Source organism: Mercenaria mercenaria, unplaced genomic scaffold, assembly GCF_021730395.1.
Source record: "Mercenaria mercenaria strain notata unplaced genomic scaffold, MADL_Memer_1 contig_2166, whole genome shotgun sequence".
Lineage (NCBI taxonomy): Eukaryota > Metazoa > Mollusca > Bivalvia > Venerida > Veneridae > Mercenaria > Mercenaria mercenaria.
Genome location: NW_026460207.1, coordinates 2300 through 74388, shown reverse-complemented (window position 1 = coordinate 74388; position 72089 = coordinate 2300). Strand labels below are relative to the sequence as shown.

The 72089-nt window shown below is 33.3% G+C and overlaps 1 protein-coding gene across 1 annotated transcript; it reads right to left on the bottom strand.

Moving 5' to 3' along the window:
* Positions 1 to 21997: 21997 nt before the first annotated feature.
* Positions 21998 to 60423, bottom strand: LOC128552215 (uncharacterized; the record flags this gene model as incomplete). The annotated part of the gene is made up of 14 exons (XM_053533246.1): positions 60317 to 60423; positions 50415 to 50485; positions 45799 to 46423; positions 42340 to 42618; positions 40846 to 41124; positions 39567 to 39830; positions 38465 to 38743; positions 37474 to 38027; positions 34306 to 34479; positions 32991 to 33107; positions 32719 to 32758; positions 32421 to 32486; positions 27444 to 27848; positions 21998 to 22115 (listed from the first exon to the last, which is right to left on the bottom strand). Coding segments are annotated over exons 2-14 (3209 nt in total), but the record flags the coding sequence as incomplete, so codon positions are not given.
* Positions 60424 to 72089: the final 11666 nt, after the last annotated feature.

The following is a 72089-nucleotide window of genomic DNA, read 5'->3' as shown; positions in this document are numbered from 1 at the left end:
GAAGTTTCATTACACTAGTATAGTACCAAAATTATGTAATGGGTTTTATTTCCCTCCCATAAAGTCAAAAATGTGATAAAATAAGTACAAAGCTTATGACGTCATAAGATTGACAGGACAGTGTGACGTCACCTAAGTGCATGTTATTTTAGACAAGGCTTTTTCCTAGCGCGCGTGCTCGGAGAAAAAAATATATATTACCCCCCCCCCCACCCCCCACTCCCACCCCCACCCCTCCGCCTAAGACTAGACATTGACTTCAATCAACAAAATGAGTTCAATGGTGTAGTACTATAATAATAAGAATTAAAGAACTATTAACACTTACAGAATATCAAAATACATATTAAAGTTTTAATGACCGGGAGATCATACGTTGAAACTATGGTGAATCGCGTCCGCTTTATACCAATAACAATAAGCGCCTTCAGGAACAACTATGGTGAATCGCGTCCGCTTTATACCAATAACAATAAGCGCCTTCAGGAACAACTTTGGTGAATCGCGTCCGCTTTATACCAATAACAATAAGCGCCTTCAGGAACAACTTTGGTGAATCGCGTCCGCTTTATACCAATAACAATAAGCGCCTTCAGGAACAACTTTGGTGAATCGCGTCCGCTTTATACCAATAACAATAAGCGCCTTCAGGAACAACTTTGGTGAATCGCGTCCGCTTTATACCAATAACAATAAGCGCCTTCAGAACAACTTTGGTCGTTGCAGTCTCTCACCCAATGCGAAATTATCTTATTATACCTCACTTTTGTATACAATGGTAAAATCCCATTACCCGAAAAAAAGAGATATTTTGACTATCAGAAACAACCTTTTGAAACGTGACCAAGCGAAAGTGACTGTCAGGTCATGTGAACGCGCTGATATTTTGAATGTCATATAAGGGCAAATAACTGCTTCAATTTTTAGCCAAATGATTGCCTCTCTTGTACACTATGTCATATAATAATGACATCACTTTTCAGTATATACACAGGCGATTACAGCGCTAAAGATAAAACTGTTTAAATAAAAGAATCAAAACATTTCAAAAAGTTTCTTTTATGTGCTTAATTTTGTCCGGTATAATAAAATGAATATAATAAGACAGCTTTCGCCTCGAGTGACATTCTGCCCTCGCGTTCACAATATCAATGTCACACACACTGCCTTATGATATTTATATATTAACAAATTTATAATACTACAATTTTCGTATTTGGTCTCAATAGCAACGATTTTCCTTAGTTTGATAAATATTACTTTTTTTTTTCATTTCCCAACTTGGTGCCTCAGTCCGCACCTTTTTTTCGTGCGTTTCCGTAATCGACGCGGAAACATACGAAGATAAGGGTGGTGTTTTTTTTTTTTTTTTTTTTTTTTTTTTTTTTTTTTTATTGAGAAGAAATGGTTTTATAAATAAATGTTTTAAGGAAATTTACAGTTAGTTTCGAGTTTCTCGAGTAAGAACTTGGACTGTAATAAAGGATAGCTGAAGTAAAACTTGCATATTCGTTGAATCTTATATCAGCTGTTCAGCCTCGGGTCACGTGTACCTTTACAGTGTTTTAGCCTGAACACGGAAGTAGAGTGAATATGTCATGATGTGCATATAACGTGGAAAGCTAGGAAAAATCAAATGTTAGATGTCAGGTTATCTAAGTGCAAGCTGGTCAATGATGTTATTCAACTTGCTGTGGCTGCATTGAACTTGAAGTCATTTCAGAAACAGAATCCAGGAATCATAAGAGAAATGTAGGTATTCCAGAATATGGCATTATGTTTTGAAATATTCCTATAATAGATTGGTTCAATAGCTATTCACAGCTTATATTTAAATGAGTACACTCGAATATAAACTTAGCTATTCAGCTATTCAGAGCTAACACCCGTATATAAACTTAGCTAAACCTAGCTAACCATAGCTAATATTTAAATGATAACGCCCAAGTATAAATAAAGAACAATGTGTCTAGCTGTTCGTTACTCCAAGTTAAGCCTGTGTTCTAGCGGTTCAGTAACCGGACACAAACCTGACCTATATGGGTCTTCTAGCCGTCCGATAACAAATTTACTGATGACTTTTGTATTATTCTGTTAAAATATTTTACTATAATTGAAATTATTTTAGATATTGATGTGATACCGTCATCTAACCAATATTTGTGTAAAACAAAAATGGTGCTGCTCATAAATTTCTGTCATTGATTAAAAGCTTTCCGTTTGTGCTGTTGTTGTGATAATGTTATGTGGAAAACATTTGACAAATACAAGGTTCAACATAATGTAAAGGTTGGTGCCAATCCCTCTAAAATTAAATTAACTTTATAGAATATCTATGAAATTCGGTTATACTTTGTGTGGTCTTTGAAATAAATTATTCTTTTTATATTTAATTGCAGGTATGTATAGTCAATGATGATGATACCTTCTGGCCAATCACAGCCAAAGAATAACCTATTCACAGAAATATGGCACCTTTAACACATATGGAACGGAACATTTTTGCCAAGACGCTACATAAACTCTGACACCGAGAATATGGCACCTTAAGATTTCACAAATTATGGAATGGAATATTTTTGCCAAGACGCAACATAAACTCTACGACATCGAACGTACATTACGACTAGTAGGACAATAATGGTATCATAAATTACACCATGTTAAAAACTTTTGTCTTCGGTATTGCTGCAGCCGGTCAGATTTTGGATTTAATAAATGTATTTCATGAAGTCTCTAACAGGACAGTAACTTGTCAAATTAACTGTGTCGTTTGACATAAGTCCTGCTAAGTCATTACTAACACTTGTCGACAAATATATTTATTGCTTTGACTTTATGATTAGATTTTTGTCGAAAAATATGCATAACTTCTGCAGCAGAGCCTAGACTTGTGCAATATTATTTTGACATAGAACAAATTCATATTTCTGGATTCAAAGCTAATTTTCAATATTTACATTCGCCCTATGCTTTTCCATTGAAAATTATGACGTTCATTTCGTATTAACAGCAAAAGTAAAGGCCCAAAGGTTATACGCTATCGCTGCATAGTGATAACCAACCGCTGTTTTGATGACGTCCGCATATAGTCAGGGAGCACGTTCCTTATATGACTTCACAGTTGTTCCGTCTGGTGAACAGAATGGCTGAGAAGCTGATTTTAACGTTAAATACAACAAAATGAGTGTTTATAATATTATCTTGTTTAAAAATGGAAAGGAAATATAAAGTAAATATAAGAAATGAATTAATTTTTTCGGTGTTCATGGCATGCGAAATGAACGACAGAATAGGATGAGCAAATTAAACCTGAATAGCGCTATTCATACACATAGTTCTGCTCTTAGAATTATTCTGGTAGATGAAATGAATAAGTTCTTTAACCAAAGAAAAATTGAAAATTTTAATGTTAAAAGATAGAAACAGTGATGTACAAATGACGTCAAGCAGTAAAACCTGCTTAAGTGGTCACCTCTAATTAGCAGCCAACCTGTCTTAAGCAGCCTGTGTCTCATTTCCCAAAATGATCATTAATCCTACAAATTATCTGCATTAAGCAGCCACCTGCTGTAAACAGCCCCATTTCCCCACTCTCTTGGCTGGCTGTTTAAGAGAGGTTTTACTGTATGGAAAATGTCGATGTATGTTATTCACTCGTGCCACTTGGAAGAGTATATTATGAGTATGTAATTCAGGTATTGATGTTTTCAAGCTTAAGTTTCATTTGTCGGTTTGTAATTTCTTTACTTTTCAAATAAAACACACCATTCTTAACTTGAGTTGAGGCATTAAGTTAATGATGTATCTTAACCGTTATCATGCTGGGCACGATTTATTCTGCCTTTTCGCCGAGTGTAGATCATGATCAGCCGGCAAATCCGTGCAGTCTGATCATGATTTGCACTGTTCGCTATTCAATCAGTATATTTTTGGTATGTACTCCTTTCAACAGTGAATGAATGGTATTGTCTAAATTGGAAGATGGACAAGTTCATTATAGAAATTTAGCATGGTAAGGCTCAAAACAACGACACCGTTGTAAATGATAATGATGACTGTTGTTGATTGAACTTACTGTAAATTAATCATTACTTTTTATTGTTGATTTATTGAAAAATTGCAACATTTACGCCGAGCACTGGAACTACGCCTCGCGGCAAGTGCTGGTTTGACCACTTTTCTGTTGAATTAATTTTGTATTTTAAATTCATTTTCAAAGAAAACTCAGGTTTAAATTTTTTTGCTGTTATTTTAATTTTTTTGTCAATGTTTATTATCCCAATGAAATTTGCTTACTGTACAAATTTATGAAGTGATACCAATTAATTACTTTTTTTAATGAGAGTAATTCACTTTGTTTATTCAATTAGTTTATGCAGACTAAGCAGACTTATCTGCAGTGACCAGTCGTTCAGTTCCCGTTGTACACAAGCTTAAGTGTTTGTTAAATCAATTGGTAAATATTGCCATTATTGGCAATAAAACATGGCTCGTACTGCTTTGTCTCCTATGAATAACTACAAAATGACGACATTTTCAGAAAATAAACTTTATTTAAGGTGTAGAATAACTCCATGATTGATATAAAACTATGTCAAAGAAGGGTAATCATTGAATTAATTTTCGAATCGAGCGACGTCCGCCATTTTGTTTCTAATGTAAACTGAAAAATGGCCTTGCGTAACGGCCAGTCAAAATCGATACTCACTTTCCTACCGTCTGTGTTGAGGGGTCCGTTGAAGGGAAAATTCCCTCACGGGATATACGGTTTTATATATATCGTGCATGTTAACCAATGAAAATCCGAGAAATTCATATGCAGTATTATAAGAAGTTTTATCACAAAAAGGGGACGTTGTAAAAAATATGTGGTGAAATTAAGAAGCAGAGCATAAAACTTTAACCTTAATGCAACCTGAGCGAAAACAATAGCTCTCTTTTGGCCAGTTTTTCCACCCTTAAGTAATGACTTAAGCCCCGATTTAAGCCGTGTCGGATATATTTACAACGCTTAAGTCAGCAAATGAATAACGGGGCACGACAAACCTTCGATTGGGTTTTTTTGCTTTAAGCGGTGTCAGCAATGGCTTATCTTTCCATTGTTATTTTAAACCTAGGGCATAGGTGGTTTAAGAAAAGACGGCGGCGGACTATTTAAACATGGGTTTGAAATTCCAGAATGAAGTTATACAAAAAATGCTAAGGAGGGAGAACATGATACGGGACTGAGCAGACCCTTTCCTTATTCACGACGATTTGGACTTTTGGATAGATTTCGTCTCAGTAAAGCTAGTATTAGAGATGTTTTACTTTATCAAAAACTTTAACCAACGGTGACGCCGACGCCGACGCTGCTGGGGCGATTCAACTCTTCGCTTTTAACTTTACTAAATTCGCTACGTTTATACACGTTTCAAAATATACGTGCAAGCATATATATATAATTGTATGATGATCATATATAATATATAAATACGTTTCCTTAATTTCATTGACGTGTGGATTTTGAAATCCATGCATTTGCAAGTGCATTTTCTTTGATAATTGTATTGTACCTATACTATCAATTTAAATTTACAGATGCATTCCTTATTACAAGTACATATTGCACGTGTTTTGTACATGAAAGACGAAACATTTAGGAATAATGAAAACAATAAGACAATGAACAAACATAGGAATGCTTGTACACTTACCTTGAATAAAATTTATTTGTCACCTTTTCCAAGCAAACATTTTTTTTTCTATTCATTAGACGGGCGCAAGTACTTTTGTTTTTAATGTGTCTTGTATTTTTCTATGATTTCTATGAAAACTTCTTTTTCGAAAGAAGTGTAATTTCGCGTGCGCTTTGACATGGCCATGCTAAAACACCAAAACACCAAAGTAACATGTTTTATATATGTAAAAACACAGCATTAGTAAAAACGTTAGAAAACAAGGTTGAGCATGGCTTAACTAATACTAGTTTAAGGGCTATATTCATAGACAATACTCCAACACCACTCATTGAGTATACTAAAATAAATTGTCTAACGGTCACGTCTTTACTCAGGAAAGATTATATTTGTATTCATAAAGGTGAGTGACAGTAGAGTCAACTCCCAAGAGTAAGTGACAGTTAAGGGAGGTCGTGAGGATCCTTGAGTGTTTCTCAAGGTCTTATAATGTAAATTTAGATGATAAATTTACAATTAATTAGTTTGAATGTAAGATTACAGGTGTCATGTTAAAGCGGAAGTTCATATTTGTGCAAGGTATTTTGGAAAAATATATATATTTTTTTATTATTTTTCGTTGTTGAGGACGACGAAAACGTTAAGAGATCCAACAAATTAAGACTGTTTAATTAATAGAAACGGTTAAAAATAGATATAGGAAATCAAATTTACATCTAAGAAACCTAGCCTAATGGGGCTTATCAGTCACTCCCAGATACACACGTCGTAGTAACAAATATTTACATTTCACAAGCCTAGATATCGGTTATTTCATACTGAAAAATATAAACATTCCCCCAAATTAAATGTCATGAAGAATCTATCATTATTAAATCATGACAGTAAAGTTGGTAGGTAGATGGTAGTTGAACATTCGAATAACCAACTATTTACTAGTTGCCAGTTGATTATTCAAAATGTATTAGCAAGTCTGATCATTCTAATCCTTGTTCTGTTCTATAATATTAATCTTCATTTCTTTCAATGCATTCAGCAGTCTCAAAAAGTACCTGGAAAGCCAGTTGCCAATTCGCGATATGTTTCAGCAAAGCCTTTTTTCATACACAAATGGATAACATCATTCAATTTAACATTTAATATGTTATTTCATATCAATATCTGACACTTTGAACGTAAATATCAGTCTTGGAAACACTCAGGAGAGCCAGTTGCCAATTCGCGTGCGAATAACCAACTGCCTACTGGAAGGCAGTTGGTTATTCGACATTTAAAATACAGTTACTGTTTCGGTCGAAAATGATAAAAAATTCATTCTAATCCTTGTCTATCTAATTTTAATATTTATTACTTTATATGCATTCAGCAGTCTCAAAATGCACCAGAAGAGCCAATTGCCAATTCGTGATATGTTTCAGAAAAGCCTTTTTTCAGAGACATATGCATAAAATAATTCAATTTTACATATATTTTGTTCTTTCATATCAATGTATGACACTGTCAACGTATAGGTCGTTCTTTGAAACACTAAGGACAGCCAGTTGCCAATTCGCGTGCGAATAACCAACTGCCTACTGGTAGACAGTTGGTTATTCGACATTTTACAGACAGTCATTGTTTCGGTCGAAAATGATAAAAAATTCATTCTAATCCTCGTTTTGTTCTTCAATATTAATATTTATTCCTTTATAGGCATTCAGTAGTCTCAAAAAACACCAGGAGAGCCAGTTGCCAATTCGCGATATGTTTCAGAAAAGCCCTTTTTTCAGACACATTTGCATAAAATAATTCAATTGCACATATATTTTGTTCTTTCGTATCAATATCCGACACTTTCAACGTAAAGATCAGTCCTTGAAACACTAAGGAGAGCCAGTTGCCAATTCGCGCGCGAATAAATAACTGCCTACTGGTAGGCAGTTGGTTATTCGATTTTTCCAGACAGTCATTGTTTTGGTGGAAAATGATAAAATAAAAATCATTCTAATCCTTGTTTTGTTCTTCAATATTAATATTCATTCCTTTATACGCATTCAGCAGTCTCAAAAAGCACCAGGACAGCCAGTTGCCAATTCGCGATATGTTTCAGAAAAGCCTTTCTTGAGACACATATGCATGAATTAATTCAATTTTACATATATTTTGTTCTTTCGTATCAATATCCGACACTTTCAACGTATAGGTCAGCCTTGGAAACACTCAGGAGAGCCAGTTGCCAATTCGCTCGCGAATAACAAACTGTCTACTGGTAGAAAATGATAAAAACTTTATTCTGATCCTTGTTTCGTTCTTTAATATTAATATTTATTCCTATATATGCATTCAGCAATCTCAAAAAGCACCAGGAGAGCCTGTTGCCAATTCGCGATATTTTTCAGAAAACCTTTTTTTCAGATACAAATGGATAAAATCATTCAATTTAACATTTATTTTGTTATTTCATATCAATATCCGACATTTTTAACGTATAGATCAGTCTTGGAAACACTCAGGAGAGCCAGTAGCGAATTCGCGTGCGAATAACCAACTGCCTACTGGTAGGTAGTTGGTTATTCGTCATTTTCTAGACAGTCATTTTTTTGGTCGAAAATGATAAAAACATACGTTTAAATTTTTGTTTTGTCCTTAAATATTAATATTTATTCATTTAAATGCATTCAACAGTCTCTAAACGTACCAGGAGAGCCAGTTGCCAATTCGCGATATATTTAGAAAAGTCTTTTTGATGGACACAAATGAAAAAAATCATTCAGTTTAACATTTTATTATGTTCTTTCATATCAATATCCGACACTTTCAACGTGTAGATCAGTCTTGGAAACACTCAGGAAAGCGTGTTGCCAATTCGCGTGCTAATATCTAACTGTCTGCTGGTAGGCAGTTGTTATTCGACATTTTGCAGACAGTCGAAAATGATAAAACATTCATTTTAATCCTTTGTTTTCTTAAATATTAGTATTTATTTCTTTAAATGCATTCAGCAGTCTCCAAAAGTACCAGGAGAGCCAGTTGTCAATTCGCGGTATTTTTCAGAAAAGCTTTTTTAAGACACAAATGGATAAAATCATTCAATTTAACATTTATTTTGTTCGTTCATATCAATCTATTTAGATGAGTCTTCGAAACATTCTACAGAGCCGGTTATCATTTCGTGTGCTAATAACAAACTGCCTAATTTCAGGAAAACTATTTTTCATCAAAAACTATAAAATCATTCAGTTTAACTAATACCATTGGCATTTTCTGTAAGGAATAATAAATCTAATCCTATATTTTATCAGTTAATAGAATATAAGCAGGAGTTAGGATGCGTATTAATTAAATCACAAGTGCTTAGCAGGAGTGATTTAATTATTCGCATCAAAATGACTGCCCAAATTTTATCATCTGATAAAATCACAAATGATGCTCCTGAGAATCCATGTCATGGTGCTACCAATCAGACCTTATCAAGAGTAACATAAGGGTTTAATGTCTTTTTCATTAGGCAGATAACAGTACTTACATTGAAAATTATAGGTTTTTTATTATTGTTATCATCAGTATCGTTAATTTACTTGATCACGTCAGTTGTACACTTATCAAAACAGTAATAAATTTAAAGTAATGAATATAGAAAATACAAACACGTAGAATATCATTTTTGAATATGTAATTATAAGTGATACCTTTATGAATTAACAGTATACTTATATAGTGAAAAAAATATATATTTGAAAATCAACATAATAAACAATTCGGTATAATGGAGAATTATGAAGATATATGTCACAGGGAGAAAAATGACGAATTCAGCAGCTGACTTCTAACCCAGGTCAGAGAATGAACCTACACCGATTTTCCTTAACATTAATGTGCTAGGAAATAAACAATAATCTTGACGGAAATTATAAAATAGAAATAACTCAATTATAAAGAATGAAAATAAAAAGAAATATAAAAATGTATATTATTTAAACATATTTCAATAAACAAAAAAAGGATTCCCAAACATATGTAAATTTTCAATTAAATTTTATTGATTACAGATAGAATATTATATAAAATTTGTTATTTACAGTAACACCATGCGCACAATAAATGATCATTTTTTTTCTAAATAATTTCTTTTCTTTTTTTGATAAAAGAAAACAGTCCATAAAATTTTCATTACATTTATTGGAACCGTAAAAGTACTTTTAACTGAAAAAAAATCTATTTTCATATGCCATTGAACCTGTCCTGAAATGAACTAGTTTTAGTTTAACCACAGATGTTTGGCACTGGTTAAGCCCGCATATTGTTTAACATTCCAATGCGTATTATCCCCATTAACGCCACCGATTTATGACCTCAGATTCCTTGGCCAGGTTAATTTATGACTCTGAAACTAAAACGGATAATTTGGTTAAGCGCCTATCTCTATACAATGGCATATTCAATAGAGTTGTATATAATAATAATAATAATAAAAAAAATAAAAGTAATAATTATTACAATAATAATTACAATAATGATAATAAATTAACTTTATGTAAACAAACAGTCATGACAACAACCGGCCACCTGAGACTAATTTACATTTATCTAATGTACTGTGTTATTGAATTTTACCTGCAGGATTGTTTTTCAATATATTTGCAATAGTGATTTACTGCCATATTGATACATTTACTGGTAGGCAAATTGACTTCCTCAAAAAATGTCGAAAACTAGTAACCGCCTACCAGTAGGCAGTTGGCTATTCGAACGCAAATCGGCAACTGGCTCTCCAGTGTGTTCCAAAAACTGATCTATATACTGAAAGTGTTGGATATTGATACATAAAAATGGGTACATTTGGAAACAGCTGAATGCATTCAAATGAATAAATATTGATATTTAAGAACAAAACAAGGATTAAAATGCATGTTGTTTTTATTTTACAAAAAAAAAATGACTGTCTCGAATGTCGAATAATCAACTACCTACCAGGAGTTTTTCAAAGACTGATCTATACGTTGAAAGTGTCGGATATTGATATGAAAGAACAAAATAAATGTTTTATTGAATGATTTTATCTATATATGTCCGAAAAAAGCTTTGTTGAAACATATCTCGAATTGGCAACTGGCTCTCCTGGTAATTTTTGGGGACTGCTGAATGCATTTAAAGGAATAAATATTAATATTTAAGAATAAAACAAGGATTAAAATGAATGTTTATATCATTTTCGATCCAAAACAAATGACTGTCTGGAATGTCGAATAGCCAACTGCCTACCAGGAGACAGTTGGATATTCGCACGCGAATTGGCAACTGGCTCTCCTGAGTTTTTCCAAGACTGATCTATACGTTGAAAGTGTCGGATATTGACATGAAAGAACAAAATAAATGTTAAATTGAATGATATTATCCATTCGTGTCTGAAAAAAGGTTTTCTGAAAAATACCGCGAATTCACAACTGGCTCTCCCGGTACTTTTGGAGACTCCTGAATGCATTTAAAGAAATAAATACTAATATTTAAGAACAAAAAAGAATTAAAATGAAAAAAGTAACTGTCTGGAAAATGTCATATAACCAACTGCCTACCAGAGGGCAGTTCGATATTTGCACGCGAATTGGCAACTAGCACTCCTGAGTGTTTCCAAGAATGATCTATACGCTGAAAGTGTCGGATATTGATATGAAAGAACAAAATAAATGTTAAAGTGAATAATATTATCCATTTGTGTCTATCAAAAAACTTTTCTTAAATATATCGCGAATTGGCAACTGGCTCTCCAGGTACTTTTAGACACTGCTGAATGCATTTAAGGGAAAAGTATAAATATTTAAGAACAAAACAAGAATTTAAACGTATTTTATATCATTTCCGACCAAAAACATTACTGTATAGAAAATATCGAATAACCAACTGCCTACCAGTAGTTAGGTTAGTTATTGTTAGTTATTCGCACGCGAATTGGCAACTAGCTCTCCTGAGTGTTTCCAAGACTGATCTATTCTTTGAAAGTGTCGGATATTGATATGAAAGAACAAAATAAATGATAAATTGTACGATTTTATCCATTTGTGTCTGAAAAAAAGCTTTTCTGAAAAATACAGCGAATTCACAACTGGCTCTCCTGGTATTTTTGGAGACTGCTGAATGCATTTAAATAAATAAATTCTAATATTTAAGAACAAACAAAAAAAGAATTAAAATGAATGTTTTTATCATATTCGACCAAAAAAATCACTGTCTGGAAAATGTCATATAACCAACTAGTTGGATATTCGCACGCGAGTTGGCAATGAGCTGTCCTGAGTGTTTCCAAGACTGATCTACATGTTCAAAGTGTCGGATATTGATATGAGAAAACAAAAGAAATGTTAAACTGAATGATTTTTGTCCATTTGTGTCAGAAAAAAAAGGCTTTTCTGAAAAATATCGGGAATTGGCAACTGGCTCTCCCGGTGCATTTTGAGACTGTTGAAGGCATTTAAAGGAATAAATATTAATTTTTAAAGAACAAAACAAGGATAAGAATGATTTTTGTATCATTTTCTACCAAAACAATAACTGTCTGCAGAATGTAGAATAACCAACTGCCTACCAGTAGGCAGTTGGTTATTTGCATGCCAATTGGCAACTGGCTCTCCTGAGTGTTTCCAAGACTGATCTATACGTTGAAAGTGTTGGATATTGACATGAAAGAACAAAATAAATTTTAAATTGAATGATTTCATCCATTTGAGTCTGAATAAAGTATTTTCTGAAACATATCGCGATTTGGCAACTGGCTCTGGTGGTCTTTTGGAGACTGCTGTATGCATTTAAAGGAATAAATATTCATATTTAAGAATAAAACAAGGATTAAAATGAATGTTTTTATCATTTTCGATGATAAAAATCACAGTTTGGAAAATGTTGAATAACCATCTACCTACTAGTAGGCAGTTGGTTATTCGCACGGATATTGGTATGAAAGAACAAAATAAATGTTAAATTGAACGATTTTATCCATTTATATCTGAAAAAAAGCTTCTCTGAAACATATATCGAATTGGCAACTGGCTCTCCTGGTACTTTTAGAGACTGTTGAATGCATTTAAAGGTATAAATATTAATATTTAACATCAGAAGAAGGATTAAAATGAATGTTTATTGAATTTAAACGTATTTTATATCATTTTCAACCAGAACAATGACTGTGTAGAAAATGTCAAATAACCAATGCCTACCAGTAGGCAGTTAGTTATTGTTAGTTATTCGCACGCGAATTGGCAAGTGGCTCTCCTGAGTGTTTCCAAGACTGATCTATTCTTTGAAAGTGTCGGATATTGATATGAAAGAACAAAATAAATGAGAAATTGTATAATTTTATCCATCTGTGTCTGAAAAAAGCTTTACTGAAAAATACCGCGAATTCACAACTGGCTCTCCTAGTACTTTTGGAGACAGCTGAATGCATTTAAAGAAATAAATTCTAATATTTAAGAACAAAAAAAAAGAATTAAAATGAATGTTTTTATCATATTCGACCAAACAAATGACTGTCTAGAAAATGTCATATAACCAACTGCCTACCAGTAGGCAGTTGGATATTCGCACGCGAATTGGCAACTGGCTCTCCTGAGTGTTTCCAAGACAAATCTATACGTTGAAAGTGTCGGATATTGGTATGAGAGAACAAAATAAATATTAAATTGAACGATTTTATCCATTTATGTCTGAAAAAAAGCTTCTCTGAAACATATATCGAATTGGCAACTGGCTCTCCTGGTACTTTTCGAGACTGCTGAATGCATTTAAAGGTATAAATATTAATATTTAACATCAGAAGAAGGATTAAAATGAATGATTATTGAATTTAAACGTATTTTATATCATTTTCGACCACAACAATGACTGTATAGAAAATGTCGAATAACCAATGCATACCAGTAGGCAGTTAGTTATTGTTAGTTATTCGCACGCGAATTGGCAACTGGCTCTCCTGAGTGTTTCCAAGACTGATCTATTCTTTGAAAGTGTCGGATATTGATATGAAAGAACAAAATAAATGATAAATTGTATGGTTTTATCCATTTGTGTCTAAAAAAAAGCTTTACTGAAAAATACCGCGAATTCACAACTGGCTCTCCTAGTACTTTTGAAGACTGCTGAATGCATTTAAAGAAATAAATTCTAATATTTAAGAACAAACAAAAAAGAATTAAAAAGAATGTTTTTATCATATTCGACCAAAAAAATGACTGTCTGGAAAATGTCATATAACCAACTGCCTACCAGTAGGCAGTTGGATATTCGCACGCGAATTGGCAAGTAGCTCTCCTGAGTGTTTCCAAGACTGATCTACACGTTCAAAGTGTCGGATATTGATATGAGAAAACAAAAGAAATGTTAAACTGAATGATTTTGTCCATTTGTGTCAGAAAAAAAGGCTTTTCTGAAACATATCGCGAATTGGCAACTGGCTCTCCCGGTGCATTTTGAGACTGTTGAAGGCATTTAAAGGAATAAATATTAATATTAAAGAAAAAAACAAGGATAAGAATGATTTTTTATCATTTTCTACCAAAACAATAACTGTCTGCAGAAGGTCGAATAACCAACTGCCTACCAGTAGGCAGTTGGTTATTTGCATGCCAATTGGCAACTGGCTCTCCTGAGTGTTTCCAAGACTAATCTATACGTTGAAAGTGTCGGATATTGATATGAGAAAATAAAAGAAATATTAAATTGAATGATTTTATCCATTTATGTCTGAAAAAGCTTTTCTGAAACTTATATCGAATTGGCAACTGGCTCTGGTGGTCTTTTGGAGACTGCTGTATGCATTTAAAGGAATAAATATTCATATTTAAGAATAAAACAAGGATTAAAATGAATGTTTTTATCATTTTCGATGATAAAAATGACAGTTTGGAAAATGTTGAATAACCATCTACCTACTAGTAGGCAATTGGTTATTCGCACGCGAATTGGCAACTGGCTCTCCTGAGTGTTTCCAAGACAGATCTATATGTTGAAAGTGTCGGATATTGGTATGAAAGAACAAAAGAAATGTTAACTTGAACGATTTTATCCATTTATGTCTGAAAAAATGCTTTTCTGAAACATATATCGAATTGGCAACTTGCTCTCCTGGTACTTTTGGAGACTGTTGAGTGCATTTAAAGGAATAAATATTAATATTTAACATCAGAACAAGGATTAAAATGAATGTTTTTTATATCATTTTTTACCATAAAAATAACTGTCTGGAAAATGTCGAATAACCAACTGCCTACACGTACGTTGAAAATGTTGGATATTGATACGAAAGAGCAAAATATATGTACAATTGAATTATATTATGCATATGTGTCTGAAAAATCGGCTTTCCTGAAACATATCATTGGCAACTGGCTCTCCTGGTGCATTTTAAAACTGTTGAAGGCATTTAAAAGAATAAATATTAACATTAAAGAACAAAACAAGGATAAGAATCAATTTTCCACCAAAACAATGACTGTTTGTAAAATGTCGAATACCCAACTCCCCACCAGTAGGCAATTGGTTATTCGCACGCGAATTGGCATCTGGCTCTCCTGAGTGTTTCCAAGACTGGCCTATACGTTGAAAGTGTCGGATATTGGTATGAAAGAACAAAATATATATCTAAATTGAATTATTTTATGCATATGTGTCTGAAAAAAGGCTTTTCTGAAACATATCGCGAATTGGCAACTCACCGGGCTCTCCTGGTGCTTTTTGAGACTGCTTAATGCATTTAAAGGAACACATATTAACATATAAGAACAAAACAAGGATAAGAATGAATTTTTTTATCATTTTTGACCAAAACAATGACTGTCTGTAAAATGTCGAATAACCAACTGCCTACCAGTAGGCAGTTGGTTATTCGCGAGCGAATTTGCAACTGGCACTCCAGAGTGTGTCCAAGACTGACCTATACGTTGAAAGTTTCGGCTATAGATATGAAAGAACAACATATATGTAAAATTGAATTATGTTATGCATATGTGTCTGAAAAATTGGCGTTTCTGAAATATATCGCGAATTGGCAACTATCTATCTTGGTGCATTTTGAGACTGCTGAGGGCATTTAAAGGAATGACTATTAACATTAAAGAACAAAACAAGGATTAGAATGATTTTTTATAATTTTCTATCCAAAACAATGACTGTCTGTAAAATGCCGAATAACTAACTGCCTACCAGTAGGCAGTTGGTTATTCGCACGCGAATTGGCAACTGGCTCTCCTGACTGTTTCAAAGACTGACCTATACGTTGAAAGTGTCGGATATTGATACGAAAGGACAAAATATATGTAAAATTGAATTAATTTATGCATATGTGTCTGAAGAAAGGCTTTTCTGAACCATATCGCGAATTGGCAACTGGCTCTCCTGGTGCTTTTTGAGACTGCTAAATACATTTAAATGAATGAATATTAACATTAAAGAACAAATCAAGGCAAGGATTAGAATGAATGTTTTTATCATTTTCGACCAAACATTGACTGTCTGTAAAATGTCGAATGACCAACTGCCTAGCATGAGCAGTTGGTTATTCGCACGCGAATTGGCAAATGGCTCTCCTGAGTGTTTCAAAGACTGACTTATACGTTGAAAGTTTCGTCTATTGATACGATAGAACAACATATATGTAAAATTGAATTATCTTATGCATATGTGTCTGAAAAATCAGCTTTTCTGAAACATACCTTGAATTGGCATCTGGCTCTCCTGGTGCCTTTTGAGACTGCTGAATGCCTTTGAAGGAATAAATATTAACATTAACGAACAAAACAAGTATTAGAATGAATTTTTTGTTACTTTCAACCAAAACAATGACTGTTTGTAAAATGTCAAATAACCAGCTGCCTACCAGTAGGCAGTTGGTTATTCGCACGCGAATTGGCAACTGGTTCTCCTAAGTGCTCCCTAGATTGATCTTTATATATAGTGTTGGATGTTGATATATAAAAACAAATTAAAACAGAAGTTGAAAGCTTCTTTTGTTTAATGTCTGAAAATAAAGATTTTCTGAAACATATGAAACATATACCGCGAATTTGCAACTGGCTCCCTTAATACTTTTGAAGGCTACTGAATGCTAATAGAATGATAAATGATTATATTTAAGCACAAAAAAAAGATTAGAATGAATGTTTTTTTTATCATTTTCGACCAAAACAACGACTGTCTGTAAAATGTAGAATAACTAACTGCCAACCAGTGGGCAGTTGGTTATTCGAACCCGAATTGGCAACTGGCTCTCCTTAGTGTTCCAAAGATTGATCTTTATATTGAAAGTGTTGGAAGTTGATATATATTACAAACAAATTAAAACAGAAGTTGAAAGCTTCTGTTGTTTTATGTCTGAAAATACAGATTTTCCGAAACTTATACCACGATTTTGAAACTGGCTCTTTTAGTTATTTTGAAGACTACTGAATGCTACTAAAATGATAAATATTAATATTTAAGAACAAAAAAAGGGATTAGAAAAAAAATGTTTTTATCATTTTCGACTAAAACAATGACTGCTTGTAAAATGTTGAATAACCAACTGCCTACCAGTGGGCAGTTAGTTATTCGCACGCGAATTGGCAACTGGCTCTTCCGAGTGTTTCCAAGACTGATCTTTACGTTGAAAGTATCGGATATTGATATGAAAGAACATACTAAATGTTAAATTGAATTATTTTATGCATATGTGTCTGAAAAAAAGACTTTTCTCAAAAATACCGCAAATTGGCAACTGCTACCAGTAGGCAGTTGGTTATTCGCACGTGAATCGGCAACTGGCTCTCCTGAGATTTTTCAAGACTGACATTTACGTTGAAAATGTCAGATATTGATATGAAATAACATATTAAATGTTAAATTGAATGATTTTATCCATTTGTGTATGAAAAAAAGGCTTTGCTGAAACATATCGCGAATTGGCAACTGGCTCTCCAGGTACTTTTTGAGACTGCTAAATGCATTTAAAGAAATGAAGATTAATATTAAAGAACAAAACAAGGATTAGAATGATTTTTTATCATTATGTTTGTAAAGGTAATCAGACTTCTAATACATTTTGAATAACCAACTGGCAACTAGTAAGTAGTTTGTTATTCGAATGTTCAGCTACCAACTACCAACTGCCAACCAACTTTACTGTTATTATTAAATCTCATTGTTTAAATGACAACGGAAACATTTTTTTTATAAAAAGATATGAGCCGCGTCATGAGAAAACCAACATTGTGTGTTTTCAGTCTGGTCAAGATCCATGATGTTCGCCTTCAAAGCCTATTGCAATTAGAGAAACTATTAGCGGACAGTATGGATCATGACCAGACTGTGCCGATACGGAGGTTGGTCTTGATTCATGATTGTGTATATGTGTGAATGTATATGAAATTTAATTGAAGGCCATACTGGATATAAGTTGTAAAATATTTGTATTTGTACACTTAGTACGTTACCTTCGGAAAATAAAGTTGCAGATGAGTAAACTAGCTGATGGAATGACGAACGGACAGACGGGCGTATTATAAAACAAATAGACAAACGGACGGACGGATAAACATACAGACGAGCAATAAGATGACAATTTCCAACTACAAAAATAATGATCAGCACTTTTGCATATCTTTGATGTTATTGTCATATAAACCGTTATAATCCACTAAATCCATTTCGTACAATGAAACCATTACTCGAGCTGTCCTTCCGAAAGTTACGTTTGAGTGAAAATTATGAATATGACTTTCGAACTCCGCTCACACTCCCGCAAGGTCTACTCGAGGTCCACTTGAGTGATACTTACCCAAGTTTGAGTCAAGTATGAGTTTGAGTAACGACTATGAATATTACCCAAAGCTTTTCTTAGTGCCAGAGTTGAAAAACTGGCCAATAATACTTTAAATAGATGAGCTAAATATTTACGCACCTGTAAAATGATATTAGCAAATAAATTTACCATGCAAATACCGTGCAAATTTGGTTGAAATTTTAATGACTATTGTCTGTTTCAAATTTTAGGTTTGTCTTAACTTACGATTAGGAAAGCGCGTCAATTAAGCAGGCAGATATAAACACAATGATTATAATCATTCAATAATTGAAGTGGGTACACATAGCTGACATTCAATTATCTGCACTTTTATCTAGATTTTCACGCCATTTCTGCTAATTGTCAGTTAAATACGGTGGTCAGTAACCTGGATTCCTTACCAGTAATGATTCCTTCTGCGCAAGTAATTGACTAACACAGGCCGTAGACGAATCATTTTCATTCGGTCGTCACGCAGATCATCCACTTAACTAGTTCAAAAATGTTAAAGTTTTCTTCACATTTCATTAACTTCACTAGTGTTTTAATGATTATTAAAATAGTCCTAAACCTTGCGGAAAAATACATTCATCGATGATGTGTTTTTTTCTTCTATTTCAAAAAACAACACACCAAAACATTAAATCTGGGAATCTGCTTCAACACGCGGTATTGGTTTTAAAAATGTAAAATATGGAAGTTTAAATATCTAGAGATATCTACATTTTTATTAACACTGTGTACTTTCACAATATCTGTCTGTATAAAAATGTTATGTTTTGAACATAAAACATCTGTATGTGAATGATTTAAAAATAATCTTGATAGTTTAAGTGGTTATAAGGTTTGTAATGTATTACGATTATGCTATTATTTAATTATATTGTAAAAATTTCAATTCAATCAAATTGAATGATTTATGTCAACTTTATACGAATGATATAAAACAATGATTTTAACAGGGATAATCAACATGTTTGTCTAGTTCTAGTCCCCATTCCCTGTGACGTGGTGAAGAATTGACTAAATATAGTACGCTTAAAGTCTCGTCATCCATCTCTGATTTACGTGGAGAAGTTGTCCTTTACTTGTGGAGATAGGTTTGATACCAGTTAAATATCTAGGAAACTGACTGTTATTCAAAACGTAAGAATGGCATGACTCTCAACACAAACTAATCAAAATTTCGCATAGTACACCAAATGTCATTTAAATATTAATATCCCGCAAGACAATGGACATTTTTAGAGAAAAAGAAATATAATTTGTCCAATGCCCCCCCCCCCCCCCCCCGCCCCAATCTACACTCCTAAAATACTTACAATTTTCTATTTTAAAAAAAGAAATACGAGAAACTACACTTAAGACATGTTTAACATGTTTAAACTGTACAATTTGTTCATACCAGCATGGGGACTGTTATAAAATATTCTGAAATTTTAAAATGAAAGTTTGACATTAAGATTCATAAACATTATCGTCATGATTTTTATTATTTGATTTGTAATAAATTTTAGTCTATGTACGTTTTGTATTTGTAACATGTATTCCTTCTGGCAAGGTTTAAATTAATAAGGACGATGATGTTTCACTAAGCTGAGTTGAAACATTCAGATACAACCTATGACCTGTTTAAATGTAACCGTAATCATAAGACAAAAGCGGAGAATATGAAAATTGATCAAATCAATTCTAAACATTTACCGGTGTTAATTAATGTTAGAATTAATGTTAGAAGATAATGTGAATTTGTTTATGTTCCTACGTTGTATAGTTTTCAGAATGGTTAATGTCTTATTTAATAGCGATAGATATGCATAGCGTAAATCGAATATATCAAAATTCAACAGTGGGACACAGTGGGGTATACCTTGAATAGAATATGCAGCGAAGTTTTCAACTAGTAAGATTTAACTTCTCTCCCCCATGTCGTAGCATAAACTATTTTGTACATTTGTTATGTCATAAATCATTTACTAAATTGACATGTTAAAGTTTAGCAGTTGGACGTTAATATAATCTGTTAGTTAATACCTAACTAGAAGATGCTTTTGTAGAAAAGTAAAAAAAGCGCATGTCTCTCTCAATACACGGAAGTAATAGGAAAGAAGTCAATAGGGGACAGAAGCAAAAATCAAAGAGACACTGGTGGTTGGCTGCCATAGGGGCCATATTCTCGGCATGTCCAATCATCACACAAAGTTTTAATATTCTGAGCGTAGAAGTTTTCAAGTTATGGATTAGAAAAGGTTTTCCCTTTCCTGGTCCATGTGACCTTGACTTTTGATCGAGAGACCGCAAAATAGACAGGTTTCATTTACTTTACAAGGCCAATTATCCTGTCAAGTTTCAACATTCTGGGTCAGATGGTTCTCAAGTTATTGATTGTAAAGAGTTTTCCATGTTTAGGCCCCTATGACCTTGACCTTTTGCTCAAACGACCCAAAATACAACAAGGTTCATTGACTCTTTAAGTCCTATCAGCCTATGAAGTTTGAACGTTCTGGGTCAAATGATTCTTAAGTTATTGATCTGGTCCCTGTGACCTTTACATTTAATCAAGAAACCAAAAACGCATCAAGGAACATCTATTCTACATGTCCAATCATTCTATGAAGTTTCAACGTTCTGGGTTAAGTGGTTCTCAAGTTATTGATCAGAAACGGTTTTCTATATTCAGGTCCCTGTGACCTTGACCCTCGATCTAGTAACACTATACGTCTTACGGATAATCTACTTAGTAAGCCCGATCACCCTTTGATGTCTGAAGGTTCTAAGTCAAGTGGTTCTGCATTTTGTGATTGAAAATGAAGTGTGGCCACAATGAACTTTACCTTGATGGAGTGATCCCAAAATCAACAGAGTCATCTACTCTGTAAGTCCTATCATCTTATGAAGTCTGAAGGTTCTAGGTCAAATGTTTCTCTAGTTACTGATCGGAATGAATTTCCATGTTCTTGCCCCTGTGACCTTGACCTTTATTCGAGTGACCCCAAAAACAATAGCGGTCATCTACTCTGCATGTTCAATCATCCTGTGAAGATTAAATATTCTGGGCTCAATGGTTGTCAACTTATTGATCGGAAATTGTTTTTCATGTTCAGGTCCCTGTGACCTTGACCTTTAACAGAATGACATCAAAATCAATAGAGTTCATCTACTCTGCATTTCCAATTTTTTATGAAGTTTTGAAATTCTGGGTAAAGTGGTTCTTATGTTTCTGATTGGAAATGGTTTTCCATGTTCAGGCCACTGTGACCTTTACCTTTTATTTGATGAAGTCACTCCAAAACCAATAGGGGTCGTCTACTCTATAAGCCCTGTCACCCTATAAAGTTTGAAGATTCTATGTTAAATAGTTCTCCAGTTACTGATCGGAAATGAAGTGTGACGGACAGACGGACAGGACAAAAATCAGTATGTCTCCAAGGAAGTCCTGCATCTTTTGTTACTTACATGCTAAACCAAATTAGTAAAAGAAAGCTATATTCTGTGGATGAGTTTAACCATTTGAGCCAAAATAAATTATTACCTGTGACCTAAATCCTTACACGTCGAGCAGCAAAATATGTCATGGTCAGAACAATACCACGTACACTGCGTACCTTTATGATTACTACAAGTGAAGCCTCGGGGTGGACCACGGTCATCTGTTAAATAATAGTAAATATATTAATACTCTTGGCCACTGAGAACATTAGATGAGTGAAAATGTAAATAACAATTGTTTTCGGTTAATTGTTTTTATAAACCTTAACGTACAGCAACATTATTGTGATCATTTTTCGTTTCCTCTAATGATGTACAATCTATCAAGTGAAAATGTCTTTTGAATTTCGTTTCCTGTTCTCAGCGTAATATTCTCCAAACAGTCAAATCTCATTTAGTTATGCTTGCTTTGTCCACAAAGAGGAAGTTTTCTCCTCTGGACTCAAATTTGTCTTAACAGAATCCACCGTGGATTAAGAAGAATAGATCTTTAACGGCACTAAGGAACACAATTAATTATTGGATGTAACGCTGAGCTCGCCAGATATGTTATATTTTAGAAATCTGTATTTTTGATACACATGTAATATACTAGTGCATAAGGTATGGTATGAAACTGGAACATAGTACTTTATGTTCTAGATCTGACTCTATAAAAACAAATCGAATAATGGGCGAACAATTAAATCATTCCGATAATAATGAAACTTATTTTTGAAATTTCAATAACAATCACGACACCGACAAATATGTTTCAAACTGATCCACCAATAATGTATACATGTTTACAATGTACGTATACATGTAATTTAGTATTGACTTTTTTAATAAAGTGACATAAAACTTCCTAAATATCTTAGTAAGCCTTAAAGCGAAATATACATCTAATTCTCTTTTCATTTTGAATTCAGTTTAAGGATATGCTGACTTACATGTGTGTATAACATTTACCTGAATTTTTGAAGATAAAGCCGAAGGTCACCACGAAAAGCACTAGTATAAATTTGTTGGACGAAACAGTAAATCTTGATTTAAAGAAAAATAAGCATAATTGACTAATAATGTATGTCATCTTTTTATGAATCGGATAGAAGCTATCGATCTCTAGTGCTTGCCGAGTTATCACCAATGCGCAGCTGGCCGAGAGACGGTTATTTCTATCCGATTCGTAAATACATGACTGGAACTTTTTCTTGCATATTGTATTATACATATAAGCTTTTTTATTCTGACAGAGTATTTTTCATGCATGCCTATTTTACAAATACTAGAATGAATAAAGCAAACACAATTACTTCCTTCGAAACACTCTTTCTTATAGTAGAGAGTTTGAGATTTCAACCTTCGCCTTCCCCTTCAACGTCTCTTGCGAAGTTAACGTATGAAGTTGAAGTTCGATTAAAATTCCTTGAGATTTCAAACATTAGAATGAACCTTACTTCTTTTAATCCGCCCATTCAATTTATCTGTAATTATGATCGTGTTTTTCGTGCATTTTGATACCAATTGTCCGAAATGGTAGGAATTTTACAAGTGGTTTTAAAAATGAAAAAATTAAAAACATTTCATTTAATATAATCATCGCATGGATATTATATTAGAGCGATTACCAAAAAAAAAACAAAAAAAAAACAAAAAAAAAAAACAGACAAACAAACAAACAAAAATAAATAAATAAATAAAACGATAAAACAATGTGAACAATGTAAAAACTCGTTAGTGTTGCTCCAAACATTTAGGTTTTATATAAAATTATGTCAGTATAGTCAGTATACAATGCACGATTGTAAATCATACATGAGAGGAAATAAAAATGATTATTACATACCTAAAATTATTTTCCATTGGGTTTCAATGGACCGCGATCGTGCAATATTTTTCCATATCATGACGTTGAAACGCTTTCATATCGGACTAGTCCCAATCCGTGACTCTATTTACCTCTCCTGACGGTCGGTCCATTGCGGATCTCGTTTCTTTAGATTTTTGTTGCTATTGTGTGTTTGTTTAATTTGTAATTTATGCAACATTTTGTTTACTTTTACACTTTGATTAATCTGACCTATTAGATACCGGCACGTAGTAATTTATCAGACTGAAATGAGTTGGACTAATATAGGACGTGGAGTGTTTTCTTAACGTTGTAATGGAAAGAATCGCGTGACGTCCGTAGCGTCCGAGCGCACGTTGCGACAACAAGTTGACGTTATTTTCGCGGAAAATATTAATGCGCGTCAGTTTGATTTGTTTATTGCGTTTTCGGAAAATTGTTTTCCGTATTTTTTCCTGTCTTTCGTGACAGAACGATAATTTAGATATAAATTAATCATTTGATAGTGGATATGTAATAAAAAGGTTATCATCGTTCTTTCACGGACAATATTGCGCTCCTAAAGTCGCGCAATATTACCGCTGCAGAACTCGTGCATATATCCACATACAAAGTTAATAACCTATAATGATCATATCGACGTGATAATGACACTATGTATGACTCTGTATAATGCCAAACTCTCAGACAGCACAATATGATTTTAATATACTATTTTATAAGTAAAGCATCTGTGGATCCAGGAATTTTGGTTAGAGGGACACCAACATTAAAGAGGGGGTCACCAATTTCAAGGGTGGGGGGAGGGGGGAGGTGGGTAGGGGTAGGGTAGGGTCACACCGAGTTTCAAGACCGACTTTCTTTGTAAAATGTAAGAATCAAATGGGGAATTAACCCACAATTTTCTTCTGCCAGGCTCTGGTTCCGTGCATTTCAAGAATGGAGTTATCCCATACGGCTAACAGGAAACGTCTCTCATCATGATACCATAGATCTGAAATTGTCTGATGCTTCAGAAGAATTTTCCGTCTTACTAGTACCATTTTATGTTTGTAATTAAAACGCAATTGTCGTATTAAGTGTCCGACAGAAACAGATTGATTCTATTTGGATGTGAAAATAAAATATTCCACCAAATGATAATCGCGCGTAATTATTTATTTTTCAAGTAAAATGACTGTCATGCCATGTGCCTCCATCAAGATTTTAGTCTTTGATACCGAGTATGTGGACAGAGTAGATGTAAAAAGAATGAAGTTTCGACTTTCGTGATATCACATATTCGGACGTTCAAAACTTCACTTCATACGACAAAAAGGCCCATCTGGTATAATCGGTATCGCCTTGGGACACAAATATGCCGTAGAAGTTAAGTTTGAACAAAATCTCAAAGTTTCTCAAAATCAGTTGATAACTTCATACTTCCAGGTTCAATTCAATGTATTTAGTTAAAATCATTAGCCATACAAAATTCATTATTCTTATACCTATTGATAGTGTTTCGCATCAAATTTAGTCTAATTATATATATGGATAATCAAATAACTTAATAAGCAGAAATCCTGAAACTAAGCTTTTTATTTCGCATAGTAATAAAGAGAAGTCTTAGGCTTACGTGATATTACATGGAAAACTTTAATAGCAACGTGTGATATAAATAAACTACACGCATATCGGTGACGTTTTACCCAAAATATATATGAGAGACGTTGAAGGGGAAGGCGAAGTTTGAAATCTCAAACTCTCTAGTAGCGGAAAATAAACGCCCGTAAGCAGAAGTGTCGTCATGACGTTTCAGTGACGCACAGTAACAAAGTACCACTTTAGTTTTTATTAGCTCACCTGAGCCAAAGGTTTGTGACCGCTCAATGCCCGTCGTGCGTCGTGTGTCGTTCGTCCGTCAACAATTTTTAAAAAATCTTCATCTTGAAAACCACTAGGCAGAATTACACAAAACTTCACAGGAATAATTCTTGGGTGGTTCCCTATCAAAATTTTTCAAAGAATTGAATTCCATGCAGAACTCTGGTTGCCATGGTAACCGAAACGATTTTTTTTTAAATCTTCTTGTCCAAAACGGCAAGGCCTAGAGCCTTGATATTTGGCATATGTCATCATGTAATGGTCCTCTATGAAAATTATTTAAATTATGCCTCTGGAGTGAAAAAAGGCCCAGCCCGGGGGGGTCCCAAGTTTTGCATAGACTTATATAGGAAAAAACTTTAAAAATCTTCTTGTCTAAAACCACAAGACCTAGGCATTTGATATTTATTATGTAGCATTGCCTTGTGGTCCTCTGCCAAAATTGTTCAAATCATAACCCTGGATTGAAGGAGGCTCTGCCCAGGGGGTCTCAAGTTTTACATAGACTTATATAGGAATTTTTAAAAAAAATCTTTTTTTTTCTGAAACCGCAAGGCCTAGGCTTTTGATATTTGGTATGTTGCATTGCCTTTTGGTGTTCTAACAAAATAGTTAAAATTATTGAAAAGAGGCCCTACGCCGGGGGGTCTCAAGTTTTTATTTCTAATTAAAAAATCTTCTTGTCCTAAAATTCAGGGCTTAGGCCTTTGATATTTGGTGTGTGGCATTGCCTAGTGGATCTCTTACAAGAGTGTTCAAATTATATCCCTGGGATGAAAAGAGGCCCCGCCCTGGGGGTCACATTTTATATTACTTATAAAGGAAAAAGTACATAAAAAATATTGGATCATAGTTCCTAGACTCTTTGATTATAATTACCTGACGACCCCAGGTGATTAGGGGTCACCTGACTGTGACCTTGACCTACTGACCTACTTTCTTGTTTTTAAGATACAACCTTGAAATTTGGATGACATGTACAGTTAAGTACACAGATCTTAAAAGTGACTTTCAGTGACCATAAATATGATCTACTGACCTATTTTCTTTATATTTTCGGATCAGTTTGTCATTTGAATCATGTGGCTGATATTACTCAGGTGAGCGATTCAGGGTCATCATGACCCTCTTGTTGTTTTTAGCGTAACAATATGTTCGTACTGTAAAATAACACATTTTGAATCGAGAAATATGCTATAAGGAACGCAAAGAAACAGTTTGTCAAGGAACCTGAGATTTTGTATTTTACATAAACATTGTATAATCAATGCATGAATCGCTTGTTGTGATTAACAACACGAGAGTAATCTGGCATGGGGGTGCCAGATGGGTTTTGCCGGCAAGCACCGGAAACGCCAGGCCGGTGTGCAAGAATACATTTGGCTAGCATAAATGAATAATTTCTTTTGTCTGTTATTAGTAATAAATAGTATTTATCCTTGATTTTTAATTAATACGTCTCCATTAAAATTCACGTTTTTACTGTTAGCTGAATATTAGAATTATGACATGGTACATGTTTTCGAGGTTTAACATCACCAGAAAATGGCGTGTATTTCGAGAGTGTTCACAAACATGTCCTTTATATTTGTCTTTTTTTAATTTATGTTCAGGAAATGGTACAAATATACCATAGAAATAGAAAACATTAAAGATATGGCTTTTTAAACGTATCTCTAAATCAATAATACATGCATATAACCATTGTGCAAACAAGATACTCGTGCATAAACATAACTTCATTTTACTCTTGCCACCTGATTACTTATATAAAACACATGTACATAGTACTTACACAGACGCTTTCTTGTATTTTCTATGCTTTCCGATGAACAGCACACCATCACATTATGTATTTTTATGTGTTCCTCCCTCTCTAAGCATTTACGTAGAGCAACTACTTCTTCCTGAAACTCGTTTCCATTGATTAACTTGAGAAACCTTTCAATTGCCTCACAAGTTAAACAGTGGATTTTGATGTAGGCAGATTTCTCTATTTTCAAATCATCACCAGTCTTACAGCCTTTAAGTCTACTAATGTAACGAAGCAGGCGGTAAACCGATTCATCAGTAGCATTAATTGGCGTTTCTATTCTCTCTACGTATTTTTTCATGGTTTGATAAATACGTCGATTCCCTTCTGTGCTTGTCTCACCTGTTGGTCCGTTAACTTGTATATGTAGCTCTAGTTTGAAAGGATCTGAAATAAAATATTTTTGTTTACAGAAAGATAAAACATAAGTAACGACATCTGTAACAAAATGAATTTTATTTTCAATTTATGGTGTCTAATTTCTGCAATTTCGTGTCTGCGCCTTTTCGTGGACAAAGACAGGAAGACAATGGTACACGAAAGTGTTAACAACTACCTTGTTATTCTCTGCTGTGAGATCGAAAGAGAATATGGAAATGTTGTTAATTTCATACATCCGTGAGGTCATCTCCTGTCTGTCCGTCCATCTGTCTGGAGCATAAATGAAAAACCTTTCAAGATATTGACTTCAAACTGGGCATACAGTTAAGCGCCAATAGGACAATGTGCAGATAGATCGGTAAAGGATCAAGGTCACTTGATGTGCCCCAATGTCAAATCTTACGCCTTATTCATGAATTAAAACCGTTCAAGCTTAAAATCTTTGAACCTACGCCCGCACGCATACATGATGAAGACACGGCAGATCGGCAGTATTTCCAAGGCGAAAGCATCAAAATATTTATTGCAGAAATCAGCCACCATGATGGTGATTTGAAAATAATGAATATATTCTTGTGACTAACAGTGTACGGTATGTTTAACGGAACATTGATTCTGAATAGTTCGTTTTTGCGTAAAACTATCAGACACGACAGGTTATCATACCGTCAAGAAGAATGCATACATGTTGCTGACACTGTAAAGATTGGTATCATGATGAATTTTTATTTCAATATTCTAAAAAATTCTGACGTAGAACCTATCGCTGCACGATGTATTTAAGGAATTATATGTAGATTTTGCTGCAACTCTCTTACTTTATATTTTCATTATAACCACCGTTATATCTTACTATTTGGTCAATTCTAAAAAAAACATGTTTACATAAATTATGTTTTCTTGCAAATATGTAGCGGGATGATAGGATAGCGATAACAGGATAAACGGGATGACAACATCCTACAATCGCTGTCCTACTTTCCTAATATCACTATCATACCATCGAAATTATGTCATCCTACCTTTCTACCAAAACGCCAGGTAGATAATATTATATATTTAGATTTGCCCTATTCTTTTCCATTGAAAATTATGACGTTCATTTTGTATAAATAGCAAAACGACAGCCGCCAAAGTTACGACAATGCTACGTAATGTTTTGACGACGCCAACGTATAGTCAGGGAGAATGTTCCTTAGATGACGTCACAGGTCTTCCGCCTAGTGAACAGAATGGTCTGGAGCTGATTGTAATGTTAAATGTAACAAAAGGTATGCAGTTTGTAATATCATTTTGTTTGCAAATGGAAAGGAAATATAATGTACTTATTTCGCAGCTCATGGGAAATGACTGGCAGAATAGAATTGGCAAATGAAACATGTATTGCTAGCGCAATTCACAGATTTCCCGATCCTTTTCTGTCGTTCATTTCGCATGGACACCAAAAAGAATTTATTCATTTCTTTATTGAATACACCAGAATGTTGAATAGCGTTTTTTTTTTGCTATTAACGCATATATAGAAATTTATCGAAGCGCACCTTGAGTCATTATCTGTTATAATTTTCAAAATCTGTTTGGGTGTGATTTGTTTAAGCGTATCTTTATCAAATAAACGACGGTGCCTCTTATAGCTAAGAGCACAATGTCTACCTCTAATACTCTACAAGGAAGTAACTAATTCTATTTTCACGTCATTTGTATACCTCGTCCAGGGAGCGAACACATAACCTCACGCTCGGACACTGTAAAATTAGGCTACCTACCGAGGCGGTCTGTTTCCAGGAAGAACATTATTAATGCTGACTCGAAAGCTCAATGGCAAATTGAAATAATTATAGTTCAATAATTACAGCATATTTGCAATTTTAGTGTAAAGTATTTAATTTTAATCTTTGCTTCCAGTAAATGTTACCTGACTGTTAAATTTTATAACACATATGATAAATGTGGAGTTTACTTGTATGCTTTTGTGAATTATTAATATAATTGTAAAGCAATCAAATATTACGTTAGATGTATGTTTACAACACATTATAAGAGAGCTTTGGAAGAAAATATATTTCATATTTCAACAGAATTCAAGCTTTATTTTGTGAAAAAATGTTTGAAGCCTATTTCGTTGGTTCTTGAGTTCGATTCCTGCAGTTAACCAGTTCGATTATCTCAAAAGAAGAAGTTAGCGTTGTGCCCAAATCGGGATTTGATTACAGACTTTTAACATTGCAACCCGAAACAGGTAACAACTATATAAATAGGTCAGTCTTAGTGTGCTATAAGAACAACATATCATAGAGTCAAGTATACGTTCTATTAGTCGTTCTATCAGATAATATCAAAGAAAAGCGTATTATCCAAAACATGAAGGGCTCAACACCAGAAATGCAATGTGGCTCAAAATATTTGAAATATATTACCTCTTTTATGAATTTTCTGGCAAGAATAAGACCTTTTCGCATGACTTAGAGTCCTAGAACTTTGTTAATATATAGAAATATGCCCTGTCGAAGCACTGTTTTCAGACTACTATCAAATCTGAATTACGACATTTAATAAAAATGTTGGTTAAATGTTTACGCAGCTTATAGAAACATAAGAAAGACTACTTTAAATATATTATTGGAATTGTTTGTTAAATACTAATGAAAACGAATAATGATTGTCAAAAACATTTATTCCAACTAGGCACTGACTTTAGTTACAATAATGAGTATTTACCGTGTGTACTTCTGTAATAAGTTTATACAGAAATATTATAGAAATATCAAATTTGTAGATTTTATTTGCTAACTTGGCAATGGACATGATGATATTAAAACGTATCGTAACCATATGTAACAACACTATAGATCGGCCAAGGACGGTATTAATTCAGGACGTCTGGAATCTTCTTTTTAGCAGACTATTTTCAGCTTGGATGTATTGATACTAAAACCTTATTACTTGGTTTGACCACGACTGACAATGAATATGAAATTCACGTACTGTATCAACATTATGTTATTTTACTGGTGAAATCTTAAACAAATAATCATCTCTTTTAAATAATATGCTTTTATTTAGAACACATCGCGTACGTTAGTTTTGAATGCTTATTATAGAAGACACTCTAACATTAAAATTTATATCAATGTAACCCTTTCAGGACGTCTTTGTATGACCTGAAGGTTCATATCTGATCTCGATCTTATTGATAAAGGGCTTAAATGTTTCTAAATTCCGACACATTCTAGAGCCTTGCTTTATTTCTGGATGCAAATACTGATTACTTTTTACGGCATATATTTTTCATGTCATATGAGATATTTGTAGTATATATTAGTTTCCGTACATCAACGCCTTTATAAATGATTTCAAGGGACATAACTCTGACCCTCCTAATTTATCATAATGTGTGGGTAATTTTTAGTTTTTTGTCTGATAATAGTGTATGAGGTGGAAAACTAAAGTTTTTAACAAAGTGCATGATTCAGCTTTATTTTCGGTCAGATAACCTCACCTACTGCTTGTCATATAACGGATCAAAAAGTGTTTCATGGTAAAAAATCGGCTATTTTGAGACATGCTTTTCGGCATAAAAACAGAAAAAAACGTATAAAATTCCAAACGAGATACAAATGAAAGATGAAGCAAAATGTAGACTAAGTAATTAAACGCAATTACACGCTATAACGGAATGTACACGCGTCACTTTGTTTAATTAAATCCATTTGAATCAAAATCAGAATTGCGTAATAGTCTGCGTTTCCTGTTTTAATTCATAAAATTTCAAGGTCTGTTATAATCTTTTCATTGTTCTCAATATTTCGTATTTGTTAGTGTCTTTAATAATTAGTTCAATATAAATTCCAAATTCCTGATAATTTACAATGTAATATTTTAATAGATAGCTCCATTAAGTCTTTTAAAAAATAATTGAACTAATGTGCACGACGAATTTACAATAAATAAAACTGAATCCTAAGTAACGACACAATATCGGCCAATCGCACCGAAAATAAAATGCAATCTCAGAATATATTGCTCTTATTTATACGCCTGTTTATAATATTGCAATTGTCATTTAAATAATGAGACAACTTTGAAAAAAATACATTATCATTAATTATAACACTGCTTAGACATTTAACCGAAACTGTAGTGCGTCATTACGATTGCTTGATGCGAATTATGGCACACAAGTCTGTGTTGTGTTTATCACTTTCGCTTATAGCTGCCAATGCTGGCTAGCCTTGCTTGCATAGTGAAGAAGAGAGCCGCGTGTTCAAGTCTCTCAATGCCACTACATTTCATCTTGAGCAGTAAGGACATACTTAGTGCTCCGAGCGACAACTCGCGGGAAACTTGGCACTTTACGGCCCAGGCGAAGCAACGATGGACTCTGAGGATGTCTGTCCCTAGACATTCAGCACTCAAAGCCCACCGGTGTGTGGATACGCCCTGATACCCCAAAACAGAACTTCAGTTACGGGTCAGATAGTTCTGTCGCCTTATTACTGGGGACAGTTAAAGCCTCTGGGAGTAAACCCCGACAGAAAATCCGGAGTGGAATGAAAGAAAAAAATATTTACAATATACCTTTAGGTTTATTTTTTGCCGGTGTCGACCTTAGATCACGCATCAGCTGAAGGTCTTTCTCTGTCACTGAAACATATATCATTCTTTCTGCTCCAAACCACACTTTATAGTTTACTGCATTGTTATAATTCGGTCTTACGTAGTAAACATATAATGTATAAACGTTTTTTTTTCATAAAGATGGCTAAACCTATGAAAATTATACGAAGCATATTTTTTGTAGATAATACGTCTTCAAATAGATATTTAAGCAAAACTGATTTGAAAAAAAATATATCTGGTTAGCAATATTACATACTTTTCAATTGTTGCTCTAACTCTTGAACTTTCATATAATTCTGCAATACAAAAGAATTTATTAAGTCATTTAAGATTTTAGCTAAATACAAAGCTAGTTTTGTCTTGGAGTTTCATTCTATAAGTATGCAGAAATTTCTAATCAGTCTTTCAGAAAAATTATATAATTTTTATCAGACTTTTATTAAATTAAAACAGTATTCAGACAATGAATGCTATTTTAGCCTATAACAATGAAAAAAACATCAACATAAGAAAGATTGTGTTTCATACCTGCTTCTCGGCTTCCTCTATCTTCTCCGCTAATTCATCCCTTGCATGTTCTTTTATATCTTGTATTTGCTTTTGAAAATCTTGGGATATACGTATATCGATCTGTTTGAGTTGTAACTATATTGAAACAGACACTTTAACGATTTGTTACTACATGAAGTAAGCAGTGTTTTATTTATAAGTTCTTATAATATTATTATAGATTAATTGTTTTCAATTCAAAATCCTTCCAATTGCTTGTAGTAATACATGGCGATTGTTTTGTTAGTGTTTTAGAATACATGTTATTGAATAACAATAATGTTTTAACAATATCTTCACTGCAACAGGACCTTTCCATATTTACTTTTCTTGAATTATTGTTGAGGACACTTAATCAAAGTAGCTGAAATAGTTTATAGAGGTTCTTTATATTTTCTTGTAGCGATGGCGTTAAAAACAGAGCTCTGAATTAGTCTAACATTACAAAACACAATAATTGAGATTTGAATATATTTGTTCGCATGTCTTTAATGAGATGTCACATGTACATATTTTTTAAAATAAAAATGTGAAAACCACAGGTCGCTGGACACGACATAAAGGAAAACATTGCAGACTTGGTTTTATTGAGTCTGTTCGTGGACGTTAGCGGAAATGCATGCTACCGTCCACGCCCTCTAGCCCGGGTAGAGCAGAACTCAAAATTTGCAAAATTTACATGTTATAAGTACTAAAATATAATTTAGAGACATCCACAAATGTATTCATACGGTGCTGCACATTGAACTTTCAATGATGCACAGAGAGCAGTTCCATGAAAAGCGGTGTATGGTCACCAGAAAAAAATAATGACTTAAAAAAGTATTCGCTTATCTCAAAAGAAATAATGTTAATCTATGGATCATGTGGTTTGATCCCCGGGCGAGGCATTTGTTCTCAGTGACGTTGTGATATAACACATTAAAACCATTAGTCATCCACCTGCACAACGAGTTCTGGGTGCGAGCTAAATTTCAAATTTATTTTGAAGAATTCGACGCTCGTAATCGAATGATAATGTACTTAATTCATTGAATATATTTCATTTATTTATTTTATTCTATAAGTACTGGCTTGAGTATTAATAAAAATGTATGACATAAAAATGAATACTTTCCACTCATTATTACATCTACTTTTCATTCTGAATATATATCATATTCAATGTTTTAGAGTATTCCCTATGATCTAAAAATGAAAAATCAACCAAAAAATTCTGGTTGGTTCCTAATTTCACCCAAACATGAAGACAAATCATGTTTTGTATATCAAACAATAATATACGAAAACCTACCTCATTCAGATAACCAATGGCGTCTTGAGCACCTGGTTGTCCGGAAAGTGGGGCTCCGCCTTTGGCATCTTTAATTTCCAATACGGCTTTGAACAAATCAATATAGCATTGCAATTGACCCTCTGATAACTCATAGTTAGCATTGTGAAGTATATCATTGCGTGCGTCCCTCGCCTGTAACAATATTTATACAGATTAAATAAATAAATTTCGTCAGATACCGAATGTCAACAAAACTTGTATCATTCACATACTGTTTATGACATGTTGCACTACGTTAACACTCGGTACCAAAGTTCAAGACAGGCTGGAACGATGTAAGCACGTTTTGAAATTATATATATATATATCCAAAATGTATTGTTGCTGAACAATACGGATAATATAGCGGGGAAAAAAGATTGAAGGAAATGCCTTTTATGATATTACATATTTTAATTCAGTAAAATTACAAGTTAAAAATCTCAACCGGTTTTACAATTAATATGGATCTTCAATAACACGCGCTAAATTTGATGACGAAAAACAAGAACACAGAATTACGAATTGTAGCAGAGGAAACTGTGGATTATGCCCTCATCTTCTAGAAGGAAATACATATACATTTAGAAACGGTAAAGTATTTTTCTTTTGTTAATCTGGCTGATAAACTGTCCGTTTTCATTTTATAAAATGGGAATATAGTAAATTTTGGCTCTGTTGTACAGAAAATGTCTATATGACTACTTACAGGTAATTGTTTTACCGATGGGTCTTTAATTTGTTGAGAATGAATTGTTCTTCTAGTTCTCAATTTGTCTCCGGTTTGACCTATGTAATATTCATGGCAGTCATTACATGCCATAACATAAATTACATTTTTCACACCACAGGACACGTTTTCATTCACATAAAATATTTTTCCATTAAAGTTGAAACTATTGAATTAATTCCCTTTCTTTTATTGTTATATATTTAGACACACTGACGAGCCATTCACGGCGAAAGTAGTTTGTGACTTTTCTATTAAAATTTAAGAAAAACTAAGCCAGCGTGTGAAGCCATTTTATAATTTTACGATATTTTTTCCCGTTTGCAAGGAATTAACAGCAGTAGACTTCTGTGATTTTTTCAATTATTTTAATTCTTCACTGCAAGCGCTTACAATTGTACACATATCTTTAGGCAGTTTACATTTTGAAATAATACAATGACGTAACGTCATAACAAAAAATTACGGGAAACGTCGTAAATAGACGTTGCGGCAAACTTCAAGAAAAATGTATAATACACTCAAGAATACCCTGTGTACATGCACACAAAACTTGGCAGAAACAGATATTGTACCATTTAAAAAGGGGAGTTAATAACTGTTCTTAAAACATATTTATGCTCGATATATAAGTTAAGAAATAACATTAAGATGTACTTCAAAAGTAATAATAGCTTAAAAATCAGTTATGGATACTGTAAAAAGAAAGAATTACTCAAATTACCCACTTGTTCTTTATGACAAAAGTGGTATAAAGTCAACTATAGAAATAGCATCAAAAATTAAAGGGAGGTAATAAAATTTAAAGATACAACTGTATTACAGGAAGGAAAAGAGATAAAAATTAAAATAAAAGATTTAAAAAAAAGCAATGGTAGTACGTTAAGTATACACAGTTGATAATATTAATTTTTAAACAATTATGACCAGTACTATTCTCAGTGTTAAGTTAAATGAGAAAGCATGTATAAATATGAGATTCAATTTACAGAACACAAATACATTAAAGTTTTAGGAGCTCTCCATGCGCGCGAGCCTGAACAACTATTGACAAACGCTATTAAGTTCCGGTTTCAAGATATTTATAAAATGTAGTGCCTTCTCATCTCTGAAACTGTCACTGCTAGTCAGATTTTTGTAAAGAGGGAATATTTTAAACTTCCCACCAGAGCATTCATGGATATGTTTATTTACTTTCAGAATACGTAGTTCATCGTTATTAGTTTGTTGTCTATGCAGTGTCATTCGTCGGCACAGTTTATTCTTTGTTTGACCGATATAAAATTGTTTGCAATTCGCGCTGATGATAGAATAGATAACATTTTTTGAAATACAATTCATATTCTGTTTAACAGTAAACGTTTCACCATTTGAAAATTTAATTGAGTCTCCTTCTAGCAAATCTGGGCACGTCTTACACCTGCTTCTGTTGCACTTTGTTACAGTCGCGATATTTTTCACCATATCAAATTTGGATTTCGATAGAATGCGGTTGCCTTTTACTATCTATTATTCTTTTCTATTGCAAAACACTTTTCATCCTGTCACTGTTCTATAGCATTGCTTTGCATGTTTGTATTGCTGGTGACATGCTTTTATTACGTGGGTTAAAAGTTGTTACAAATGGAATGACATTATAATCCGATGTTTGATTTTCGCGATCATTTGTTGCTATAGGTCCTTTTGGTTTCGATTTCCTTTTTGATTTTTTGTTTCAATAATTGTAACTTTAATTCCTGCCACCCAGAACATACTAAGGTTAATATACCGTTTAACTTAGCTTCAAGAATAGTCACTATAGTGAAAGATAAACAGTTACAAGAAAGACGACTTTCAGAAATAAAGTAACAATTATTGAAACAAAACTATCCGGAAGAAATTATTAAGCACGGAATATCAAAGGCGAAATCAAAAAGGAAATCGAAATCAAAAGGACCTATAGCAACGAATGATCGCGAAAATTACTGACTTTTTTAATATATATGTATATATTTAAAAAGTCAGTAAAATCCTTGTGCAGGTATAAAATATATAAAAGTTCAATTCGCAAGGAATTAACAGGTGTTATATATATTTAACAACTGCAACGTCATCTAAGGAACGTTATCCCATGAATACAGTGGCCTGTAATCACTAAGCAGCGCTTTCGTAACTTTGGCACTTTTCATTTTGCAGTTCATACAAAATGAATGTAATAATTTTAAATGGAAAAGAATAAGGCAAATGTAAATATACATGACATGTTGAACAATGAACACGTGTTTTGAAATGATACACATATGCTACTTTTAAAACAAAGACACTTACTCAACATAGATATATGTGTGCGTGCACGTGTGCGTATATGTGTGCGTGCGATACGTGTGTGTGTAAATTATTTGAGAGATCTAGTTCCTTTGAATAAACCATTTATCTACCTGTCTAAATAGGTCTGTTTCTCCATTTATTTCGACGTCACCAAGACTTCTATGGATAAAAGTGTTGTTGATCAACAAACTCAATAGCCCCGAACAGTCAACTTCTTTCGCTGACAGCTTGCCTCTGTAACCAGTAGTATTGATATAGCATGTAGCAACACTCCAAGGATCGGTGCCCCACGATTGTATATCTGTGTTCGTAAGCGTTAAATCGAAGAATCGATGATCAAAAAGTATCTTATCATAAAACTTACTACAAAATCTTTGGCTTTGACAAACCCTCCTGTTTTTTCGCTGTTTAGAACACAGACACTTTGATTTCCTTGGGCATTGTCCCTGTGTGTGTGACGGGAGAAGAACATCTTCTGTACAGTTTGTACATACATTTCCAACAGACGGAAGCTGCTTCATAATTTCAAAGTGATGAGATTGTACGGAATTTTCAGCAAACTCCTGTATGCCCAGTTTCAAATATTTTATACCAAGAGCACCTCTTATCCAGTTTTTGAACATATCTTCTGTCAGTTGTTTCTTGTGTAAAAGACTAACGGTGCCTGAAATATGAATTACATGTTCGCATACTATGCCAGAAGTTGTATAGTTTTAATGGTATATTCAAGAACAAAAATAAACAGTAGTGTTAGTACATTTATACAGTAACAATGTTTCTTTTATTGTAACAAATGGTATACTGAATAAGCAAACATTTTTTTTTTTTGCATCGCACTTCTCTCGATATTTTTTATATTTCAAATGGCGAAATTATCCGACACATTAAATCATATTCGCAATCTTATGATGTGTTCTGACTGATGTGAAACCTGTACAAAAGCAACACATTCAAAGTCCTGAAGTGATAGCAGTATCAAAAACATTAGAAAAGTTTGAATATAAATATTAAGTCAATTGAATACATGACATCAATATTACCATGGCAACAATGTTTCATTTGGAAATTAACTATTCGTTGACGCACAGTAGAAATAATTACCTTTTATTGTCAAGTTTGTACTTGACTTTTTCTCAACAAAGGCAACTGTGTAATCACCATCATCCTCAAACTTTGCATTCCTAATTGTAAGCTTGTGTTCTAGCCCCTGCACTGTGACGAGATGTTTTATACCTTGTGTAATGTCTGTGCCATTATGTTGCCATAACACTTCATTTGTATGTAGGTTGACCGCACATATTAGAACAATATCCATATTCTCTCTGACATCTGCGTCTGTTGTAGCCACATGCAATTCCTCGGTTATCAGCAAAGGCCTTTCTGTTTGTAATAATTTGTAATATATAAATGATAATAGTAATGAAATGTTGAACATGGATTTTCGCGCTTCCAATTTAAATTACATTTTTACGCCCAATAACCGGATGTTACGTTAAGATATAAAAAAAAAATTCTGACAAAACGGCGTGTCCTCAGTGGTAATTGACGTTCCTGAACCTGCAAAAGCACTCATTACAAGCTACGCACTAAAACTCATATATGTTCTGTAGTACCAATAACCACTTCAGACATGTCATTGCAATGATTATGTTGATAATGTATTTTTATTCTCTATTATATCTTTCGATTCTTTTTTAATCAAAAGTTATCAATCATCAAGTGTCTTTACCTTTGTAATAATTTGTAGCATATAAAAGTTATGTAATGATTAACATATGTATTTTCTAATTTTCATACTTCCAATTTAAATTACATTGTCTATGCGCAATAACCAGATGTTAAGTTAAGGTATGAAATAAACAAGCGGTAACCTGAATAAGCACTCAAGCTACGCACTAACACCAATATATGCAATATCGTGCCAGTAACCACTTCTGACATGTCATTGCAATCAATAGGTTTCGATTCTTAATTATATTTTAGATTATTAATCTTTTGTTAAATCAACAATAAACGAGAATAAGGTAAAGGGTAGTAATTCTTAAAACAATGGCACACGACAGGAGAGCACACAACTAAAGCTGAGAGTTACTACTGTTTTAATGCGTCAAAAATATTTTGCTAAATATTTGATATCCCAAATACGAGTTTTAACTACACATAAGTCATAGGAACAGTCGTGTCACGTTAGGAGTTTTTATACCTGAAACTTTGAGGCAAGCCTTTGTTGATTCTAAGCCACACACGCAAGAGTAATATCCACTGTCTGTCAACTTTGTATTCAGAATTGCTAACCAGTGAGAACAGTTATTTGCAACAAGTGTTAAATTATCGGTTTCTTCTACCGGCTGGTAGTCATGTCGCCATGTTACTGCTCTACCAGAAACGTTAAGTTTACATGCAATAATTGCTGGTTCGCCGACATAAACAAACGTGTCTTGAAGTCTTTTCGTGAATACTGGATTTTCTGTAACACAAATTATATTTCAATCACGCCAGAGCTGCCAATCACAAAGGATGATAAAAGTATACTTTTATTACCATCATTCCTTAAATAATAATTGACCTGGGTATAAAGAACCCAGTAAGAGATGATTCTTTCAGCTTTGATCAAGGTTCGATCAAATTTTAAAGCGCATCTGACAATTCTTGTGTTGTGATACCGGCCGTTTGGTAAGTATCATGGTTGTAATGAACGCAGCATATAGATCAGGGTAACGTGACTTTTTATGTATACGTAAACATTATATACTTAAAATACCTGGTATGTTGGAACGTAATTCTATTCATTCCGTAATGTGCCGTTATATGTACCTGGGATCTTGAAACATTCTTTTGTTCCAGGTTATTCGGGGTTTTGTATAAAGAGAATTTATCCAAGAGAATTTATCTTTTTACCGAAATAAAAGGAAAGTCTCTATGCCCTTTGACGATCAGAATTTCGATGTTTTGATGAGAGAAAACAGCAAGTAGTAATCATACCTGAAGGTTATGTGACAATCCTTTCAGTTCCTATCATATGGTTTTGAAGTAGATAATTGTCAAAAATTATACTTGTTGTTAAAATAGGGAGAAGACATCTTTAAGAACTATTCTGAGTCGTGCATTTACAAATGCAATTGTATAATTGTAATGCAGAAATTTAAATCCAGGAAAGTAACTTATCAATATTTGCTATGATTTAAGCGGATCAGAGCGCCATAAACTGAGTCTTTAGAATGACTATACCTTATTAAACATATCATATCTGTGTACATTGCCCCATATTGATAACATGCGGTGTAATTAGATTGCACGCGTCCGAAGGTAAAATACTTTGAAAACATTGAATTTTAAATTACTCAGTTGCTAAAACTGATAATATTGATGTATGTATGTATTTGCAATGTCAATAACAAAATGACGGCTATCAACATTTATGAACATTGTAGTTACTTTTCATTTAAGTAAATAAAACGATTAAATTTCATTGATAAAATTACCTTTAAATAATAGACTTGTGCTTGATTTCGCAACACCAAAGTCAACAGTGTAATCACCTTCATCTTCTAACGTTGCATCACGGATCGTCAATCTATGTTCTAGTTCCTCCACTGACACAAGAAGTCTATCACTTGGTTTGATTTCTTTGTTGTTATGTCGCCAAACAGGATTATTTGTAGGTTGGTCGACCGTACAAAGTAGAACAATATCATCATGCATTGTTTTGTCAGATTCAACTGTTGTTACGTGTAAGTTCTCGATTATCGTCACTGGTTGTCCTGGTTGAAATATATCTCAGTAACTCTATCAACAATAGTTACGAAAACGACCAATAAAGTAAAATAATTAAGAAGATATGTGTCGTATTGACAACGCGCATTACTACGCAAAAATGTATGAAAACAGAAATGCGATGTTATCAGAAAAGTAGACAATATAGGAAAGATGCTGAAAAATATGGTCAGACTAAAGGTTTTCTTCAATATTCAATATGTATGTATATTTAAGATTAGCGAACATGTGAGTATGCAGGAGTATAAGAATGTAAACGTAATCTACTTATAGATTTGATGTTTGTTTTTAAAAGTGGGGTTTCAAATGTGACTGTGTACAAGATACTAAGAAACAATATGGAGTGACATACGAAATTGATAAGAGGAAGATAGACAAAGAAAACTGTAGGAATTGAATGTGGATGTTATCCCCAAAAAATTTGACATTTGGGATTCTTATAATGTCATTGGCAGTAATAAAGTATTTAATGTAAAAAATATTACATTGCAAACAATTTGACGTTGACCATTTAGGTACTGACGCTAAATTAAAAGATGTCTGATCTTCAAACAGACAGATGTACAATTTCGAAATCTCAAGTTTTTCTGTAATGAAAATAAGATATCAGTTTATATTTCATACAATAATGTAAACACCAATAGAATCATAATGTAAACAACACATATCGTTCTACGTTCGAATGTGCAGCTATTGGGGAAGAGGGTGTCAAAAATATTTACATATATTGTACTAAGAAAGTAGTGATACCAAATATTAAAACGATAAAACAAAGTTAAGGGGTTAACAGTGAGATATAATCACAATTGACATTGACATTTGAGGACTTTAAATTATATTTTTGATTGTCATCATCGAATTTAATTTGGACTTTATTCTAAAAATAAAGCAATTAGTATTAACCGATTTTTTAGAAGATCGGAAGAGTTCTGCCCTATGTCAAATAAAATAAAAGTAAATAATATTTCATATGAATTTCTTCCATAGCTGGTCAATTCAAACCAAGCTAAATAATGTTTTCAATTTTAAACTCGATTTTCTCAAAATGTCAAAACTATATCGACTTACGGCATTGCTAATTGGTATTAGGCGGGCGAAATAACTCAAACAACTAAAGTATATTCGCATTACCCATTTGTATAAACAATGCTGTAAACATTTAGGGCTCTACGGTTCTTTGACGATAACCGTATGAAAATTACCTTTAATACTCAAGTTTACACTTGATGTGACACCACCAATGTAAACTGTGTAATCACCCTCATCCTCAAACTTTGCATTCCGGATCGTCAGTCTGTGTTCTAGGTCATCTGTGGAAACAACACGTTTAGTGTGTTCTTCAATTATGTGGCCATTATGTCGCCAGACAGCTTTATTCGTATGTCGGTTGACCTCGCAAGTTAAAACAATATCCATATTCTCTCTGATATCTGCTTCCGCTGAAGCTACATGCAACGACTTTCTTATTTCCAATGGTTTTCCTGTGTAGTATTTTATGGTTTATTATAACACCCATCAAACTGATAAAAAATAATAATGGCAATATAATTACAAGTATGTGATTAGTATCAACTACATACATGTATATTTTTACATCTTTTACGTAATCGCGTTGGATGAAACACCACATTCTAGATATATCGGATAATTTCTTGACTTTGGTTTATTTGCAATTTTATTTACTAAATAGTCAAATCATATCATACACACAAAAATACTCACACACATATATATAGGTAGAGTAGAGAGAATTTATACGAACTAAATGACCACCACCGGCATAGTGCCTAGCAGTACAAACGAACACGCAAGATTAGTTTCGATGCCGCTTGATATACACTGCGAAAAAAGAGTTAATATACGGGAATGTACGGGATTCCGTATATTACCCATAAACGGGAAGAAATACGGGAAAACTAAAATACGGGCGTGTACGGGACTTGTATATTTAAAAGTCCGTATACTTATAAAATCTTATCTTTTATCTATGTGTCAACGGGGCTGTTGCATTCTAGGTTTTTTTTCAAGGTTAGAGAGTTAGGTGTAAGGTAATTTCATAACATTACTAACTGCAAATTGCAAGATTAGTTTCGGTGCTGCTTTATATATACGAGCCCGAATTGCACTACATATTCGTACTTGTTCAACATTTGCATATATATACTCAAATCTCTGTTTTCATGTCCCATAAATCAGTAGTGACATTGTAGTCTTTTTAACTGATTGGGACCAGAGAAGCTATATTTCCTCTCTCTGAAAGTTAACTGGCCCTCGAGGATACATTGAATATATATATAGATAATTTACATTAGGATGACATGGTGTTATAGCCATGTGTCATATCTTGTAACTGGATGGTAATATTTAAATGAAATTTGTTCACTTTAAAGACATTCAAAATTAAAAACTTTTCACCGAGAGATTTTTCAAATTTTATCATTTTTTTTGGGGAGATAATCGGTATTGAAGTTACCATTGATGCCTATGGGAAATATATAATTTCTTTGATTATAAGAATCTGAACTTTAGTTTCGAGAAAATATTGCGGTAGAAAACTGCATTATATGATTCTGATACAAATATCAAAAAGAAATCTAAAATTCCCCGTAGGGAAAAGGAGACAATCATTTTTTTTCTAGTTTTCAGGGGAGATAACTCATGAAAAAAAACCGAAATTATCAGGGGAGGTAATTTAAAAGAAATTTTTGAGAACTCCTGTCACTATATAACTTCTCCATATGCACCTTATTTCTATCGTTTGACATTTTTAAAGCTTACATTATCAAGTTGTATGTGTGCTTTTGGTGAAATTGAGGCCTATTACACCATGTTATCCTGAAGGGATATAATTATATTCAGAACAGTTGACTTTCCCATACGTGAGATCCGCTAGGATACAAGTTCGCATGAATAATTATTTTATAGTAGAGAGAATTTATACGAAATAAATCACCACCACAATATACCAGACAAATTACGGCATAGCGCAACGAACACGCGCATGCCACAGCAAGTCCACTAACCCAATTAGATTAGTTTCGATGTTGCTTTATATACGAGCCCGAATTGTTCTACACATTCGTACTGGTTCAACATTTGCATATATATACTCAAATCTCTGTTTTCATGTCTCACAAATCAGAAGTAACATTTTAGTCTTTTTAACTGATTGGGACCAGAGAGGCTATATTTTCACTCTCTGAAAGTTAACTGGATCTCGAGGATACATTGAATATATACATTATAGATAATTTAAATTAAGGGATATAATTATATTCAGAACAGTTGACTTTCCCATACGTGAGGTACGCTAGGATACAAGTTCGCATTATAAATTATAATATAGTAGAAAGACTTTCGGGCTGTTATAGTTCGATCTTCTCAGATCGTTCAGCACGACTTTTATGTCGTGTTATTGGTACTGTTTAGTTTCTCAACCTAACCGTTTCGGCCTGGGTGGTTCCAATACTCCCGCTTTTATAGCCTTGGGTATTGTTTAATCACCCCGTGGATATGCTGCCTGCTTTTTAATTTTGTCTTTTGACAGTTCCTGTGATACGCAGGCTCCATAACCTCAGATCCCCTTCCTAAATTCCAGTTTGTTTAGTTATGCCCATTGTTTTCTCGTTTGGGGCAAACCCTTTACTTTATCTGGGGACCAAACGCCGCTCTTTATGGAATTACACGCCTCAACACGTGTATCATTGAAGGTTGCATGTTCATCGCCGTTTAAATACATCTGCGGATGTCTCTAAATTGCTTTTTGCACTTTTAGCATGTGTAAATGTTGAGTTCTGCTCAACCCGGGGTTAGAGGGCGTGGACGGTAGCATGCATTTCCACTACCGTCCATGAACAGGCTCAATCAAACCGAGCCTGCAACATTTTCGTTTTTGTCGTATTGAGCGACCTGTGAAGTTTCCACTTTTCTCTATTTTATACGAACGAAATCACCACCACAATATACCAGACCAATTACGGCATAGCGCCTAGCAGTACAAGATAAGGTTCGATGCTGCTTTATATACGAGCCCGAATTGTACTACACATTCGTACTGGTTTAACATTTGCATATATATACTCAAATCTCTGTTTTCATGTCTCACAAATCAGTAGTGACATTTTACTCTTTTTAACTGATTGGGACCAGAGATGCTATATTGCGAAGAAAACTAGATTATTTTACGCTACAAATTAAACCGAAACTGTTGTTGTGGTCATGCGTCATTGAAACGCCATTACGTCACTTCTATTTGTGAATGTGAATTTCCCGCGCTTTGTTTCAAAACGCGGCTATAGGAAAGAGTGCCAAATGTAAAGTATTTTGTTTGGATTTATTGATTTTAAAATTTGGCAAGTTTCGATATGCAAGAAAATGGTCTACCACTGGTTGTAGATTCACTTCGTAATATTCAGCTCCCGAATAACTGTTTTGGCGGCAACTTGGATGAGCCTCGTAACCTCTTAAATAGTTACCCTCGAAGAGGATATCTACAGCTAGGGATAGATTATTACTATAATCATAAATGTTAGCTTTTAGTACTTGCGGAAAAATATTTTACAGATTCTAAAAAACGAGGTTTGCTTTTGAAGATTCACCGCTGCAGAAATGTTAATAAAGATATCGCTATAATTTCAACAAATCGAAAATAAAGCACAAACCATTGTCGTCTTTGTCGCATGTTTGGTCAATGTCGCCGTGTATCCTTGGAGCAATTTTGTCTTGTATGACCATCTGAAGGTGCAATTTGACATCGTGTGTCTGTTTTATTCGTTTAATTAGATCTAAATTAACTCGAATATCTTCTGATTTAAACGAATAAATCATTCGTGTGCATTCGAATTTCATCTCGTCATGGATTCCTTTGTTGAGTTCTAGCAATGCCGAATGTAACGGACCAAATTTTTCCTCAAACGTTTTGTATGTGATCGAAGCAGAGTGGGCAAACTTTTCTAATTCATTCCTTTGATGTTTTATGATCTTTATTGCTTCAACCTCAACATTAACTAAGTATGAATCAAAAAGTACCAGTACTACGACACAAAGCACGAGTGTGTCCCAAGAATCAAAGTCTGTATTGACCTCTTCATCTTTAAACAACTGACGAAATTCTGCATTGTGATACGTGTTGAATGTGTCTTTGCGCTCAGCTAATAGATCGGCAAGTCTTTTACCGCGCTTACTGACTTCTCTTTCTAGAATGGCCTTTAAGGGTACAGGTGCAGCTTGTCCTAATAGCAAAATGTGTCTCAAATAAAGTTCATGGCCTCTTGTTATATCTTCACTCTGTAAGAAATACGCAGAAACGATTTTTTTTTTGTATTTACAGACTCAATATTGAGCTATATATTGAGACATTGGTATATGCCTCCTAAGTAAATAGTTGGCAAATAGGGCGCCTAAACAATAGCAAATAAATTTTAATAAGGAATCATGCGAATATTAGTTTGAGGAGCCGGTTTCAAAGTCTTCTCCTCGATAATATTCAACGCATGCTCCAAAGAAGAGGATATAGTAAAATGAGTAATTCTGTAAACTTTTAAGATAGGTGGAAATGTTACGCTTCGTCATACTATACTCTCTCTGACAGAAGCACTTACGGAACCAAATTCAAATAGAGTTATTGTTGTAGACTGAAAAAACATTCATAACAGTAATTGAACGAACAGTCTAACATGTGTTAAAGATCACCTTCAAATAAAGATTACCACTATAACAGCTCCTTGTTAAGATCAACGTTTTCTCTAAACAACTGTGTAGATGGCAGAGTTTTTAATGGTGAGATTGCCATTCTTATCTTTTATCTATGTGTCAACGGGGCTGTTGCATTCTATGGGTTATTTCAAGGTTAGAGAGTTAGGTGTAAGGTAATTTCATAACATTACTAACTGCAAACAGCTTATTATTTTACATGTTGAGAATGAATGCTATGCTTATAAATGATTTATGCATAGATCAATCATAAATTTAAGTATATCTGAAATAAATTAACTAATTGCCCGAACAATGCCATTTTAAGCCAGTGTGATGAAAACATATTAAATTAACATTGAAGATAAAGGGAAACTAGTTTATTCCATTTCTTATATTGCTGGTGTAAATACTGTATACTGTTTTCAATCTATTAAGACATGTTGTCGTCGTTTAAAAAGGAATTGATGTCATTGATCTAAGTGGGAAATTTCGAACTATTCAAAAGGCAATGCATGTATGCTGCAATCAATGCTTTGACTGTTTCATTATGCTTTACATTTTGTGGCATATTATTTACGTTTATATATTCATAAGGAGTATTTCATAAAGGCGCATATACTTCTGATGATATAATTTGAAGTGAAATAGCATAATTACTTGGGAGCTTTTAGTGATAAATGTCATCATTCTATATCTATCTATATCTCCTTTTGGCTTTTAATCATCATACAGAAGAGAATGTCTATATAAAAGAAGAGGCTTTTAAAATTAGAAATAAATCATTATGTTCAAAAATGCGTGTGCATACATCTATTCCTCTATTTTCTATATGAATAACTACAGCATTTTAGTTTATACTAATTTATTTTTAAGCTTAATTGTGATGAAAACTAGAAGCTTATCTGAACCACACTCGAATCCCGGAAAAACGAGTACTGGTGTCATTCATTTGATAAGGTTTGGTTATGATCCAAGTCGGTATCAATCTCTGGGTTGAGCTGCTAATACCTTAACCTCTAGACAACCGCTTCCCTTACCTAGAGTTTCTTGACGAGTGACTTATCCCAACAAAAAATTTCTTGTACCAGAAGGCTCTGGCATGATATTTGACCGAGATAAACATGAATAGTATCACACCAGAAGATGTCGGTTTGATGACTGGAACAGGAAAAATGTCCTGTGTGGTCAAAGCTTTCAGTTTCAAGTAATGTTAAATTTGTTTGAGGTAACTATTTGTTCATGCAAAACATAAAGTAAGGGTGCATATAAATCATGCAAACACCTCTAAATGATAAATTATAACAAGAATCCAGTAAATAAAGACATAATCATTAAATAAAAGTTTTAACTTTCCATTACAATAAAGCTTTTCAAGATACATGTATATAGATATGACCACATTGATATTTAGCTATATCAAAGTAAAACTATTTGAATATAGAGTTTTTATATAAAAATATGTAATATGTGTTCTATTATGGGAATTACAAAGCTAATCACAAAGCTTATTATACATGTATATGATGCAAAAAAAACATAAATGAAAATGAACCATGTCTCCCAATATAGCTTTATTTAAATAGAAGGATTAATGGAATTGCCATCTGCGTGTTATCTGAGGCACTAGCGGACATGAAATGCTGCCTTTATATCATTTGATCTACACTGTACAACAGTAATATTAAATTGATGTTGCGTTCCACATGTGGTTTCATTATGACTACAAATACAGGTCGGACATGATTTTGCGATAGACAGACAAACAGACAGACAGACAGACGAATGAAACAAAATGGAACATATCGTCTACAAAACTTTAGTTGGTTACAAATATTTATCACCTCTAGATCAATCGAGATCAAGCAGCACATTACATGGCTTATTATGTATGTACGTAAAAGCGTATGGTTTCAAAAAAGAAGACATTTTAACGTACGTACGGACGAATGTTCAGACATACCGATATGTAGAATGACCTAACTTTATGCAAATACATCACTTGACCATAAGAGTAAGTATGAATCAGTTTACATATAAATATGTATCAAGAATAAGATAAAAATTATATTTTTCTAAAAAAGCTATTTGTTTAAATGGCGGCAATTTTAAATATTCTAAAAATAGAATTCCAAAGAGCTGTCACCTTGGCCCTTACAGTCAGATGTCTTATATTGTTTCAAGCTGCTGTTGTGACCTTGGCCCTTACAGCCAAACGTATTATATTGTCCTAAGCTACCGTGGTCTCGTTATGACTAAAAATACAGAGCGGACACGATTTTGCGATCATAGACAGACAGACAGACAGATAGACAGACGGACGAATGAAACAAAATGGAACATATAGTCTACAAAACTTTAGTCAGTTACAAATATTTATCACCTCTAGACCAATCGAGATCAAGCAGCACATTACAGGGCTTATGATGTATGTACGTTAAAGCGTATGGTTTTAAAAAAAGAAGACATTTTAACATACGTACGGACGAATGTACAGACAGACTGTTATGTAGCATGACCTAACTGTATGCAAATGCATCACTTGACCCTAAGAATAAGTATGAATCAGTTTACACATAAATATGTATCAAGAATAAGACAAAAAATAACATTCACTAAAATAGCTATTTGTTTAAATGGCGGCCATTTTGAATGTTCTAAAAATAGAATTCCAAAGAGCTGTGACCTTGGCCCTTATAGCCAAAAGTCTAATATTGTCCCAAGCTACCGTTTTACAAAATTTGGTACTTTTGTCCAGCCTGTCTAGATCTTTCGAAATTGGCACTCTACTAATTTACCTGTTTTGTTTGTTTGTTTTGGGTTTAACGCCGTTTTTCAGTAATTTAGCTGTGTTGAAAGACACCATGAAAATAAAAGAATCCTATCTTTATTTAAGAAATAATATATCTCATTTAGTGACTTGTCGCTGAATAAATCATTGTTTGGAGTTCAGATGCGAAGGAATTATATCACGAGTGCGCAGCCCGAGTGAAATAATAATACGCATTTGAACGACAAACAATAATTTTTTTCAAGAGCAAATCACTAAATGAAATATATTACTTCGATTCTAACACGTTACCAGCGACTTTAAAGTACATCTTTGGTGTCATTCATTAAATACTTGCCCGTTTTCAATCGGTTTCTTTTCAGGCGCGCCGATATGCCGCTTGAACGCCATGACGTAATGAATGTGACGTCAGAACAGTGAATTGTTGTATAATAATTCACTGTTTTCAGTCTTCTTTGTTTAATAGGAAAATGTATCGTATCGTGTTAGAATTTTATTTACAGAATGGCTTGACTGCAGGTAATTCGATTATGAATTTTAATTACATTACAGTGATAATATTCTTACCTTTTCCTTCCCGCATATTATTCAAATACTATCTGACAAGTCAGTGTATTTTCAAGAATGATTTAACATTTTACTGAGCGTACTTTGTTTTAAATGAAAGATGTGTAACATAAGCACAATTGATTATAAGATTAATAGTCTCCCTCTTTATATTCCCCATTTGTATCTTATTTTGCTGTTTGCAAACCGATGCGGAATAAGAAAGATATCATGGATGAATTACTTTACCGTTGTCATCTTTTTCGTCTGTTGACTACGTAGACTCACTGTTGTTAAGCCGCATCATACATTACAGTGTCCTGCCGAATACATAATGAAATATTGACATTCAAAACATTATTCTCACTCAATTGTAACATCATTTTATCAGTTTTTGGGTTAAAGATGCATACCTACCAGTGATATCTAAATATTTTACTAATATATTTAGGACATTCAAGGTAAATTGATTTTTTTATGAGAAAAATATTATGTACATCAAGTGAAATATATCTATGTTTTTTTTTTTTTTTTTTTTTTTTTGAGAATACATCGCAAACTCTATCAAACGCTATCTGAGTAAATAAAAAATAAAGAAAACAATACAATACAACAGCAACAGTAAGTCTGAAAAAAAAACCTAATTACAACTTTTCCAAATTTTACAAATATTCCTGAAAGTCATATATGAATATTATTATGCATGACTCTTAAATACAGTAATTGGGTATAAGAATACATAAAACTTTTGTTTTACAGATAAGCTATTGAAAACAAAATCTGCTAAAAGAAAAACGGGTACTTTAAAACAGCCAGTCGACACAGAAAACGGTTTGAAGCGGGCGTCTATATATTTTATAGCACCTGCAAACACGCACAAGTTTCTCCAAATGAAGAATTTTATCTTCCACCTTGTTAATGCACCTAGCATTTTAATTGTCTTTGATATTAAACAAACTTCATGTATATTGACTGTGCAATATTCCTAAATGAACGCTGGTCAAGTTAGAGCTTAGAATAACTCTTCGATAAAGTAGTCTCTAGGTAGAACTCGATATATTCATAATATACAATCATGATTAACTGGTCAGGAACCACCAAAAGTTCATTCAGCTAGAGAGGCAAGATTATGAAAAACTTAACGTCGATATTTAGACGTTTGACGAGTTCATGCGTGCCTCACTATATATAGAACATTCGTTTATATTTACATTGCATTACTTCTGTAGTCATGACGACTTCTCTGTTTTAACAGAGAACACAATGTGATATCAACTGTTATAGTTTTATTTATTTATTTTGTTTTATTACGTTAATGCATAACACAATCTAGGAGCTTGACTAACCCTTCAAAATTCTGGAATAATTTTATTCATTTATATCATACTTTGTAAAAACGAAACGTACATTTACCCTATAAAAAATTAGAAGCTATAGAATTTCGTTTCAAGAAGAGGACCCGAACGCAGGAGTTTTGCACATGGCATCTTCTTTATAAGAGGATGAGGATATCAGGTCTTGTAAACGAGATCGCTATTCATACGAATAATTGATGTTTTATGTTGGCTTATTTAAGATGTCCAGAAACTTAGAACACTAAATTTAAAATCATTTGAACATCCACAAATAGATTTTGTGAACTTTTTTGTACTGGTTATTTCAAATTTATACAATATTAAATATCACAGAAGGGCTTCTAAAACAAATAATTAGATTTATAACATATATTCAAATATAATTGCGAAAATGTTTCGTAATTAAGACACGTTTCAGTTAGTAAACAAAAAGCTAAATCAACAAACTTGAGTTATCTCCGTTAAACCTTATTAAAAGATGAAAATTATACGAGTCTGGGAATCGAACTCAAAAACAAAAAGACAAAAATGTCCGAAACGGAGCGCGTTACCCCTTGGCAAACGAAGTATTAGTGTGTGTTTCGGTAGGATTGATATGGGCTTAATCTGTTGGTTTACGTTTCCAAATGACTCCAATTAAGTCTTATCAGTCTTCACAAAAGAAGTTTTATAATAAGTTACAGTCCCTGGCTCGCGGATTTTGCTTTTTCCGCGTTACCACCGGTACAAATATTTACCCCGAGTGGAAAATCGCGATGATTTTTCTCATTGAATCACTACTGATTTTGTAAGCGATCAATTATAGATTAAGTGTCCACGGCGACTCGCGATGAAAAATCTCAGCGGGTCGCGCTGAATTGCGATGAATCGCGGCGAATCACCGGCAGTCACCGCGAAATCCAGGTAAGTCTGGCTACGGGGCATATTTATACACTTAACGAATGATTTTTACGAATTATTTGCAACCGCGTTTATTGCAAATGGCTAAAAAAACTAATGAATGTATCTTAAAGTTTATAAAATTTTACTTTTATCAAATACACTATTAATAACTTAAATTCAATAATATTTAAAATGATAATTTTACATTAATCATGAAAACGTTAACTATAATAGGAATTAAAATAAAGCGGTACCTTTAATTGAAATCTAGTTTATTTCCTTTAAATTAGTTTACTACGATACTTGGTATATAAAAGTAGTATTTTATTTATTTTCATATAAGTATACAGAACGGACTACGATGTGATTTAAACAAATCACACATTAAGAATTAATAAAAGTTATTCAGTAGTTTATCTGGACTTGACATTTAATAGATTCTTATGTATACTAATTTAAACCAATATTAAATAACAAGTAATAAAATTATATATCAAGCTTAATTTGAACACAATTTAATCTTTACAACATATAAGATCCAGTTTGTATAATATATAGCGTATGAGTCATTATTGTTGATGATAATTAAATAAGAAACATACTTCAAATGTTTAACAAATATAATATAAGGAAAAATTGTGCATTTCATACCACGTGTACCATTTTTCTTAAACGTGATTAGATATAGGCAAAAGTTGTCAATTAACCCCTTATCTATTGACACGCGTTAAAACAACATTGAAATACCTCGTCACTGCGAATGTTGAAACACGAAGCCGCCGGTATAATAATGTACAATGTAACAGTACACTGACAAACTTTGGCAGACTTTACAGTTACTTAAATATTACAAAAATATTGCTGAATTAATCTATCAACCACATATTCGGCTACAATTTGATAATTTAACGCCTGCAAGTAGCTTACACTTTAATTTGAAAACAGTACCTGGTACATAAGGAAACTTTTCGTTTTCTTATAATTTTGTTTATTATTTCAAGTACTTCATTATAAAAAACAAAGAGTTTATGCGCCAAATTTAAGGGTTATCTTCTTAATGTTTAGCTCGACTATTCAAAGAATAGTCTAGCTATTCTACTCACCCTGGCGTCGGTGTCGGCGTCGGCGTCACACCTTGGTTAAGTTTTTGCATGCAAGTACATACAGCCATCAATTAAAGGCATATAGCTTTGAAACTTATTTTTTCTTTTTCTAGGTCAATAACCAACCTCTCTGGGACAAGTCCCATAACTCTGACATGTATTTTGAGCAAATTATGCCCCCTTTTGGACTTAGAAAATTTTGGTTAAAGTTTTACATGCAAGTTACTATCTCCAAAACTAATGCAGATATTGATTTGAAACTTCACATGTGTCTTCGGGGTTATAAAACTAGTTGATAGCAGCAAGTCCCATAACTCTGACTTTCATTTTGGCCAAATTATGCCCCCTTTTGGACTTAGAAAATTCTGGTTAAAGTTTTGCATGCAAGTACATACAGCTATAACTAAAAGGCATATAGATTTGAAACTTATTTTTTCTTTTTCTAGATCAATTACTAACCTCACTGGATCAAGTTCCATAACTCTGGCATGTATTTTGGGCAAATTATGCCCCCTTTTGGACTTTAAAAATTCTGGTTAAAGTTTTACATGCGAGTTTCTATCTCCAAAACTAATGCAGATATTGAATTGAAACTTCACATGTGCCTTAGGGGTTATAAAACTAGTTGATAGCAGCAAGTCCCATAACTGATATGCATTGTGGTCAAATTATTCCCCCTTTTGAACTTAAAACTCTTTTGATAATTAACCTTTTTAGGTAATATTTTCCTGCCTCTGGGACAATATTTCGAATAGTCGAGCTTGGCTGTCTTACGGACAGCTCTTGTTTTTATGGCAATAACAAGAAAAGAAAAATGTTATACATTTTTGTATTTTACATCCTTTTTTTTCAAAACTGTCTTTATCTTTTAAACTTTTAAAGATTATTTCATCTTGTAATATTTATGTACTGCCTTAAAATTTAGTTAGTAATGATTTCTTAATTGTGAAATGTTAATTTTGAAATCATTTTTATTTGCTTTTGCACAATTATTGTGAATTTAATTATTGATTTTATACATGTATCTAGTGGAATGTCGTATGACATTCACATATTTAATTTTAAAAACGCGTAGACTGTTCGTTTTGCAATATAAAGCAACTGCATACATATCATTAATCTAAGAGAGGTTCTTTGATATATATGCGATTTATCTTCCATATTCATTCATATTTGCTATCATGAGTTTTGACATTTCTTGCACAGGTGAAACTCAATAATCTGATTTCATCCTGTTGTGTTATATTTCTGTCGCTATGCATGATTGTACGTTTATGATAAAAAAATAAGCATTCTTCTGTAAGTTCTTTTTTATATAAATACAAAATATCAATTACTCTGATATGACAATTTTTCATTATTTTTATTATTATGATACTGGAAAAACTAAGTTTACACTATATGTAGATATTTATGTTTTACATAACTCGGCCACATTGAAAAACTAAACTTAACATAATATTATAAATAGTAACACAAAGAATGCATTCGTTATATACAGATAATTGTTATCAAATCTTGTAAGCAGATAAATTTTATATTATGAAAATACGTATAACTGAAATAATCTAAGCAAAATATGTTTGAAATTATTATTATTAAAGATGATGAAAAGCCATTTACTTTTTTATTTTTTCCTCTAAATAATTCATGTTAAATTTCCTGTCAGTTTATATGCATTCTGCACTGTATATTGTCATTTATAACGTCATTCCATTACCTGTAAATCGCGGCGATCCACCACAATTCACCGCGAACCACCGGCACTTCACCGCGAGACGCTGCGATTTGTCTTCGCAATACACCGCAATCGATTTATTGCTCTTTGTCGCGGTGGAAGCTGTAAAATATATTACGAGGATGCAGGAAAAAACGAGCATCCCCGTGGCTCATAAAAGTGTCCGCGCTAGGGTCGAATCGCGGGGAAGCGCGGACTTTGAAAAATCCGCGAGCCAGGGACTGTAGCATTTACTCTTCCTTCAATAAAAGAACGTGATTGTCATATGCAAATACGACCTAAAAGCTACAGTCTAGCAGTATTTTAAAAGATATTTTAGCAAATTCAAAACCAAATCGTCTCATATTTGAAGCTGCATAATGGTAAACAATTCTGCATTATCGGGGACTACCACATTACATAAACATTTCAATGAATCTGGCAATTATGCAAAAGCAGTGCGCAAAGATATTGTTACATATTGTACCGAATATTCTGATGGTCACTGCCATTTGGTACGATTAAACAGACGTCCTTGAGATGTGTAATATATCTAATTGTATAAACTGCTGAAATATAAAATATAACGATAGTATAACTACCTTAGTTCTAAATACAGTATATATGCCTTCAGTTATTATTTCAGACAATTTTAAACAGCGGGTATGATGAAGTATTATACTTTAGAGCATCAATTATTATGATGATATCGGAAATATTGTAACTAATAGCAAAGTATTCCGAATAAATGTGTAGATTGAAAAATATACTTTTATACTATTGCCGTGACAGTGGTTTTATTCAGGACGCCATAAAAATTTCCCAGTTATTGTTCACAAAAGCGATACATGTGATTTTACATACTTATAACCTATAGTTTTGTTTGGTACTTGACGCCTTGCGGAACAATTATTTTCGAGCTGCCCTTGTTTTTGATATATACTAGATCATAGTATTTACATAAAAACACACAAAAAACCATGTGTGGTATTAAAAGGTATAATTGGCCTCAAACGAATAATTGTTCTATGTAGTCAACGACTAGAGCAGATATTGGTAATATTTGAGTTTTTTTAAGTTGTTGCAGCACCGGCATATTGGTGGTTCTTCAAGGACAAGTCCACATCCGAATATGCTTTTACGAAACACATAAACAAAAGAAAGAGACTGAGATTGTTGTCCTGAAAAATGTAGACATTTTCAGACTAAGTGCAATACATTTATCTTGCTTCGAATGTGCATCAAACTATTAATTACTAGTAATATGTGTTATTTGATAGCTTACATTTTGTTTACAAAGTTACTTATGTGTTTGATCGTATTCGTCTGATAGCTGTTTATATTTCATTAGTTTTAATAAAAAATAATTTGATACGTGAACCTTTTTCTTGTTTTTCATAATCAGATTCAACACTAAATGTACGATATGGTAAATCCAGACTGACGATTTATTGATGATTGGTTTAAACAAAGGTTTTATTTTAGTTTTAATCACTGTTTATTACGTCGTTGATAATCCACATGATAATGACGTTGCAATAACGAAATTATATACAATTGTCATGTACGTATTATTGTAGAATCGTATACTTGTATTTTATACGAAAACAGCCAGTAGACATTGCTATTGAAAAGCAATAACTAAAGAAACAAGTTCATAAAAAGTCATGAATAAATTAGCAATTGTTTACATTCAATAACTTTTTTATATATGACATTATTCGTCCATGTAGAAACGGCATTACACATCTGAAACCATTTATCCACTCTATGCACTGTTTTAGTAACCGCATTAATATTAAAAAACAACAACATAATGTTTAAAAGAAAAAAAAACTCGTATCTTGTTTTCCTACTTATGTTCGCCATTTTATGTTTCACTATCCTTCTGCTCTCGCTTAAAATGTTATCTAGCCAAAATACGTTCGATCCCCTGAACAAACAAGCTGCTTTATTTCGTGTTGTGTTAATAAATTTACACACAACCACAACACATACAGTTTGTTATGATGATCATCTTTTAAAACAGATAATTTTTTTTCTGATGGCGAGTCAACAGATTCGGTGTAAATTAGAAATTATACCATAAATGTGAGCTCACTACTGTGAACGAATTAATTATCAAAATATACTTTTCTTATTATTCCGAAATCATTAAAATCGGAGATACAGTTTGTACCTAAATGTTCAGCGTTTCTGCAGCACAGCCCACAAATAGATTCTCTCTCCTCATGTGAGATACCCAAAAACCAATGTCAAGTAGTCGGCACTAATTTATTCACATTTTTTCATAATTTTTCTATAATAACTGTGGCAGATATATAAACGCCTGACTTTGATACCGAATAACTGCCCACTTTTAAATGCAGCAAGGCAATCACATCACTAGATGGGACTATTTGCGCGGGTTTGCATAGTTTACCAAAAAGTGGTAGGGTAACAGGAATTTGCCAACATCGTTTTTCAGAGGCAAACGTTAGAATATGTAAGTCAATAAATACAGACCCTTTAATTAGCATTTTAGAGGGCAGTTTACCTTACTGAAAATAAGTTACTTACTTTCAGAGCTCAATTGAGATTACTATCGCCATATATATCATCGTCAAATTTCGAATTTCCCACATGGTTGTAAGTGAGCATTTCCATACAATAAACGATTAATAATTATTACCAACCTGAAAAACCGCATGAATTTCAAGAAAGAGGTGAAAAAAAAAATAAGAAATTTTATACACTATTCTATACCAACAGGCAATACCTACAGGTGCAGATATGGATCTAGATGTCAATGAATGAATGCATTCATATTTAACAACAAATGTTTAAGGATAGCAGCACATATTGCGGCATTAACACATTTACGGTTAATCTTTAAAATTCTACAGAAATTAAACCACCAATGTCAACATAAACTCCCATAATGAAACTTTTTGTGAGGTGCCTAGCAGAAAAATAAAGCACTCGAGCCAATCCTTTTGTTTGCCAAGTTTTCTAAGTATATTCTTAAGGTTTGAAAACAACTACAGTTTAATTAACTTCTACATTGCAGAAAAATACGAATCATCTTCACTTTCAGAGCTACAGGTACATCGTTACGTTCGGTATAAGTCTATGATGTTTCTTAAAATTCAGGTGCGCACATATTAAAAAAGTAAAATAAGATGCCAAAATGATATCGAGCAAATTGTAGGTCAATACTATAACACTTTAATTTACTCTTTATAGAATAATGTGTTTGTCAAAAGCAAATAAAACCTACGAGCTATGTTTACTGCCTTTTTAAATTATGTTTCAGCAAATTGACACCAAATATGCTTAAATTTGCAGCAATGAACTCGACAAAATCGTGATCTACCATGTAATCTAAACATTTGAATGACGTACTTTGGAAATTATAAAGCTAAACCAATGGCACCACGATATTATTACATATGGTTCCTTATGTTCAGAAGGTCAATGGCATTTGGTATGATTAAACTAGAGCTGTGTTATGTATCATTAACAGGTACGAACTGCTGAAATGAATAATTTAACTATAGTATAATTATCTAAGTTCTAAGCAAATATCATCAGACTCTACAATTTGTAATGTATGGGATATATGCCTTCGGTTATAATATCAGACAGCGACAATGATTAGATATTAAATTCTAAGAAATATCATAACTAATACTGTATTGCAATTAAAGGCGTAGACTGGAAAATAAAGCAACAATTATAGCCGGGTTATTGCCTTCATTCAGGACGCCATTAAATTTCCCAGTCGCCTTCCGCAACAGAGATTAGAGTTTACGTATTTATGATGGTATTTTACGCCCTGTGGAACAATTACTTTCGAACTGCGCTTAAATTAATATCAATTAAAATAGTTAAGCTTTACCACTCTCTTTATATCGTAGGCGTTAGAAATTTAATCAAAGACGAATAAAAACCTGTTTCATTAAAATTTAGAAATATACAAAGAGTTAACATTTGATCATAATTTAGTAACTGATATATTTAATGATATGAAAATTACAATGGATAGATATTGTGTTTATTAAATGTTTTGCATTCAATTTGTCTTTATCCCGTATTTGTCATTAAACACACAATAAAAATTGTAACTTTGCCTATCATGATCTTATTTACATGAATACAAATAAATTCATGCGCGGTCTCAAAAAGTAAAACATTACCTGAAACGAATAATTGTTTTTTTGTAGTAAACGACTAGAACAAATATAAATACTGTGCGAGGTGTTTTAATGTTTATGTGGCACTAGCAGGTTGGGGGCTCTGCAAGGGCAAGACACCAAGCCCGAATAAGGTTTTACGAAACACATAAACAAAAGAAAGAAACTGAGATTGTTGTGCTGCCAAATGTAGACACTTTTGAGACTGAGTGCAAAAGATATTAGGTAAGGGTAAATTTCTCGGAAGCAAAGAGCACCGCAAGCACAGCCTCGGAGCCACGCATTTGCAAAGTAGGCCTACAACAAAAAGAAGCTGTAACGGAAAAATATTACCGACGGGTTGCTTCAGAAATCCAACAAGTACATTCTAATTTATAGAAAATGGGAAAGGAAAGGGTAAGGAGTAGGTAGAAAAGGGGCTGGGGAGTTAAATAGAAAGTGGAACAAGGATGACTATTCAAAAGGGAATGCTACATTCCTTAATACATTTATTTTGCTCGGAACGTGCATCATACAGTTTGTTATCACGTTTTTTACGGTAGTTTTTTTTTGGCTAAAAGGCTACTTGTACTACGTTTTGATCTTTTTCGTCTGGTACCTGTTTACATTTAAGCAGCTTTGTTAGCAAATTAACTCAAAAGTTGATATTTTTTTCGATTTCCATGATTCCATTCAACACTTGATTTACGGTTATGGCGAATCCAGATTTTCAGTTGCTGTTATTAAAGGTTTCGTGTTTAATTCACTGTTATCTCATATTATGAGAATGTGGCAATAACCCATTTTTATATACTGTCGTCGAAGATTGCAGAAAACATATGATTATGGTTTATACGAAAACGCTTATATAAAGCAATATTAAAAGAAATAAGTGTATAAAAGTCATAAATAAATAACTAATTAAAAAACATTTTCTCACCTGATTTCAAATGGCGACAGCACCTAGAGAAAATAAATGCGACAACTCTACTAATTGTAGTTAGCCACACAATCCCAAAATTAATTATTTGTCTCTATTTGAACGAGAAGATCATTTCATAGCGTAACAAATGTAATATGTAATTAATCGTTTTGTTAATTAACGATGTAGTATGTCATTTTAACAAAGGGGTATTTGTTAGATACACGTATAATAAAACTTCAGCTATTGTCGTAAAAACAATAGTTCAAAATAATCTTACAGTGAACTGTTATAAAGCGTCATTAGGTAATCAATAATCTATTGGTATCTTGAATATAGACGACTTTTCGGAAGGCCATTGTGCACTATGCACTCCTTTACACACAATCCAAAACTTTTGAAGGACATGAAAGACATAGCACTCAGACTACCACATGCATCCAGATCATACTTTCCACGATTTTGTAATACCATATATCTAAAAACATCTACATGACATATTATAAAATCATTTTTAGAAATTAGTACTAGTTTTAAGTTAACAAGAACATTTTTAAAATCATGTATTCCAGTGTGAATGAGATTTTTTTTTAGCTTTTATTAAATGAATTTGTAAGATATCTGTTGAACTGTGATTCCAAATAGAGAAAACGTTTTCCACGGTAGATACTTTAATATGCTATCTGTCAGATTTCAATAATCATTACAGTGTATATAATTTAGCTTATGTTATTATCAAGGGGAAACCAAAATTGATAAAAATAAATTAAAATTGATTTCGTATTAATATAAACTGATTGTTATAAATCAGTCGAATAGGATACTAGCGTTAGTACATTACATTTTTCAATTCTTAGTGAAGGACAAGGAAAGAAAAGAAAAAGAATTTTGTTTTTTCTAAAACATAACATTATAGATAAAACTAATGCTTTTCTTTATCCATTATAAAGGAACCATCCCTAAGCATACAATTATGAAGAAGCGAGAAATAAAATAATTTTGATAGATCGATTAAACTTAAGCCATAAATTAGAATATAAATGTTTGAATGTACTGACTGTTACCTTATTTTCGTTATCTCTATGATCCATGTCCCATACGAATTCTTATTCTTTAATCACCCTCTAATTAGTGTAATTCACAAGGTTGAAATTAGACAAAACAGATTTATTATTTTCACATATACATGTATATTGTGGAATTATTCACATGTATTACTAATATGACATATTGTGTGCTCATTAGCACACATATTGGTAATATATGTAAATAATTTTACTCAACCGTAATGGTTCCCTAAAAATGTCCTTTTGCATTGCCGGTGAGCTTATTTACTTCAAATCTTACAATCCTAAAATATCTGGATGTACATACTACAAACGTTGTAATAGCTGGAAACGTCTATAAACTATAAATAAATTATCTGCTGAGTACGATACATATATGAAGTATAGTAATGTCCATACGCTTAAAGCTTGTTATACTGCTATTTTCAACGCTTTAGCTGTTTATTATTTTACTAAAAACATGTCCACTGAAACACTTTTATTTTATTTCTTATATACAATTACAAGCAAATAGATGTACATCTTTGAAAATGTTCGAATATTCGAATACTGTTTCACTATTCCAAACGCAAGTACCGAAATGTTCGTTCATCTTATTTGTCAAAACCTGCTTTTAATATAAATACGCACCAAAATGGCTTCTGTCTTCGGCAGACGTGTCATTTTGTATATTAGCGTGCCGAGATTGTATATCGCTATGGAGACGAACGTGTACCCTGTAATTAATACAGCTAATTGTTTACCTTTAGAAAAATTCAATTGGTCACAAATTGATGTAAAATCGTTATTACTCACCTTGTTTTCGATAAGTGCGAACCGCATGTAATTAGAAATAATTCAGATTTTGATCAAAGTCGATAAAAGATGTACTTAAAAGTAAAGAAAAACGCCGACAAGTGTAGAAACAAATGGGGGAAATTAGATGCATATTATTTTTACGTAGATTGGATTTTCTAACTTATAAAACATCTAATCACATTAAACGAAAGTAGAACTAATGCAGGTCGTAGGGTATGATAAACAGATAATAAGATTTTGAACTAATTTGCTGATCGGATATTCGAATATTCGTTCGGAAGGTTGACCGAATATTCGAATACCAAAAAAATGCTATTTGTTGCCATCCCTAAAAAATAGACCTATATTATTGTCAGGGTAACAACTGCTCTCTACCGCTCTTAAAAGTACATGAACTGGTTTTATTCAATGCTTGATCAAGTTTATACAAGTTTACTGATAAAGACTATGTGTTGGGGAAGCATTGAATGAATCCTATAGATCACCGTAATAGTTCGCAAGGATCATTATTCGAAAAGACTGTCATGAAAGAAACATGTTGGAGCTATTTAGAACCTTTCTTTACCTTTAGACATATAATGCCGCCTTATTTGTCATGGTTCAGATGCACATAAGCTGATTAAACAATGAGGGCGTCAGCCCGAGTGGTTAAGTGTCTAAGCATATGAAGATGAACCGTGGTAAATAAGACGATAAAGCGCGAGAAAAATTTGATCGTTTTCATTTACGTGCTCATTGAAATAGTTTGTTACAAGTTACTCGGATCTTCAACTATCCAAGGAGTAATTAGTCGGACTTCAGGCAGTAATTTGACGCCACTATTGACATTTAATTGTCTCTTACCGGTCCACGCATCAATCTTTGTTTATCGCAGAATATACACAGTATGGTCTTCTTCATTGTTTAATTTGCAACCCAATTGATTCATGTTTGAATAAAAATGCAAGCTTCGTAGTTGGTTATTCGTTAGAAGACATGGCTGCTTTTTTATTTCTTTTTGAAGACATGGCTGCTTAAAACTCACCAACATTCTAAAGCTACAGGATTCATGTTTCCAGCTTTTTCCCACATTTGTTGACGATCGCAGTATTTGCTCCTGACAGGTAGTCGCATTATAATTGATTTATGTCGTTAGTAAATATAGAAAATACCCAACTAAAGCCAAATATAGAATATCGTATGTAAAAGGTATGTGTTGTATTGTATTTCTCACGTTGTTTATGTTCATATGATATGATTACAATTAGCTGTGCAATCATACATTATCAACCGTGAAACATAGATAGCGTATGTTGTAATTAAACTGCACTCAAAATGAAGCTGCTTAAGATTAAGAAATATCCACCCGTAGATAAAATTTGACTCGATGAATAATCTGACATGATGAATAACTAATGAATAAATAAAACTTTAGAGTTGATATGGCTGATTTATGGTTTCTGCGAATGGTTATGTATATGCTATAAGATTTCGATGTCAAATTATATAACGTTCATTTGAGGGATGTTAAAAATATTACTAATACTATTAATAAGTCTTTTTGTATTGAGATTTTACCGGGAGGGGTTACGGGTACGTGGATCAAACTCGATATTACCTCGGTTCTTCCTAAATGAACATAGACATTGTCAATATGGAGAAAAACGCATAAAACAGTGGTGGTTGGGAATATGGAAACAACTGTACAATAATCTCTACGTTATAATACATGTTGCTTTAATACTGTGATCAGTACATAAAATGATTAAACAATATTTTGTAAGCCATTAAATGATTCAAAATATATTCATACTTTTTGTCACAACAGAATCATCAATTATTCAGTATCCAAGCAGAATCATCCACTATTCAATATTCAACAAAAAATGTCATGCACGTGGACAACATTCATTACAGTCGTTGTTGTGAATGAGTACACCCGAGAAGCTAGTTGTGATGTGACCAAGACTTACCGCAAACTCTCACTTCTAGCACAATAACAAGTATACATCTATCCAGGATGCCATCGCCCATGTTGGACTGCACAGTAATAACCATAATTGAGCTGAGCATCTCCAAGTCGAGAATGAAAGGGACAGAGAGAGAATCCCCATAAAAAGAGAAACCGAAAAAATGAAAGGTTATTAGTATGTAAACATACCTGAGTCGTAAAAAAATCTCCCCCACCCTCCCCCCTCCCCGTTAGTGCTTTGTAAGGGTCAGTTACATTCTCATTAGCATTGCCTGTGTTAAAAATATTCTTTGATAATATTATAATGTTGTAGTTGCTCACTGATTTTATCTGACAAAACATGAGCATTGAATGCGATGGTAAGTTTGACGAAATAACCCGAAATAACAAAAGATGTTCTATAGCCATTTAAAATTATCAAAGAATAAGCTGTCTTAAACCATTGATCTATTTGCAAATATTATTTTTTAAAGCCCATACTTTCGGTTAGGCTATGGTTATATACAATAGAAAATCATAATCTAGAAGTTTATAGAAAGCAAGATACAAGAGGGCCAAAGTGGCCCTACATCGCTCACGTAAGAAATATTATCAACAAAGATAATTGTATATATAATGTTTCTAACTGCTTTCTAGATAATGTGGGGAGTAGCTGATGTGAAATCACTGTAACCTCTCAGTGACTGTGGGTCTTGGTTTCAGCGCTGTTAACAACTGCGTTCTCTATGTGAAAACGCTGACAGTTTCTATCGGACGATAGGGCCTAGTGCTGGTACTCTCTATGAAGGATGGTTGGAAATTGTCCACCAGATACAACTTAAACAGTGTTGAAATAGGCGTAAAACTAGACTGAAACAAATGAACAAATAAATAAAAATGTAAACAAGACGACCTCTGATTCACATGTTTAATTCTTTTTTGGCCATAAATTAACCCAGATTACCCAGTTTGAATCCCGGCCGAGATACCATCAAGACAAACATTCTAACAATTTCCCTTGACAATTGGACTCAAAATGTGTCTTTTAGTGTGTTCATAAGGTTTTCCTTTGGTTTAACTGGGTGACCTTCTTTTTCACCTCAGATGACCTAGTTTTGAATTCATCCAAGAAAGCATCAAGGCAAACATCATGACAAAGTTTCATGTCAACCGGAAATGTGACCTCTAGAGTGTTCATAGGGTTTTTCTATGATTTAACCTGGTGGCCTAGTTTTTGACCCTAGATGACCCAGTTTTAAACTCGACCGAGAAATTATCAATGGAAACATTATGACTTGTTTTAACAACAACTGGACTAAAACTATTATCTCTAGCGTGTTCACAAGGTTTTTCTTTGATTTGAGAGGATGACCAAGTTTCGAATGTCATCAAGACAAACATTCTTACAAGTTCCAATGACAAATGGATTTAAATGTTGTTTTTAATGTGTTCACAAGGTTTTCCTTTGATTTGACCGGGGTACCTGGATTTTGACCTCATATGACCTAGTTTTGATGTCATCCAAGAAATAATCAAGGCAAACATTGTAACCAAGTTTAATGACAACCGCACTAAGATAATGTGACCTCTTGAGTGTTCACAATGTGTTTTCTTTGATTTGACCCTGTGAGGTACTTTTTGACCCAGTTTTGGACTCGACCACGAAATTATCAATGGAAGCATTATGACATGTGTTAAGTCCTGTTGGACTTAAAATGCGTCCTCTAGTATGTTTACAGGGTTTTTCTTTGATTTGAGAGAGTGACCTAGTTGTTGACCCCAGATGACACAGTTTCGAAATCGACCGAAATATCATCAAGCCAAACATTCTTACAAGTTCTCATGACAATTGGATATCATCAAGACAAATATTCTTGTAAGTTCCTATGACACTTGGACTTAAAATGTGGCTTTTAGTGTGTTCACAAGGTTTTCATTTGATTTGACCAGATGACCTAGTTTTTGATCCCAGATTACTCAGGTTCAAACTTGGCCTAATGATTACCAAGATAAATATTCTGAAAAAGTTTCTTGAAGATAAATAGATAATGTAGCCACTTGATTGTTCACAAAGTAAAATGTAAGACGACAGACGCTGGACAAATGTTGATGACAATAGCTCACCTTTTAACACTTCGTGCTCAGGTGAGCTAAAAACGTACTTGTCAAATAGAACTTAGTGTATTTATAAAGACAGACTTCAATGTTTTCCACAACATAAGTTTGCATCACACATACACCGTAGGTCATATGGAGTATTTTATCTTTAAAACAATAAATAAGTCTTCTCAGTTGAGAAAACCTTGCTTAGTAAGACTCGAAGTCAAAAGAGTCAGACTCAAGTAATATCAAATAAGCGACTGTTATCGCTCGGTTATAATAGACCCTGCAGTCAAGATGGGTAAACATAATTAATTAATTAACTAATGCCATCCAGAATTAGTTTCGGTGTAACAGTTTGAACCGCCGTATTATTTCGAAATTATTGACACAGTTTGGCCAGTTTCTGGAGTAAGTAATAATAAGAAGTGATAAATCTTTTTAAAAGTGATTATTTAATGCTGACGTAAACATAATTTTTAGAATATTTCTTGTTCGAAATCTTCCTTGAAATCTCTTCCGTATACCCTGGTATGTAAATAGTTTAGCATTAGTACGGCTAAATTGTTTGCCTGTTACATAATTGGTTATTTATAACAATAATTTTACCATAGCTGTCATAGCATACTGTCCAATCAAACGCTTTGTTTCTATTTCCATTTGTTTTTGTCAATACCATTTCTATCGTAAGTCTTTTTTGTTTCATTGGGTGCGTTTGTGTGATTGTGTGTCTAAGACGGTGCCCTACTGTTTTCAATGTTATTTAGTTGGGTGTGGTTGTGTGTTTGGTTTTGGTACATGAGTGTCTGCGCTTTTGTGGTTTACGTTGTAGTGTGACTGTTATTAAGGCACGTAGCATTCTCTTGGTATATTCATCCTTGTTCTTCTTTCCCCTTCAAATACCCCCTCCCACCATTTTACAACTTCCTGCCCCTCTACCTATTTTTCACATAAATTAATATGTACTTGTTAGATGTTTGAAGCAACCTGTCTGTAGTATTATAGCTTCTTTTTGTTGTGGGCCTACTTTGCAAATACGTGACTGTGTTTTAGGTGCTCTGTGCTTCCGGGCAATCTACTTTACATATTATCTTTTGAATGTTTTCTGTTTTCTCTAGTGAAAGGGGCATTTGTGTGGTGGATTATTCGAGTTATGTCGTTATGTACCAATGGCCTGCGCGAAAAATAAAACGAAATTTTGGTAACCATCAACGCGACATGACAAAATATTGGAAACGACAGAACAAAAAAAAATAGTTCGTGATGACGCGCACTATCACCTATAAAATCGTGTAGACGCATTTGAACGCAGTCAAGCCAAAATGATTTTTTTTGTCGTGTCGTGTCGTGTTGCGCCTTCAGCTGCATGCACGTATGCACATATTGTTATTTCTGCGTGCAGACTTGAATTTAGCATGCACCAACGCGAGATCACACATTTTTGTTTACCTTGTTGAACTTGTTCATGAAGATGTTGAAAAGATGAAACTGTAAAATTAAATGAATTAAAACCACGATAGGAGAAGAAAGTGGATAAGAATCATATTCTGAACAAAAGAGTGTTATCTTATTTGCAGTTTCGGTGAACAGTGAAAATTGGTGAGTAAAAGAGGGGAAGCGGTGCATATGGAAGTGGAAGATATAACCTTACAGAGCAGAGACAAAGTAAAGTACGAGCAGTATCATGCTTATTTTAGCAAAGAAAATCAGACTTTAATTAACAAACAAACAAACAAACAAAACAGCTTGATTTTCAAGAGTTTTTGCCGTCCTTAGTACGACACGGTTTTGTCCATAGAAAACATGCATAGTGCTCACCTTTACAGCTAAGTAAGCTTTTTTACACAGGTAAATACCCATCCACCGGGGGATATTCTTTCGACGTTGTCCGGCTGTTTGTCCGTCCGTCCGCGCGTGCGTGCGCGCGTCCATCCGAAATTCAAAATTCTTATAAATAAAAAAGGATCTAAACTAGAATCACAAAAGCTCACAAAGTTATTAATAAGTACTGGATCGTTCCTCATATATATAATATTATCCCCCCTGATCTTGTAACAGCAGACGTTTCCTCTTTGATATTTTGAAAAATAATGTTTATCTGTTTTAGGTTTAACGCAGCCTTTCATTTATATCATTGCGGGTAGTTGACCAGTGTTCCCGGATTCTGTACCAGTATAAATATGTTCTCCGCAATTTACTGCAATTTTCCCTACATGAATCAGAGATGGAGGACAAATGATTTCAGACACCATTTCTTTTATAAAATCGTCATGAAGAACATAGACCTCGCCAAGGTATCAAACTCACGACCCTGCGATCCGTAATTACCCGCTCTCCATATTTAGCAATGCGGGTGGGCTTTGAAAAAACTCATTGGATAATACTAATAAATCAAAACGTATTTCAGCTAGAATTACCAAACCTTACATTATTATTAATTAGCATATGATCTTTGCTCACATATTCTTATCATCATTGACCCAGTTAAGGCAGAGTTTTTCCCCTTGATTTGTTTGATGCATATAACTCAAAAAGTAATTCAGCTATAATCACCAAACCTCATAATTATAATTATTAATGGGGACATGACCTTTACTCACATATTGTTATCATCCTTGACACAGTTAAGGCAGGGTTTTCCGCTTTATTTGTTTGATACAAATAACTCAAAAAGTAAACCAGCTATAATCTCCAAACCTCATTTATTTATTAATTAGCACATGACATTTGTGGCCTATTGATGGATCTTCATGAAACAATACACAAATATAAATCACTATTGCGCAGTGGTGCACGCTTAATATCGCCAGGATCCCTTTATTTCGAAGAGTTATGTTCCTTTCATTATGTTACAATCTATAAATTTCCACATAACAAGATAACACATTGAAGGATATTCATACAATTTAATACAAATATAAACCCTCTATATGGCAGAGCTTTTCCCTTTGGTTTTGTGAAAAACTTGAACCAACAAACCTTTGTCCAGTCCTTTTGTACATAACTTGTGTATATCTTGAAATTAAATATTTTTCAAAATATAGTTCCCTCATTTACAACACAATTTATTCGGCGGTGGATATAAATTGTTTATTTCAGGACTTAACTTATAATCAGTCCTATCAGATATATAAAATGTATTGCATATTTTTCTTGTGATGCGAGGTCTCGTACTTAGAGGTGCTTTTATGTCAAACTTTGAAACGCTCTATTGAAAGGAGTTATCAGTTTTCGAAAACAGGATCAACTAGAACAATTTTAAAAAGCTTAAGATCGGATCTCAGTGATATTTTTTACAGTTTTATGGTACCAACACCGTTATGAAAAGTCAAAAGTTTATTCAGTTATTATAACAAATTCCTTCTTTTATTTATAAACATTCATTGTTATTGAAGAATCTTGCAGTAAACACTTACAATGTAAATAATAATATTCTGGATCAATGGTACGCAGTCAATTGAGCAGGAACCTGCGCGTTTTGAAAGTCATCTTATATTTTCTATAAATTAGTTGGTATTGCATATGAATTGATAAAATTATATTTTGTTATGTTTTTAAGAGCAAATCACGTTCCTTCAAACTCATACTGTATCTTTAAGAAACAAAGAACACAAAATCAGTGCAGTGTACTTGTATTGTTTTGGAAAAAGCACATGGGCGATGTGTTTGTGTATCAAGACATGTACATTGATGATACATCACAGTATTTAACATCAATATACATAACTTATTTTCATACAATTCTTAAACATACTTATGCTTATCATACGCCAATTAACATCATGATAATAACATACAACATATACAACATGATAAGCATTCAAAGTATTATGTTCAATTTCATTTTAGGAAATAATATTTCTTTATGGATTATTATAGCTATTTGATTTTAATTATCACAAAAACTGCCAGTAGACAATATTTTTAACAAACTTGTATAAAATTATTCTGCTTTCTTCGGAATAATAACCGAGCTGTATTTTGCCCATAGCTATATCAAGTTAATAAACAATGTATTCGACAATAACTTATGTAATTAAACATATATTGATTGTGGAAACAACCATGTAAGGGATACAGTCCAATCAACGAGAATCGATATCAGAAAGGAAGATAATGATCAGCATTTCTCCTTTAAAACTGGCCTTGCAGAACGAATAAAAAGGGTCCGTTAGGATAGGACATTAAACTGGTTATCAGAAAATGCAATGCAGGAAGAAATAAGGTTTGTTTCTGCACTATTGTAATGAACAAGACGCTAGCAAATCCATATCTTAGATTATATCTTGAATTTAGACAAACCCTCCAATTTTACTGTTCAACTGTTTCTGAAAAGTGGAAATGGAAACGCAAATATTTAAATGATATTGTTCAAAGACAATCTGCAACCCAGAACACAGTGTGTGAAATATCCAGTGAAATGAAACGCACTCATTAAATATTCATAATATGATGTCCGTTTGATAAATCCGCAATACTAATAACATCTAGTTGCCAGTGATCTTATATTTAAATACTAAAATATCAGATAAAACTAACTACTTTTGTATAACTTTGGGTAAAATGTTGTTCTTAGCTTTTAGAGGGTTTTTTAATTCACTTACGTCACATTCTCTATTTGAAAGATATAAAAAAGAAATATATAATAACCATATGTTATTTAAGCTGAAATGTTGTATGGCATAGATAAAAGCTGAATTCTCGCTACTTTACATTCTCCTTACATTCCATTTCTATTGTGTGACTAACGAAGTAGAGGCACTCATATTTTCAGACTACAAGGCTATTTAGTAATAATAAATACACTGACGAAATATGAAAGCGCAACAAACATATGCCTGAATACATTTTCACTACAAAACGCATCACCTTGAAATGTTCAACACAAATATAATTCGATATTCCTATTGTGTTAATTTTACAGTCTGTTGTACTGATTAAATTTGAACACAATGGGTATACACGCTTGGTATAGAGTATTGAGATGTATATGTGTTGAACATTTGTATAAAAAGATATATTCAGACATATGTTTGTTGCGTTTTCATATCTCGTCAGTATACATGCAGTATGCATGAATGTTACTAAATCACCTTTAACAAATATCTTCTCGTTATCGAAATGTCTTAAATTTTAAAACATTAACAAAAAACTGGAGACAACTTCAGTTAGGGATGTGCATGAAGTAATACATTTTGCTTTTCAATATCAGAGCGGCACATTGTTGATTTGTTTAACCCATATGTATTTTTCACTCTTAATATAATGAATGTATTAGATGTAGTTAAAACTTATGAATAATATTTCACTTTTCATACAGAGAGTTCCAAAGCTTCTGAGCTGTGAACGAAAAGCTGCGATTGCCATACATCGTGGTTTTAGTTTTTGGCATAACCAGTGACAGTGTGTCTTGTGATCTTAGGTTTCTGACCGGTATATACACTTTATCCGTTATATAGGCAGGGGACTGACTGTATAATCCCTTAAATGTTTGGGTCAGAACCTTGTACTGCACCTGTATTTCACTGGCAACTAATGGAGCTACTTCAGAACCGAGGTTATATGATTGCGACGGGGCGTCTTAGTGATCACGCGAGCTGCCGTGTTCTGGACATGTTGCAACTTGTTAAGTGTTCTGTTTGGAATATCACTTAACTAACCGTGAAGTAAACAGGCTGTTGACTAGGGTCTTTGTGGCATCACTGGTACGATACCGTCTGATGTGACCTATTCTGCGTAGTTGTGCATATCCAGCCCGGCACATAGAGTTGACTTGTTGATCCATATCCATACTGTTGTCAATTACTGCACCAAGACTCCTAACACATTTTGTGAATTTTATAACGGAGTCACCGACCTTTACCGAGACGTCATCAACGTACTTATAGTTATGCTT